Genomic DNA, 72089 nt, shown 5'->3' on the forward strand with positions numbered 1-72089 from the left:
AGGAAATAGACAAGATCTCCTGACAAAATTGGGGGTAGGGAGAGAAGGAAGAAGAGAGACCTTGAGAGAATGAGATAGTCAAGATGGAGGAAGGGCAGAGATGAGAGCAAGGAAAACGATATTTCTGATGGAAGGAATCATTAAGAGGCTAACAAGAAACCTGGCTTTAAAGAAATTCCCAGGAATCAATAAAGATGACTCCAGCTAAAACCTTAAGAAATGGAGGAAAGTGTGTCGAATTCGGCCTCATCCTATAGACAAATTGGTGAATATCTTAAATGTCACCATGAAACCTGCATTCAGCAACTGAAGGAAACAGAAGCAGAGACCTGCAGTGCAGCACTGAGTCCCAAAGTCCAGTTGAAGAGTGGGGGGAATATGAGCAAACAGGTCAGGACCATGATGGGGACACCACTAACAGCTTACCTGAGCTAATGGGAGCTCACCAACTCCAGCTAGACTTGGAAGGAATAAGCATAAGACAAACCTAGACCCTCTGAAAGTAGGTAACAGTTGTATGGCTGGGGCAAATTATGGGGCCACTGACAGTGGCACCCAGAATTGATCCCTATTGCATGTACTGGCATTTTGGTAAGCTATTCTCTTTGGATAGATGCATTGCTCTGTCTAGATATAGTAGGGAGGGCCTCGGAGCTTCCGCAAAGCAATGTGCCATAACCTCTCTGAGGAGTAGATAGGGGTGGGGTTGTGGGAAGATGGAGCGAATATGAGGAGAGAAGGAAGTGGTATGTAAAATAAAAAAAAGATAATTCCTTTTATTTTAAAAAATAAGATAAATAAGAAATGTTAAAAAAAAATAAAAGTGCTCAGAGCCTTTGTCCCCCAGTGAGCACTCAACAACCAGCTTTGAGGTCACCCATCCTGACAGCTCCTATCTGCTGGCATAACCATCTATATCTAGCTCCTTCTGGGAAAGCTGGTCTATTACAGATTATGTAACAGGTAAAGTCACATCTAAGAACTCTTTCACATATAACTGATGCTTGTTTTTTTCTAACCCTAACCCTAACACTAACACTAAACCCTAACCCTAACACTAACCCTAACCCTAACCTTAAACCCTAACTCTAAAACGAACCCTAACGCTAATGCTAGCCCTAAACCTAACCCTAACCCTAACACTAACCCTAAAACTAACCCTAATCCCTAAACCCTAACCCTATAACTGATGCTTGATATTTAGATCCAGGAATTATTCAGAGTTGATTTCAATGTATCTCTGAGGCCTGGATCAAACTTTAACTTTTAATGCATGGATACATACTTTTATCAGCCTCATTTGTCAAGACAACTCTCTGAAAGCTGCTGGAGTACCTGGGCATCTTTGTCCCTTCTTGCTATCCATATTGCCGGCCTACTTTTCATTTATAAACATTATCCTTACAATAAGCATTAATATAAATGGTGTTGGCAAAAAAATCATCTTATTGATATATTTTCTGTACAACAAAGATATTCAACAGCTTTTTCATGTTTTTCTCAGAGACTTTTAAAATTAATGTTTTAAATTATTTTTTGAGAACTTCAGACACTGAATTTTGATCATATTCACCCACCTGCCCCCATTTCTTTGATAGTCCTCTCTCAACTTCCCTACTGACCTAGATTCTTGTTCTCTCACACACTTGAAAAATATCATGTAGTTGAGTTTATTGGCTGACTAATTCTAAACTTGGCACCTGCCCTGGTACACCAAACACAAATTTATTCACAAGTATTTTTATACTGCTCAGTAGGTGTAAATAGGTATTAGTGCCCTGTAATTATTACTAATAGATAAATGCTTTATTCTGTATATTGATTTGACATCCTTCTGTTGTCTGTGTTTCCTCTGATAATTTGAGATAAGTTTTGCCAAGTGTATAGGCTTTTCCTGTGATACAACTTGAGAAATAGATTGGAGGGAGGAAAGATGGAAGAAGAGAGAGAAGGGAAGAGAAATAGAAAAATTGAATATGTCTTTTTCTATGGCTTTTGGTGTCTAAAGCAATGTTAGATGACATTAAAATGATAATCATGTCATCTCTCTGACTTAACAGAGATATTTACTAAATGAGTTTTAATAAATAGTATGTTTCCTATTTTAGAAATAACACCTTTAATTTATGTTTATCATGGTTATGTAATTTTTATTTTTAATATTTTTACTGAAAATAATATTAATATTTTTGAGAAATTAATTTCTGACATAAAACCTCCTTGGGCACAGTGTTTTGACACACCAATAGAAGTTGCTTAGGCATATTTTACTTAGAATTTTTCCATTTTTTATCACTAAGTTTCAGCTACAGCTATTTTCTTCTCCATCACTTTCACAAATTTCATTTTAAATTTTATTCCATAGAACACTGAAAGTTTATTTATTTATTCATTCATTCATTTGTTTATTTGTAGTTTGGAAGTCAAGGTGTTTCTACATAGCCCTGGTTATCCCAGTATTCACTATATAGAGCCAGCTGCCCTAGAATTCAGAGATATGCCTACAGCTGCCTCCCAAAATCTGGGATTAAAGACATACACCACCACTTCCAGCAACACTGAATGTTCTTGTGCATTCTTGCCCTAATTGAGTCAAGGCATTTGATAAAACCCAAAGAGTGATTAGACTTATAAGAAACAGGTGTGATGGTTGGCAAATAGAATTTCTTCTCTTACATTTTCAATTCTCTATTCCTTTAATCCAAAGTAGATTTGATAGAGAACTCTCATTGGTTAATAAAGAAACTGCCTTGGCTTTTTGATAGGGCAGGATTTAGATAGGTGGAGTAGACAGAACAGAATGCTGGGAAAAAGGGAAGTGAGTGAGATGCAATGAAGCTCTGACCCAAGATGGACGTAAGCTAGAATCTTCCCGGTAAGCCACCCCTCGTAGTGCTACACACATTACTAAATATGGGTTAATCAAAATGTGAGAGTTAGCCAGTAAGGAGGCTAGAAACTAATGGGCCAAGCAGTGTTTAAAAAATATAGTTTCCATGTAATTATTTCAGGTAAAGCTAGCCAGGTGGCGGGAAATGGCCCACTCGCCTCATCACTACATAGATTCATTTTTATTTATTATTTGTTTTTTGGATGAGGTTTTTATAAAAACTAACAAAATACCCAGGTCAACCGAACATGGTGTGAAGACTTTGGCTCCTATTTTTGGCCATTGCTTGATATAAAAACTTAACAAAAGTTTCCCTGGGTAATCTCACAGATTCTGAAAAATAGAAATAAATAGTTTTAGAGATTTCCAAGATAACATCAATAAGTGTCCATTTATCCCTGAAAAAAAGCAAACAAACAAAATGAATGTTTTTAGCAGCTTCCAAATTCTTCACAAGTTAAAAAAAATGTGCTTATGTTTGGGGCATGTTAATGCCAGTTTTCTACACGATTGGTTTTACTCCTCTATGAATTCTTCTTTTAATAATTCTTGCACATTGCAAGTGATATGAGTTTCCTTGGTTACACTATAGATAATAAATTTGACTTCCAATGAATAGTTTAATTAAGGGCCATGAGTCATAGGAGTCAAAGTATTTTGGACACATCTATTCATTACATACCTGAAAGAAACTAAACCATGACACCCAGCCCATGATAATTTTTCCCTGGGTGTAGATCACATCAGTCACCCACACTTTAATGGCTACACAGAAGACTCCATACAACGATATCAGGAAAAGTCCGAGATAAATCTATAAGTCCTCTGGTTTACAAGAAATACTCTCATTTGTGATAAAATGTTTCAAGGAATTGTGGATTTGGCATGTGTGACCCTTCTTAAAAATGAATGTGTAACTGTTAAATTAAAATTTTACACATGTAAATAATAGATGGTGTGGCTAGCATGCCATCTTAAGAAATTATTCCACAATAAGACAAATCACATTTGGAAAATTGTGTGCTTAAATTCTCCATTCACATTCTTTCCTTTTATTTAAGCTATACTAATGTATCTGACTTACTAGCTACTTACTCCATGTGTGTGACCTTAAGAAAGCATTAAGCTTAGTGTTCTGTTGTCATAGCCTGCAGTCTCCCTCTCGCTCTGCATTTTCTTTTTTTTAAATTTTAATTTATTAAAAAATAAAACTCTTTTCTCAGTTTTACATGCCTAATCCATTTCCCACTCTGCCACCTGAGATTCCACCCCCATCCACTGCTCAGAGAGGGTAAGGCTTCCAATGGAGAGTCAACAAAGTTGAGCATATTGTTCTGCATTTTCTTATTACAACCAGAGAGCATCATTCTTAATTCTCATTTCTCTGTGTTTTTCATGATCTATTCCCACGTCTATTTTACTTTTCAAATGCTCATTCTGTGTACCAATCTTCCTCCATTTCTAGTGTTGTCTTCGATCTAAATTTCTGTAATCTTGTATATGGAAAAGGGATTTTCTGCTACCCTGTATGGTCTGTACAGTGAAGGGTTTCCCATGAATGAATTCCATTAACTTTAAAATTGGATACATTTTGTGAACCTTGAATAGCTCTAGCCTTACCTCCTATTTACTCTACCTCTTGACTTTACCTTTGCAAACAGTAGATGGTTTTTGCTCCTTCTTTTAATACAGCAACACTCATCCTGCTGTAAACCTTGAAACACTTAACTTTTATTCAGAAAAGTTTTCTACTTTACAATGATCTCAACTACACCATGCCTATTTCCACAGTTGGCAATTATGTATTTCATTTTTAAAGTTATCTATCAAAAATCATATTACTGACTGCAATCATTTTTTCTTCAACATAATATTTTTATTGATTATTTGGGAATTTCATACAAAATACCCAAATCACACTTATTTCCCATTCCTCCAAGGATCGACCTTCCAGCCTTGTGTCCTCCCCAAATAAAGAAAAAAGAAGGAGAAAAAAATACACCAAGTCCAATTTGATTTTCCCATAGACTCATTGGAACATGGTCAAATTCCCAGTGTCCAGCCTCTTATAGATAGCTGAGTTCTTCCTCACTCTCCTGCCAGAAACCATCAGGTGTGAAGAGCCACACTTCAGCATCTTTATCACAGTTTTTAAGGAATCTCTGCAATGGCTTCCTGTCTAGACTTTTTATTCTTTTTATCAAGGGGGGCATCACAGAAGTCTTTCAATGGTTCTCATTCTCCATTATGTGTCTTCAGTCTCAATTATGAGTCTGTGACCATCAATATCACTGCAAAGAAATTCCAGCAGCACAATCATGGATGGGACATGCACATGGTTTCCAGAGGCAACAAAAAACACAGACCTCAAGATGGTACCAGGTAGCAGCCAAGGACCATGAACATCAACAAGATCTTATGCAGCAGTAAAGTCCATTGAGGTCTTTCAAGGATGCCCAAACCCAGAAAATGAACCTTCCTTCACCTCAGACATCCTGCCATCACTCAGAGTAAGTGCAATTGTGCAGTTGGGCAGCGTGTGTGGGGGCAGAGCCAGTACAAGTAGCAGGCAACACACCTACCTTGGTGCTGGCTGCCCCACTGGCTCAGCAAAATGACCATTGTGGTTGAAGCCACTAGCCAGCGCAGAGGCCCTGAGCTCTCCTCCCCACAAAAGGGCAAGAATTAGAACTTCAGGATCTATGGTGATATTTAAGATAATCATCAGTCTGACTACAGGGTAAGGTCACTTCAGACACTCTCTCCTCTATTGCTTAGGTTCTCAGCTGGGTTCATCCCTGTGGGTTCTTGAGCATTTTTCTAGAGCCAAGTTTCTTGCTAACTCCATAATGGCTCCCTCAATCTTCAAGCTATATGAGATATTGCTCTCATATCTTTCCTTCCTCCATCTCAACAACCTTCATCCAACATCCCCAGAAGCAATGACCCACATCAGAGCACTGGACTGAGCTCCCAAGATCCAGTTGAAGAGTGCAGGGAGTGAGAGTATGAGCAAGGAATTCAAGACTGTGAGGGGGTCAAACACTGAGACAGTTTGCCTGCGCTATTGGTAGCTCACCAACTCCAACTGGACCGGGAGTGAATGAGCATGGGAACAACCAAGCCCTTCAGAAGGGGGTTGACAGCTGCGACAGACTGAGGGGCCACTGATAGTGACACTGGGATGTGTCTCTTGCATATACCGGCTTCATGGAATGCGTTTCTCTTTGGATGTAAACCTTGCTCAACCTAGACATAGTAGGGAGAGCCTTGGACTTTCCACAGGGCAGGGTGCATGGTACTCCCTTAGAGTTGGAGGGGTGGGGGAGAGTATGTGGAGGGAGACAGAGGGGACTGGGAGGAGGGAAGGGAGTGGAAATTTTGATTGGTATTTTTTTAAGTAATAAAAAAGCAGAAAAAGAGAAAAAAAGAACTTGATCTTTAGCAGACTCCTTGGAGTTGTCCAGCCATCCATCCTGCAGGCGCCTATGGCCACCATCGTCTTGAATCAACTACAATCTTTTTCTTGTTTGTTTGGGGGTTTTGTGGTTAGGAATGATGCATATTGGGTTCAATACTGTAAAATTATGCATTAGGTTGCTATAAACATACAAGATATATAATGGTTTTGTTTATAAAAACTGGCAAAATCTCTTAGCACAGAGTAGAAAATTGCTTATCACATTTTTAAAATGATAATATATGAAAAAGTTTTGAAATCCCTGAAGAGGACATACTGTTCAGACAAGAAGTGAAGAAAAGAAGGAAGTGAGGAAGGGAATAAGGAAACAAGAAAAAAGAAAAGAATTTAAGAAGGAAAGAAAGAAGGAAGGAAGAAGGGAAAGAATGTCATTGCTTATTTGAAATACAAATATAAGAGAGCATGTTATATTTTATCCAAAAACTCTAACCTTATTCAAGTCAATACTGAGAACATGGTAATTAATTAATTTACTTCATAAATAAGTACTAAGTAAATGAATTTAGTTATGCTTTCATATTCTTAATAAGAATTCTTTTAAAATTAAGGTATATCATATAAAAAATTTAGGTATAATTATGAAGGGCTTTGAAAATTAGAAAAATTTCTAGTTGGAGTCCAAGATAATAATTGTTAAAGTTACCAAATCTAGTTAGGAATATGCCTTCATGATGATGCCAGTAAGAGCCTTAATCACTTCCGTATTTATGACACATTTACATAATTACAAATTGACTCAGCAACTCAGTAAATCTAGGTTTTCTTTTACTTTGCAAAAAGAAATAAGGAAGTAATTTCTCATGCAAAGTCCATTTGGTGAGCACAGAATATCAGTGAGAGGATGTGATAGTTTTTGATTGTCAAATTAATTAGACTGAGAAGTTCCTGGGAGATGAATAAAAGCATACTTCTGTGGGTCTAGAGAGAGTTTCCAGACATCATTGACTAAAAGAAGACCTTCCATGAATGTGTATAGCACCATCTCACAAAATGAACACAGAGATGGAATAAAAATTGGGAGGAAAGGAAGCAAGCTAGGATAAACACTCTATGTTTCCTGCATACTAACATACCCTCCCCAGCTTGATGAACAGAATCCTCTGAAACTCTTAGCCATAAGAAATACTTCATTCGCCCCTTTGATTGCATTTTCTCAGGAATTTGTCACAGCAATACAGAGGTCATAAATCAAACTCAATTCACAGCTCAGATGTTCACTGCCAATTTCATGTTGATTTTTGAAAAATTTATAGACATACTACCTATAACCAGCAATGATTATGAAGCAGCTCAATAAAAAACAATATCGTGACATTATCATTTTACAAAAAAAAAAACTGTACTATTACTCTATCAATATTCCTTTGCTTGTTCAGTAACCATGGTTACCCTCCTATGGTCTGCTTTGAGCCCTGGGGTGAAGGTTGCCTCTTCAGCTCTAAGCATCTCTTAGCATCTGGCCGTCTAAGTTTCACCTAGTTTTGGCTGGAAGGCACCATCAAGAGACTGAAGATTAAGAGCAAACAAATGAACTTTGTATTTCACTGTGTAAGATAAGGATCACCATGTTTCTGTCTCTCTAAAACACCAGAGTTATTGAGTAAATTATTAAATAATGAGAAATGATAATAAGTCCGCTAAGAATGAAAGTTTGGGGTTTTTTTGGTCTTTTTTTATTGAGCTCTACATTTTTCTCTGCTCCCCTCCCTGCCTCTCCCCTCATCCTTTCCACCCTCCCCCAAGATCCCCATGCTCCCAACTTACTCAGGAGATCTTGTCTTTTTCTATTTCTCATGTAGATTAGATCTATATAAGTCTCTCTTAGTGTCCTCATTGTTGTCGAAATTCTCTGGGATTGTGGTTTGTAGGCTGGCTTTCTTTGCTTTATGTTTAAAAACAAGCTATGAGTAAGTATGAAAGTTTTAATGGCATCAACTGTGCAGATCCCTCCACTTTACTCAGTAATTCTGCCAATGTGTGTATACATTTTTTATTTCAATCCTCATTACTACTAATATTAATTCCCAGGTCACATATAACACCAAAACTCACTCACTCTCCACTCTTTACTCTTCTTGACCTCTCGCTCCCTCTGCCCCATCTCTCTCTCTCTCTCTCTCTCTCTCTCTCTCTCTCTCTCTCTCTCTCTTTCTGCTGTGTGTCTGTGTAGTTTACAGAATGACAACAAAGGGTGAAAAACACAAAGAGTTTCAAAGACTCTTAAGAATCCAAATGGAAATCAATAGAGTCTTTGTATTGATAAGATAATGAATCTAAAGAGCTGTCAAGGAAGAAGCTGTAGTTCTGAATGTCACTTGAGTCCAACTGCAGAGGCAAAAGGGCAAAGTCGGGGCAGACAAATGGACGACAAGTCCAGATTGCCTTTCCCAGATGGGAAAAATAATTTCAGTTCAAAATGCTGAGCAAATTGATAATCTTTCTAATGAAGGGCCAGTCCTCTGCTTACTTTAATGCAATTAGCTTCAGGGCAAAGCAAGATCTGATTTTATTCTCTTAGAAGTATTTATTGCTGTCCAAACTTTAAGCTAAATGGAATTTTAAAAAATGACATGGATAGCATGATTTTCTTCCAAATAAAAATTACTGGATTTTTGTAATGCCCTTGACCATACAGAACTAACCAAGTTTTATATCTTAAGAGCTAAGATGAAAAAAATTTAAAGACACAGCTGACCTTCATGTGCTTAAAGAAGGGACAAGGCTCTTATATTAAAAGTGGCACCTTTCACAAAAGAACAGATTCATGCTCCTTGCAGTTTGACAAAGTTACTATTATATATGAGACGATAAGAACAAAAGACAGTTAGCACTTTGAAACACCATGAATCAGAAGAACTTTCTCAAAGGTGAAATTCCAGAACTTGGAATAATTGTTAACCATGGGCACCTACGTGAGGTTGCTTAAGCATTTGCATGTCCTGTTTTATTTCTTGGGGTAAAAATGAAACCAGAAGAAAATAATATATGCCATACCAGCTACTTACAGTTCTGCTGCAGATAATGAGATAATAAAATTGAGAGGCCCTTGTAACCTGTGAAATTGGAATATGCATGCAATGTGTTACAGTGGATCTCAGTGATCTTCGAAGGAGTAAAACAAGTTAGCTGAAGTGTGTAACCTGTTCTGATGTGACAGGACCCTGTGTCTGCCTTCACCTGTGTTTGAAATCTTTGGGAGGAAAAGATAACAGTATTTCATTGGAATTTTAATGGGCACTTGAGTCAGGAATTCTTAGGGTTTTCTAATGTAACACTCTTAGTACTTATGGTTCTACAACAATAGAAGTGAAAGGGTAATTATGTTAATAAAGTTATGCATAACTGCTGTGGTATGTTGCTGTATAACTATATAAAGATGATGTATTATATTTGTTTATGTTTCAGAATATTTGTTTAACTATGTAAATATATGTTGCATTTTATGATGCATTTGTTTATGTAAAGATTGCTTCTTTTGTTTATGCTATATTTAACTATGTAAAGATTTGTTACATTGCCTGCCTAAGGTACCTAATTGGTCTAATAAAGACTTAACTTCCAATAGTTAGGCAGCAGGGAGAAAGCAGGGCTAGCAGGCAGTGAGAATAAGTAGGAGGAACCTAGGCTCAAGAGAGGAGAGAACAAAGGTTAAGAGCAGGAGATACCTGGGCCAACCAGTCAGTCAGCCAGACATAGGGAAGCAGAAAAAGAGGCAAATACAGAATGAAGAAAAGAATAAAGAGCCCCAAGGGAAAACGTAGATAAAGAGAACCAGATTAATTTAAGGTTAAAAAAAAAAAAAAAGCTAAGAGTCTAGTAGTTCCAGAAAGCCTGCAACACTTAACATTAAAAATCTGCATATAGAGTTATTATTACATACAAACCACATCTGTGTGTAGAGTTATTATTATATATAAACCACATAAAAACGAAATCCATTTGTATTAAGTTGTTCATCTAAAATAATTGTGATTAACATGCAATTGTGATAACTATGCAATGAGAAGTTTGTGCAGTTCATCTGATTTTCCTCAGTGGCTAACTTTTGCAAATCTCTGCTGTATGTTCATGATCAAGTTATTAGCTACCATCTATCAATGAGGAGCATATTGATCCACTAAGAGACTCCAGCCACCCCTTACCACTTTGCAATCTATGGTTTGCTCTCTACTTTACTCTTTTGGTTCTAGAGAATTCTATAAATTATATCAATATATAAATTACAGTGTGTGATCATCCACCATTTACATCTGAGTTGTTTATCTAGGGTTTTTACAAGCAATACCACTTTAATGGTGGTGGGAAGATTTAGGAGTAAAACTAAAATTTCATTTGTTGGAATCCATTCTTACAAATATAATTATTAGACTGAGCTATGGTTGCAAGTTTAGCATTTTGGTTTTCTTCTATGACTGCCAACTGTTTTCAAATGGCTGAAGCAGCCGGCAGTCTCACCTGCAACACATGGATGCTCTATTTCTTACATTTTACATTACTGTTTTCATTTTTTATTAGATATTATAATAAAATATAGTTGTATTTCAATGTGTTGCTATTTTATATTTTCTTTTGGCCATTCACATTAAACATTTTCATAACTTAGTGGCCATGTATAGATTTTCTACTACAGAAAGTATTATTGTTTCTGAACCATTTCCAATTACATTGTCAATTTTCTTTCACTGTTGAAGTTTTAAAGATATTCAATGTATGAAAGTTTTCTTCCTTTATTTTTACTTAATCAGTAAGAATGTATGTTTAATAAAAAACCAATGAGAAAACAAATCACAACACTGGGAAGGGCTTAATGAAAGGATTGGACTCAAAATATATTATATGCGTTCTATATTACAAGTTTAAAGTCTCTTTCCTAGTTTTATGTTCTAATAATTTTCTTATTCATCTTAAATCTAAACATTTTGTGCCTTTTTGTTTTTATTTATTCCGTGATGTTATTTGATTTAACTTTCATGGAAGTTGTCTGATTTAGACAAATTTTTGTTTGTTTTCTATTTCTAAACTATGGGTATCCACTAAATGCCAAATTGCTCTAACACCATTTTGGGAAAAGACAATAACTTCTCCATCAACCCTTTTTAACCTTTGTCAAAAGACCTGTGTAGAATTTTTGTAAATTTATGTCTGAGTTTGCTCTTCTGAATCAGTCCCTCAACCAATGTCAGATGGTCTTTGTTGATGTGAGATTTTCCTCTGTATGCTGTGAATTTGTTTTATTGCCATTGGTTATTAAAGAAGCTGGCTTAGCAGAATAAAGTCAGGCAAGAAACCTGAACAGATATTTAGAGAGAGTAGGCAGAGTCAAGGAGATACCATGTAGCTGCTGAAGCAGGACATGCCAGAACCTTACCAGTAGGCCACAGCCTTGTGGCGATACACAGATGAATAGAAATGGGTTAATTTAAGATGTAAGAGTTATTTAATAAGAAGCCTGAGCTAATAGGCCAAACAGCATTGTAACTAATATAGTTTTGCATGATTATTCAGGTCTAGGTGGCCAGGAAACAAACAAGCAGTCTCTGCCTGGACTTTGTTGTTATAGTTAGAGAAAAATCTTTAATTTATGAACACTGGTTAGTTGACTGTATAAGTATCCATTATGTTGAGTACCAGAGGTGAGGAGGATTTACCTCAAGTTCATTATTCTCAGTGAAGTTTCCTTGTTGGTAGAGGTCACTTGTTCATTTCCTGGCCTCCCAGACTCCTGAAATGATAACACAGAAATCTGTATTAATTGCAATACTGTTTGGCCAATTTCTTAAGCATATTCCCAGCTAGCTGACATCCCAAACTAACCCATCTCCATTAATCTGTGCATCACCACAGGGTCGTGGCCTACCAGCAAAGTTTCAGGGGGCTGCAATGCAGGCATCTGTTCCCAGCGGCTACCTGGCTTCTCACCGACTCCACCTTCTTTCTCCCAGCATTCAGTTTAGTTCCCACATAGCTAAGCCACTGGCCGAAACAGATTTATTCATTAATCAATAAAAGCAACACATACAGAAAAACTTCCCACACCATTTCTGTTTCCTTTCAATAGATATTACCAAATTGAAAGTGTCTCCTTTTTTTCTAACACATGTGGAATATTTTTATAGATTTACTTTACATCTATCAAATTTCAAATTCAGTACAAGTTCTATTCATTTCTAGTTATTGAAAGAGAGAGCTTGATTTACATTTCTCATCCTGAACCAGTGTCATGTATCTTAAACTTCACTTGGCAATTTTGTATATATTTTTTATACCACTAAATTGCATTTAGTTCCAATTTATTTGTCAATAATCAATATATTTATGTTCATTAATTTATTGGTTGTCTCTTTTGATTTTTTTCTTTTTTGACTTTTTCTTTTCTTCTATTTATATATTATCTCTATCATTGGCTTTAGGCAATACTAGCTTCCTAAAACAAATTGAAAAGTACTATTTCTTTTTCTAAATTGCATAAAACTGGTGTTGATTTCCTTTACACAAATATTAGAAGTCACTATTAGGAACATCTAGATATTATAGTAGTTTTATACAATTTAAAAATTTAAAATTAATCAGTTTCAAACACACAGATGCCTTCTGTCTTGTGTACTGATAGATCTTCTTACTGATTGATCCTTTTGTTATGCATTGTTTTAAAAACTAGTTGGTCATTTTATCAATTGTCAATGTCTTTACCTATATTAAATGTCTTTGCTACTTTGCTTGAAATATATATAATATTAACTGATTTATTTTGGTTATTGCTCATATAATGTATTTGGGGGTTTTTTGTACTTTCCCATTAAATTTTCAAATTCATTGTTAGGTATCACTGTGTTGTATCATATTTTAAATTCAGTCTTCCATTCAGTATAATAATTATTGAATTTAAACCATGTATAATTAATGCAATTATTGTCATTATAGGGTTAAAGTGTGTCGGTTTGTTTGATCTGTTCTTAATTCTTTCCTTATTCTTACTTACTATGAGTCATTTGATCACTTTTAGAATTTTTCTTTCAGATTGTATTTTTAATTTTCTCTCCTTATGTAGATTGTCATTGGTTGGTTGAGCATATTACTATATATACATAAGAACTCATCATTATTTATTGATTTCATTCTTTTGTCAACCAAATACCACTGTCAATCAAATGTCACATTTGTTTACTCTTTTATTGAAATTACTTTAAATATTTTTTCTACACTCAATTAGAATCAAATCTGACAGTGAAACAATTTTTACTCAGCCATAAACCATGTATTAAGTAAATATGGAGAGAAGAAATATCTGCTATGTATTCTTTGCTTATCACACTTTTTGATATGCTGAGACTTCTTTATAATTTCTTTGTTCATGGAGTATTCTTTGTCATTCTGACAGAATAAATCTGCTGCTAAACAATAAACAATTTTTGTCTTCTTCAACGGAAAGATCTTGATTTTCCCCGGCATTTCTAAATAACATTTTCATGTTACATTGTGTTCTTAGCAGATAGGACTTTGCTTTCAGCACTTGATGAATGTTGCTTCATGGTTCTCTCTTCCTGCTCAGAAGACACTTTTTCTTCATGATTAGTTTGCAGAAGTTTTAGTACAGTGTGTTGCAGTTTGAATTTCTTTTAATTCATTATGTTCATAGCTCATTCGGCCTTATAATTCTTTGTGTCTATTTATTTTGGCAAACTTGGTGAATTTTGATCTCATTTCTTTCAATATGCTCTCCACCCCCACTTCTTTCCTCATAACTTGAGATCCTGAGGTAAACGAATAAGGAATAGGGTGAGAGAATAGCTAAGAGAAATGAAGAAACAAGGTAGAAAAAGCAATGGAAGACTGGAAAATCTTCCTCACCTGAACCTCATAAGCAGGGAATACACCAGGAAAGCTGGGAATGTACAGACATGGGAGAGGTGGATACTATGAATAGCTTGTAAAAAGCCCAGGAGTAGCCCTCCACTTTGGTACAGGTCTGGCACTGTTTCTCCTCAGCCTCTGCCATTTAATAAACCACTTCATTTCTTGCAAATATTCATGTGTCCTTTTTTTGCATTGTATAGGAGCAGAAGAGCCTCAAAATTTAGCAAGTGTCCTTTGAATTCAAATCCACACCAGCAACAATCCTGTGTAATAGACCATCTTTTGTTGTACTCCATAAGATCCGATAGTAGTGATCTGCTATCTTTAAGTCAAGGAAGCCAGAAAGCCAGCAATGTAACTTGACACTATATGATGGGCTGAGAGAGAGTTGCAAGGGTAGGGGGTTCTGAATTAAAAAAAAAAAAATCTCCAAGAACCCAGATTGTTAATAACAAAGGACAAGGATATATAAATGTCTCAGCTCAGGTCAAAGAGCAAACTTGTCTTCCTGAATTGGATGATGCCTACCTACACTGGTAATGAAGACCTTATGTCAGGTTACTATTTAAATGCTAGTTTCATCTGAGGACATCTTCAGAGATATACCCCCAAAATTATGGTTTGTAGTGTGTACATTGGTAACCCTTAGTGCTGACAAGTTGACACGTAAAAGACATTATCACTGATTTATTTCTGAACATAAAAATTTATGGCAGATGTATAAGCTCTGGAGACAAAAAGGTAGCATGGGGGCAATAAGTAAGCATACAGAGCTATAGAAGAGCAGAAGTCCCTAAATGATTCTGAGCTCCCCCTCATCTTCCCTGTAGTTCCCCATCAGAATACACTAAGAATGACAGTGTGAAATAAAAAAGAACCATCAGAAACATCCCAGCTTTGTCTTCATTTCCTCTCTTCCCTCCAGGGAATCTCTAAGGCCAAAGAGAGTATGGAGCTGAGAAGTGGGTATCTTACGGTCCCTCCACTGATGTGCAGTGTGGTACATGCTGGGAATGGGACTTTATTCACCTTCTGCAGTTTCTTTCCGATTCAGGGATTTGGTTCATTAGAATTCAGTTCTTCTGCCTCTCTCCATGAGTAATACAGCCAATTCACCTGCATGAGTGATTGAACACCTACACTAACATCCGAATTTGTACAAAATCTCCTAGCACAGGGGTTCTCAACCTCTGGGTCATGACCATTTTGAGGTGACATATCAGATATTTGTTCTATGTTTCAAAACAGTAGCAACATTATAGTTTTGAAGTAGCAATAAAATAATTTTATGGTTGGGGGTCACCACAACATGAAGAACTGTGTTAAAGGGTCTCAGCATTAGGAAGGTCGAGAACCTCTGTCCCAGCAGATCTAGCAGTCTCTTCAGACATTGCTTCAGTTTTTGCCAGCCTCCTGTACATCTGGTAACTGATGACTGGTTTTCCTTGCAGGGATTGGTACCCATACTTAACATACTGCAAAACTGAAATTTGCTAAGCAGGTCAACTATAGAATAAATAAAGTAGCTGTGTAAGCTTATGAATATGTAAATTATCCTGATTTGGGTGATTAGTTTACAATAAATATGTTTATGAAATCATCAAGTTCCATGCTTTAAGTATATACAGTTAAAAAAAATCAGTATCTCTTTAGAAACAGAGCTTCTTGGGAAATGAAGACATCACCATAATCACACAGCAAAGTAAAACTAGTTTCTATTTTTAAAAATGCTTTATATGTAACTCAAATATATATCATGATTGCTTGTTTCTATTGATCTCATTCTTAGTGACTCCTATACTTTTGCATGCATGTGTGTGTGTGTGTGTGTGTGTGTGTGTGTGTTTGCACACACACACACACACACACACAGAGTTTCTCTATAATGTCAATGTCTATCTTGTTCTCCAGGCTGGTAATATGGAAATTGAGTCATATGTAGATTGTGATGCCTTGGATGTTTGCTCAAACCAATGCTAGCTTTCCACAAAATGGTCTAAACTCTCTATGTTTAAGGAATTCAGATGTTGCAAGATGAGTCACTTTTTTTTCAGAAGTACGTGCAGCAGCTCTAGACTGTCCAGTCAATGCATCTTCACCAGGGTGTATTTGAGTATACGCAGTAGAACTCTAAAGCAGAGTGAAAGGAAAAGCTGAAATGACTATGTGCTTAGTTTCCAAACTGCACCCCAGTGTCCTGTGCTGGGCTATTGTTTCTCTCCTAGTGCTGGGAAGAGGATCACTCCTGACGAAAGCTGCAGGGCACACTTTTTCAGGAAAGGCTGACAAGAAGCAGAGATTTTTGGTAGAAATTGTGTCAGTGCAGAAAATACTTCTAAATGAACACCAAAGTTGATCTTTCCTGGGAAGTTCACAAACAAACTGCAATAAAAAGCACTTCACCCCAGGAGAAACTGCTTCTAGGATGGGGCTTCAGGGAACTTCCTACTTCCTCGAGAATCCTTCATTTTGCATAAACAAACCATGTCTATTTTCTCACTGTTGGTTTCCTGGCTTACAGAGCTAAAATTACCCTGATTAAATCAGCAGTTCTGTAAATTTATTTTTTAATACTGAAGATTTGAAATCTGCTTTTAAAAAGGATGTCCTGTAACCATACTTTCCAAAGAGGTATGGTACCTCTTTAACAAGAAAACACATTTGACTCTTATGGTTTCCATGAGCCACCAAGCTTATTTTTATCATTGATTCTCAAAGTATTTATTTTACGATGAAGTTTAAAAATTATTTTTACTCAGTGATTTCATTAAGCAAATAAATTTGATGTATTGGTGGTCAAAATGAGAATTGGTGTCCATTCATACAATGCTCTATAGGTATGAAACAACAGATTGCTCAGTGAAAGGAATGTACTTTTAAAAATTCGTGCTGAAAAGAATGTCTAAATGTTTGAATTTTTACAACTGTGCAACCATGTTTTATTTATTTATAAGATGTTCCAAATCAATCAGAAACTGTATTGATGTGTCACCGTCTATGATAATGACACATCAGATCACTTCCTGAGAGGATGAGTGAGGGATAACAAAAGCTGATCGGTGATAGAAGCAGCGCCACATTGGACAAAGAAAATATTCTGGAAATACAGCATCATTGATTCAAAAGTCAGTTATTAAGCACATCTGTAGTGACTATGCTCAGGGACATCTAAAAGACATCTCAGTGCTCTTAACCTTACATATCACAGAATCACAGTAACACAGAACCTGGGTATCACTGAATCTCAGTATCACAGAATCCCAGTATCTCAGAATCCCAGTATCACAGATAATCATTCTGCTGTAGGTGTTTTTTTTTTTTTTCTGCAGAGTGAACTTCCATAAAAACACACTGGCTTTCTGCAACAGTAATAGTAATCGTGAGTTAACTGAGTTCTCGGGGTTAAGACACTCCTCTGGGAACACTGGCTCAGTGAATTCTGAGAGAGTGAGGACACAGGATTGTTATGATTACACTGGTGAACGACATAACACTGTTTCTCTTGTTGGCAGATTCATGGCCAACAAGAGGATGCTGGCTGTTCTTGGGAACTTCAGCTATGGGCCACTTGCATCTTGCCTGTGGTCTTTTTGGTATCTCTGTTGTATATCTTCTGGCTTCTGTCCTCAGGATCTGTGGTCCAGGAGATCAGAACTAGAAGAAAAGGACTTCTATGATGTAGGTTCAAGATTCTCACAGTGTTACACTTGCTGTGTCCTGATGATCACCCAGAGATCCAGCATGAAAAAGACTGCATAAAAGCATAAATACATTCAGAGGTAATCCTTAGAAGAGAGAAGAGACGCTGCTTAAATTTGTTAACCGTCTGATACAGCCCATAATTGAAATTTATGTTTTCAACAAAGAAAGTAAAGAATTGTTAACAAACAAGAAATCCTAGCAAACACACTTACCTTGGCTTAGAAGAAATTTATCTCCTAAAACATGCCATTTCTATCTCTTACTAGTAAGATAACAATATTGTAAATTTTCTCTAAAAATATACTACATATTTTAAAGCATAGAATGTATTTAGAAAAATAAGATAACACTAAAATTTACAAATGTCTGAAAGAATTTAACAATTAAAATGGTATACAATATAATTTTTATTCTCATGAACTCAGAAATATTGCTCACATGCACAAATACATTATTCACATGTACCAATATATTGTTTACATGGTTACAGTAATTTTATATTCTTCCTTTTAAACATTTTTATTTTTCCTAGTTCTTATTTTACTAGCTGAAGTAATCTTCTAGTAATAGAAAATCTTGGTGGATCCACATTAACAGAATCCTTGATCTAATTTAAAATATTAACCAACGGGAAATAATTTGATCACCAAACTATCTCACTAGCTACTACTTTAAAAAATTAATTTGTGATGTCAAACAGTAATATAGAAATGCTGACTTTATTTAAATGTGTAATTAAATAGCCAGGTTCCCTAATCATACAGTAATAATATTAAATTTTCTTAAATTGTTACTCCTTCAAAAGTGTCCTTATTTTAGGTGCTGAAAAATTCATGAAATACGGTGATGTTTATTTCGTAGCATTCATACCTATTTTTTATGCTAATGAGAACTTTAAAATCTTAAACATATTTTTAATTTAATGCATGATAAAAATCTATCATATTAACTGAGAGGACAAAGAAGACATATTACAGACAAATGAGAGACACTATTTTACAAGAGAACTGATGGAGTAACAAAACCGCCAGCCTCATATGATGTGCAGCCCCAAAGAGCCTTAGGGGTTCCTAAGAATTAATCTTTCCGTCTACTTAGAGGAAAAGAAGACAAAGTTTAGGAAAATAAAATGCCAATGAGCAAATTTTTTAATTTTTTCCTAAGTACCATTGCAACTGGTTTTCTAATAACCTTTATGAAGTCAAATTTACAGAATAATTTTAAACCTATTCCACTAGTAAAGAAATAAAGGTGATTGGAGGGTTTATTTTTAAATCATAAAAAAACAGATTAAGTGAATAAACAAATGGGTGATTATCAGGAAGTGGGAAAGCTGAAAATTGGATGTAGAAACTGGGATGATCTCTCTTTGTTATTAGTTTGTACGCCTTCCTTTCTCTATTACACCTGCAGCCTCACTGGGGAACTATACATCTTGTATTCCTGTCAGCAAGAACACAGCCTGGATCATAAACACTCAAGAAACACTTGCTAAATTAATTTTTTTAATTGTCTCATAATTCAAAAGGAAGAAGAGAGTCTCGGGTGACTGAGTATAAAATTTGTCTCTCTTTGCTAAATACTATTTTGTTTGTTAATGTTAACTTTCAAAATGTTCTAAGCTCAGTGTTGGCTTGTCTAGTTCTCTTCTTTAACTTATTATTTTTCAAGGATCAGTGTTCATTTTTATTATGGGTATGTGCACATGAGTTCAGGTGCCTGAAGAAGTTAGGGGTAACTGATCCCCTGGGTCTGGAGTTAGAGGTATTTTGGGGGCTGTCTGGCATGAGTTCTGGGAACCAAACTTGGATCCACTGCAAGAGCAGTGAGCACTAATTTTGTAATATACTTTTCAACTTCTCCCCCTCCCAATTTCAGGATGTTTTTTCTTTTCTTTTTTCTTTTTTTTTTGTGTGTGTGGGGGAGCCTTTGATTTTATTTGGCCTGTTATCCACTCCAGAGTGTGGGGACCTGCTTTGGGGCATCCTTGATCTACCAGTGACCAAGTTCCCCCTCCAGAAGCCATCAGCAGCCAGTAGATCTCCAGCTATGGCTGTGGGCCCATGAATCCCTACCACCTCAGTGATGGGATGTTGATTTGTTTGAATTCACTCATGCAGCCATATCTGCAGTAAGTTCTTGAGTACACAAGTCTCTACAGCCCAGTAAATCCTTGAACTTTTGATGCTTTTGTCTAAGCCTCTTGAGTAGCTGGGATTACATTCTTGCCCCACCAGGCCTGTTGTTTGTTTGTTTGGTTTTTGTTTTTGTTTTTGTTTTTTATTTTAAATTGCTGTGTCTTTGAAACATCTGCATCTCCTACTGAGGAGTGCTCACAGGCTGAAAAGGGAGTGCATTTGGGGTGAAATATTCTTTCGGCCCCAAATCCATAAACTGGATTTGGTAGTATTGTGGTTATTGTAGGTACCCTGTTCTCTGCTAGGGATATTTCTCCAGCAACTCTATCCTGATCTCCATAGCCAGCTCTTAACTCCTAGTACAGGGCTCTCCTTTGCATGCAAACATGATCTGCCATCTCTCCATGGCCCTATCCTGTGATTTACTGAAGATGGTGTTCAGAGCATGATTTCCCAAGATCACTTTTAAAGTGAATCAGTTCTCACATTTGAGAAAAACAAACAAAAAAAATATCCAGGCATATAGCTTATAGGCTTTTCATTTACAATAGCATCACCCTCCTAAATGTTCTTAGTTTTCAAGATGGATACCTACACTTCTCTGGGTAGCAACCTTTCATTTCCACCCTCAGATTCCTTAATTTTATTAGTTTGGAATCAAAGGAATGGAGGTTGTTGTGTAACAGCCTTTTCTCAGTCTATCAGTCACGTTTGGAGCAGTAGCCAATAGGCTTGTTTTTCTATTTTTGTTTCCATTGGTACCTTTACTTCCTGTTGGGCACCATGGGTTCCTCATAGCACCGCCATCGGCTGTACAGTGGAGTGTAACACTGGCTGCTCTTTACCAAGGTTCTATTTTCAGGCATTTATCCCAAAGGCAAATTCTTCCAAGGCAGGAAGCATTCTGGCTTAATGCCTGCTACAAAAGATGTTGAAGGACAGGTGAAAAGGCCCAGGTGGTAAAGGCCAGTGCTGCCAAGCTCAATAACCTTCATAACCTAGGTTCAATGCTAGGTTCCACATGGTGAAAGGAAAGATTCCTGCAAATTTCTCTCTGACTTCGACAAATGCCCCATAGTACATGTACATACATACATACATACACACACACAGAAAGAGAGAGAGAGAGTGGGGGAGGGGGTAATATATTTTTAGATGTTAGTTAGCAAGCATATTTCCAATGTATGCAGAATACCATTAGATTCATCTTGCTGGTTGAATTTGTATGTCAGATTCTTTTTTTTTTTTTTCCTCATGGTTTATTTTTTTTATATTTAAAAATTTCCATCTCCTTCCCTCCTCCTCCCCCCTCCCTCCCCTCCTCCTCCCCCCTCCCTCCCCTCCTTCTCCCCCTTCTCTCCCCTCCTTCTCCCCCTTCCCTCCCCTCCCCTCCACCCATACCTCCCCTCCCTCCCTCTCAAGGCCAAGGAGCCATCAGGGTTCCCCACTCTATGCTAAGACCAAGGTCCTCCCAACTCCCCCCAGGTCCAGGAAGGTGATCGACCAAGCTGAGAAGGCTCCCACAGAGCCCGTCCATGAAGAACAATCAGAGCCCAGAGCCATTGTCCTTTGCTTCTCAGTCAGCCCCAGCTGTTGGCCACACTCAGAGAGACGGGTTTGGTCGCATGATCCATCAGTCCCATTCCAACTGGAGTTGGTGATCTCCCTTTAGTTCTGTCCCACCGTTTCCATGAGTGAACGCACCCCTCTCGTTCCTGACTTTCTCCCTCATGTTCTCGCTCCTTCTGCTCTTCATCGGGACCTTGGGAGCTCAGTCCAGTGCTCCAATGTGGGGCTCAGTCACCTTCCCCATCTGTCGCCAGCTGGAGGTTCCCTCACGGTCCTGACTTTCTTTCTCATGTTCTCTCTCCTTCTGCTCCTCATCAGGACCTTGGGAGCTCAGTCCGGTGCTCCAAGGTGGGGCTCTGTCATTTTCTTCATCTATCGTCAGGTGGAGGTTCTATGGTGATATGCAAGAAATTCATCAGTATGGCTATAGGAACTGGCCTTTTCAGGCTCCCTCTCCTCAGCTGCCCAAGGAACTAACTGGGGGCGTCTCCCAGGAAACCTGGGAACCCCTCTAGGGTCAAGTCTCTTGTCAACCCTCAGGTAGCTCCTTAAATTAAGATATATGCTTCCCTGCTCTCATATCCACCCTTCCTATATCCCAAGCACCCCATTCCTCCGAGCTCCCCCCGCTCTCCCCTTCACACTTTTCTCTCCCCATCTTCCCTTGGCCCAGTCTTGCCCAACCCTCAAGTTCCCAATTTTGCCTGGCGATCGTGTCTACTTCCAATATCCAGGAGGATTACTATCTCTTTTTTGGGAGTTCACCTTCTTATTATCTTCTCAAGGATCCCAAACTTATAGGCTCGATGTCCTTTAATCATGGCTAGAAACCGAATATGAGTGAGTACATCACATGTTCATCTTTATGGGTCTGGGTTACCTCACTCAGAATAGTGTTTTCTATTTCCATCCATTTGCCTGCAAAATTCAAGATGTCATTGTTTTTTACCGCTGAGTAGTATTCTAGCATGTATACATTCCACAGTTTCTTCATCCATTCTTCCACTGAAGGGCATCTAGGCTGTCTCCAGGATCTGGCTATTACAAATAATGCTGCTATGAACATAGATGAGCATATGCTTTTGTTGTATGATTGGGCATCTCTTGGGTAGATTCCCAATAGTGGAATTGCTGGGTCCTGGGGTAGGTTGATCCCGAATTTCCTAAGAAACCGCCACACTGCTTTCCAAAGTGGCCGCACAAGTTTGCATTCCCACCAGCAATGGATGAGTGTGCCCCTTACCCCACAACCTCTCCAGCAAAGGTTATTATTGGTGTTTTGGATTTTAGCCAATCTGACAGGTGTACGATGATATCTCAAAGTTGTTTTGATTTGCATTTCCCTGATAGCTAGGGAGGTTGAGCATGACCTTAAGTGTCTTTTGGCCATTCGAACTTCTTCTGTTGAGAATTCTCTGTTCAGTTCATCGCCCCATTTTTTAATTGGGTTAATTGGCATTTTACCGTCTAGTCTCTTGAGTTCCTTATATATTTTAGAGATCAGACCTTTGTCAGTTGCAGGGTTGGTGAAGATCTTTTCCCAGTCAGTAGGCTGCCTTTGTGTCTTAGTGACAATGTCCTTTGCTTTACAGAAGCTGCTCAACTTCAGGAGGTCCCATTTATTCAATGTTGCCCTTAAAGTCTGTGCAGCTGGGGTTATGCATAGGAAACGGTTCCCTGTGCCCATTTGTTGTAGAGTACTTCCCACTTTCTCCTCTATCAAGCTCAATGTGTTCAAATTAATATTGAGGTCTTTAATCCATTTGGACTTGAGTTTTGTGCATGGTGATAGATATGGATCTACTTTCATTCTTCTACAGGTTGACATCCAGTTATGCCAGCACCATTTGTTGAAGATGCCCTCTTTCTTCCATTGTGTACTTTTGGCTCCTTTATCAAAAATCAGGTGTTCATAGGTTTGTGGTTTAAGATCCGGGTCTTCTATACGATTCCATTGGTCAACTTCTCTGTTATTATGCCAATACCAAGCCGTTTTCAATACTGTAGCTTTGTAATAGAGTTTGAAGTCAGGGATGGTAATGCCTCCAGAAGTACCTTTATTGTATAAGATTTTTTTGGCTATCCTGGGTTTCTTGTTTTTCCATATAAAGTTGATTATTGTCCTCTCAATCTCTGTGAAGAATTTTAATGGGACCTTGATTGGGATTGCATTGAATCTATAGATTGCTTTTGGTAGAATTGCCATTTTTACTATGTTGATCCTCCCAATCCACGAGCAGGGGAGATCCTTCCATTTTCTGGTATCCTCTTCACTTTCTTTCTTCAAAGACTTAAAGTTCTTGTCAAATAAATCCTTCACTTCCTTGGTTAGAGATACTCCCAGATATCTTATGCTATTTGTGGCTATTGTGAAGGTGATACTTCTCTGATTTCCCTCTCTGCTTCCTTATCCTTTGTGTATAGGAGGGCGACTGATTTTTTGGAGTTGATCTTGTATCCTGCCACGTCACTGAAGGAGTTTATCAGCTGTAGGAGTTCTTTGGTGGAGTTTTTGGGGTCGCTTATGTATACTATCTTATCATCTGCAAATAATGAAAGTTTAACTTCTTCCTTTCCAAATTGAATCCCCTTGATTCCCTTATGTTGTCTTATTGCTATTGCTAGAACTTCAAGCACTATATTGAAGAGATAAGGAGAGAGTGGACAGCCTTGTCGTGTTCCTGAATTTAGTGGGATAGCCTTGAGTTTCTCTCCGTTTAATTTGATGTTAGCTGTCGGCTTGCTGTAAATAGCTTTTATTATATTTAGGAATGACCCTTGTATCCCTAATCTCTCCAAGACCTTTATCATAAAAGGGTGCTGAATTTTGTCAAATGCTTTTTCAGCATCTAATGAGATGACCATATGGTTTTTTTCCTTCAGTTTGTTTATATGATGGATTACATTAATAGATTTTCGTATGTTGAACCAGCCCTGCATCTCTGGGATGAAGCCTACTTGTTCGTAATGGATAATTTTTCTAATGTGTTCTTGGATTCGGTTTGCCAGTATTTTATTGAGAATTTTTGCGTCAATGTTCATGAGTGAGATTGGCCTGTAATTCTCTTTCTTGGTTGAGTCTTTGTGTGGTTTAGGTATCAGGGTAACTGTAGCTTCATAGAAGGAATTTGGCAGTGACTCTTGTGTTTCTATATTATGAAATACCTTAAGGAGTATAGGTATTAGGTCTTCTTGGAAGTTCTGGTAGAATTCCGCATTGAAGCCATCTGGTCCTGGGCTCTTTTTGGTAGGGAGGTTTCTGATAACAGTTTCTAATTCTTCGCGACTAACAGGACGATTTAGAGCATTTACCTGGTCCTGGTTTAACTTTGGTATATGGTATTTATCTAAAAAACTGTCCATTTCTTTTACATTTTCCAATTTTGTGGCATACAGGCTTTTGTAGTAAGATCTAATGATTTTCTGAATTTCCTCTGTGTCTGTGGTTATGTCCCCCTTTTCATTTCTGATCTTGTTAATTTGCGTGTTCTCCCTCTGCCGTTTGATTAGTTTGGCTAAGGGTTTGTCAATCTTGTTGATTTTCTCCAAGAACCAGCTTCTTGTTTCATTGATTCTTTGGATTGTTTTCTGTGTTTCTATTTTGTTGATTTCTGCCCTCAGTTTGATTATTTCCAGTCTTCTACTTCTCCTAGGTGAGTCTGCTTCTTTTTTTTCCAGAGCTTTCAGGTGTGCTGTTAAGTCACCAATGAGTGCTTTCTCCGTTTTCTTTAAGTGGGCACTTAGTGCTATGAACTTTCCTCTTAGCACTGCTTTCATTGTGTCCCATAGGTTTGAGTATGTTGTGTCTTTGTTTTCATTAAATTCAAGAAAGACTTTAATTTCTTTCTTTATTTCTTCCTTGACCCAGGTGTGGGTCAGTAGTTGACTGTTCAGTTTCCATGAGTTTGTGGGCCTTCTGGGGGTAGCATTGTTGTTGAATTCTAATTTTAATCCATGGTGATCCGATAAGACACAGGTGGTTACTAATATTTTTTTGTAACTGTGGAAGTTTGCTTTGTTACCAAGTATATGGTCAATTTTCGAAAAGGTTCCATGAGCCGCAGAGAAGAAGGTATATTCTTTCCTATTTGGGTGGAATGCTCTATAGATGTCTGTTAAGTCCATTTGGTTCATTACCTCCATTAAGTCTTTCAATTCTCTGTTAGGTTTCTGTCTGATTGACCTGTCCATTGGTGAGAGAGGAGTGTTGAAGTCTCCAACTATTAGTGTGTGTGGTTTGATGGCTGCCTTGAGTTCTAGAAGTGTTTCTTTTACATAAGTGGGAGCTTTTATATTAGGGGCATAGATATTCAGGATTGAGACTTCATTCTGAAGGATTTTTCCTGTTATGAGTATAAAGTGTCCCTTTCCATCTCTTCTGATTGATTTTAGTTTGAAGTCAACTTTGTTGGAAATTAGTATGGCCACACCCGCTTGTTTCTTAGGGCCATTTGCTTGATAAACCTTTTCCCAACCCTTTACTCTGAGTAGGTGCCTGTCTTTGTGGTTGAGGTGTGTTTCTTGTAAACAGCAAAATGTTGGATTCTGTTTTCGTATCCAGTCTCTTAGCCTGTGCCTTTTTATAGGTGAATTGAGTCCATTGATATTAAGTGATATTAATGACCAGTGGTTGTTAACTTCAGTCATTTTTAGTAGTAGAGTTTGTGTGTTTCCCTTCTTCTAGTTGTGCTGGTGAAGGGTCGCTAGATGCCTGAGTTATTGTCGGCGTTGTTGGACTCCTTGGTTTGTGATTTTCCTTCTATTACTTTCTGCAAGGCTGGATTTGTGGCTGCGTATTGTTTAAATCTGTTTTTGTCCTGGAATATCTTGTTTTCTCCATCAATGGTGAATGCAAGCTTTGCTGGGTATAATAGTCTAGGCTTGCATCCATGTTCCCTAAGTGTCTGTAGCACATCTATCCAAGCTCTTCTGGCTTTCATGGTTTCCATTGAGAAATCAGGTGTAATTCTGATAGGTTTCCCTTTATATGTTACTTGACCTTTTTCCTTTGCAGCTCTTAATATCTGATCTTTATTCTGTATGTTTTGTGTTTTGATTATTATATGGCGTGGGGATGCTTTCTTTTGATCCAGTCTATTTGGTGTTCTGTAGGCTTCTTGTACCTTCATAGGAACATCCTTCTTTAGGTTGGGGAAGTTTTCTTCTATAATTTTGTTGAATATGTTTTCTGGGCCTTTGAGTTGTAATTCTTCTCCTTCTTCTACCCCAATTATTCTTAGGTTTGGTCTTTTCATGGTGTCCCAGATTTCCTGAATGTTTTGTGTTAAGAATTTGTTAGATTTGTTTAGTTCTTTAATCTGTGAGTTTATTTCCTCTATAGTATCTTCAGAGTCCGAGATTCTTTCTTCCATCTCTTGTATTCGGTTGGAAATACTTGTCTCTGAAGTTTCTGTTCGTTTACTCAGAGTTTCCATTTCCAGTCGTCCCTCAGATTGTGTTTTCTTCAATACCTCCATTTCATTTATCAGGTCTTGTACTGTTTCCCTTACCTGTTTGATTGCTTTTTCTTGTTTTTCTTGTTTTTCTTGGGTATCTTTGAGAGATTTATTTATTTCGTCTACCTTTTTGTTTGTCATCTCCATTTCTTTATGGCAGTTTTTTACCTCCTGTTTAAGGTCCTCTATTATTTTCATAAAGTACTGTTTAATGTCGGTTTCTTCTATATCTTCTGTGGTAGGGTGTTCAATTCTTGTTGTTTCGGGTTGTCTGGCTTGTGGTGATGTCATGTTGCCTTTCATGTTGTTGGAGGAGCTCCTGCATTGGCGCCTGCCCATCTCTTCCTTCAAAAGGAGCGCGGAGGTGTTTGGTGTCCCCAAAGAATGATGGATCCTCCTGCAGACTGTCAGGTCCCCTTGCAGGCCAAGCAGCTCTCAGACAAAGGCCTACCTTGCTCCGGGCAGTCAAATGAAGGAGGGGACCTCCCACCGGCCTGGGTGCACTCAATTCCAGGTCCCCAGAGCCCAAACAGGCTGAGCTGTGGGATTTTGTGGCCCCAAAGACGGGAGGATGAGGCAGGGGGAGGGGGGGAGGATTCTGGGTGCAAGCTGGGAAGGGACAGGGAGAGAGAGGCGGTATCCGGGGAGAATAACCCCTGCAGGAAGAGCAGGAAGTGTGCTGGTGGCAGGAGGAGTTGTGGAGAGTCGGTGGTCCCTCTCCGGGCAGCTGCCGCGGTTCGGGCACTCACTCCTCACTCACCCCAAAGAACGATGGATCTTCCTGCAGACTGTCAGGTCCCCTTGCAGGCCAAGCAGCTCTCAGACAAAGGCCTACCTTGCTCAGGGCAGTCAAATGAAGGAGGGGACCTCCCACCGGCCTGGGTGCACTCAATTCCAGGTCCCCAGAGCCCAAACAGGCTGAGCTGTGGGATTTTGTGGCCCCAAAGACGGGAGGATGAGGCAGGGGGAGGGGGGGAGGATTCTGGGTGCAAGCTGGGAAGGGACAGGAAGAGAGAGGCAGTATCCGGGGAGAATAACCCCTGCAGGAAGAGCAGGAAGTGTGCTGGTGGCAGGGGGAGTTTGGAGAGTCGGTGGTCCCTCTCCGGGCAGCTGCCGCGTTCGGGCACTCACTCCTCACTCACCCCAAAGAACGATGGATCCTCCTGCAGACTGTCAGGTCCCCTTGCCGGCCAAGCAGCTCTCAGACAAAGGCCTACCTTGCTCCGGGCAGTCAAATGAAGGAGGGGACCTCCCACCGGCCTGGGTGCACTCAATTCCAGGTCCCCAGAGCCCAAACAGGCTGAGCTGTGGGATTTTGTGGCCCCAAAGACGGGAGGATGAGGAAGGGGGAGGGGGGGAGGATTTTGGGTGCAAGCTGGGAAGGGACAGGGAGAGAGAGGCGGTATCCGGGGAGAATAACCCCTGCAGGAAGAGCAGGAAGTGTGCTGGTGGCAGGAGGAGTTGTGGAGAGTCGGTGGTCCCTCTCCGGGCAGCTGCCGCGGTTCGGGCACTCACTCCTCACTCACCCCAAAGAACGATGGATCTTCCTGCAGACTGTCAGGTCCCCTTGCAGGCCAAGCAGCTCTCAGACAAAGGCCTACCTTGCTCCGGGCAGTCAAATGAAGGAGGGGACCTCCCACCGGCCTGGGTGCACTCAATTCTAGGTCCCCAGAGCCCAAACAAGCTGAGCTGTGGGATTTTGTGGCCCCAAAGACGGGAGGATGAGGCAGGGGGAGGGGGGGAGGATTCTGGGTGCAAGCTGGGAAGGGACAGGAAGAGAGAGGCAGTATCCGGGGAGAATAACCCCTGCAGGAAGAGCAGGAAGTGTGCTGGTGGCAGGGGGAGTTGTGGAGAGTCAGTGGTCCCTCTCCGGGCAGCTGCCGCGGTTCGGGCACTCACTCCTCACTCACCCCAAAGAATGATGGATCCTCCTGCAGACTGTGAGGTCCCCTTGCAGGCCAAGCAGCTCTCAGACAAAGGCCTACCTTGCCCCAGGCAGTCAAATGAAGGAGGGGACCTCCCACCGGCCTGGGTGCACTCAATTCCAGGTCCCCAGAGCCCAAACAGGCTGAGCTGTGGGATTTTGTGGCCCCAAAGACGGGAGGATGAGGAAGGGGGAGGGGGGGAGGGTTCTGGGTGCAAGCTGGGAAGGGACAGGGAGAGAGAGGCGGTATCCGGGGAGAATAACCCCTGCAGGAAGAGCAGGAAGTGTGCTGGTGGCAGGGGGAGTTGTGGAGAGTCAGTGGTCCCTCTCCGGGCAGCTGCCGCGGTTCGGGCACTCACTCCTCACTCACCCCAAAGAACGATGGATCCTCCTGCAGACTGTCAGGTCCCCTTGCAGGCCAAGCAGCTCTCAGACAAAGGCCTACCTTGCTCCGGGCAGTCAAATGAAGGAGGGGACCTCCCACCGGCCTGGGTGCACTCAATTCCCTGTATGTCAGATTCTTACCAGAGTTCCTGAGGCAGCTCATATCCACTGTCTTCTCAACACAGGAACTTGAAGCTCAGAGTGTTCCTCATTCCAAAGTCTTTGTTGGATCATCTCAGTGTCGGTGATCCCTGCAGGTCAGTTGTTTCCTTGCTGGATTCCAGTCTTGCTTAGTCCTTTGAAGAGTCCTGCTAATGTTTCCTTAACCTTCAGCACTCAAGAGCTCTCTCTTCAATATTCTCTAAGGATACGCCATCTCAAAGTCAGTTTTATGAGAAGCCCAACCTCCAATTGTAACTGTTACCCCTCACATATTTAAGAATTTAAAATGATAATACATGTTTTGCCTGCTACTACAGATTAGGTCAGGTATTTATATAATCATCTGTATGAGTGGGAAATCCTCCTGGGTGTGTTGGGGGATGCAGAGTTGTGTGGCATCCCACTGGCAGGCTTCAGCCCAAAGCCACAGCACAAATCAACCAGCACAGTGGATACAGAGGGATGCTACATGCACAGGGAAAATGCACTTGCGGACTCAACATCTGAAAATGCATTACATTTGTCTGTAGCCCTCTGTGTGTCTAAATATGTGTGTTCATATGTGTGTTTGTGTATATGTGTGTGTGTTGGTATGTATATGTGTGCTGGCATGTGTAACTGTGTGTTATGGAGTATGTGCAGAGATCAGAAGAAAACTTGCAGGGTCAGGGTAAAGTTTCTTGAACCACACATGCATCCCAATCCTCAGGTGCAGTATCAAAGTGTGTTTCCTTTGGAGTTTAAAAGTCATTGTAGATGTCTAGCCTTTCCTCAGTTTTTTAAATTTTCTTTAATCTGCTTTAAATTTATTTTATTTTATGTACATGAATGTTTCACTTGTTGTATGTCTGTGTGCCTAGTACTCTCAGGATTCAGAAAAATTCATCAGAACCCTTGGAACAGGAGCTATAGATGGCTGTAAGCCACCATGTGGGTAATGGGAAATAAACCCAAGTCCTCTGGAAGAAGAAGTACCCTTAACCACTGAGCCATCTCTATATCATTCCAAAGAATTTTTAGATAAAGGCTATTGCTTATTTGTAGGATATTATGGAACAGATTCGACATGAATAGAAGCATACAGTCATATAAATTTATATCAGAGAGAAACTATTTATGATATGACAGGGACTAATGATGACCACTAGTTGTGTGGTTAAGTATTAGGGGGATGTCAAATCTACTAAGTAGGAGTATCTCTGGGTAACCATTTTAATTCAATGTTATACTTATTTTTCTAAAATAGTTAAGTAGTAAATGTGTTAATACATTAGAGCTTTCATTTTAAGGAACTGTAAAACATGGGTAATCTTAAAGCTATAAAACTGAATTCAATTTTCTATTTATTCACTTTCAAGCCCCCCCCCCCCCAAGGGAGGCAGTGTATAAACAGAATACTTCTAAAAGCTGTCACCTTTTGCATTTAAAGATTAATTTTATATCCCAATAGATAAAAACATGTTATTTTAGTAATTTTATCATAATAATGTATGGTGAATCCAGAAGACCAGGTTTGGCACCACTAGTGGGTGTGTTATCATGAGTATAATTATTGGTTCTACTCTGCTCAGTATTTTCCCATCTGTAAAGTGAGGACAATAAGGATTTTACTTGAGGTGAAATAGAGTTAAAACAAGTTCTACACATCCAATCAGAGGGTGACACAAAATTAACATTCAGCAATAACATCTTCTGTAGCAATGATAGTCACTGCTATATGAATGAGCACATGTACACTTATTTCATATGGCTAATTATTTACCAAACTTAACTTGGACATTTTCATTTCAAAATTTATACTTTGAAACTTTTCAGAAAATAAATTCTATATTTTCAAATAATGAACTATCTTAACTTTATACCAAATCACATTCATTTTGGAAATTCTGTCAAAACTTAGGAGAATACAAGAACATTATGCTAACATGGCACAAAGAGAGTCCCTTCTCTTCAGTGTAGGGATAGATGCAGAGGGGAGTGAAAGAAGTACCAAACTGATAAGCAAGGGAAGATAACATATAAGACAGCCATTGGAACATATGTATTGTTTCAAGAGAAAGAAATTAGGCTATTCAAGTACTGTTATAAGTACTTAATAATGTGTATTTATACACCTGCAAAAATTCATAAAACAGAAAGTAAATATGAAGTTTTCTATTCAAACTTGAATGCAGAAACATTTAAAGAAAAAATCAGTTACAAAGTAAATTAATTCATTTCTTTCATATGGTATACATATAAGTTGAAATTTGACCAATGCCTGTTATAATTCTCATCCAATTATAAAGTCAAATCCTCTACAAATTAGGTGTATATAGCTTAGTAGGGTATATATCTAGCTAGAAAGACGCCATAGTGATGGTTAAAAGAGTCTACAAATTAGACTCTTTTATATTGCAAACCTCTAAAGCAAATAAAATTCAGTGCAATATAGTAACTAGCACATATGCATTGGGAGTAACTGCTCACAATATTCAAAGTTAGAACACAGATCCTTAAATATTTGCCCTTCATGTATTAACATTGAAAAATTTTGTGCTTTTACCTTTCTGTACCAATGCATAATGCCAGTACTTGATGCTACTATATCCTGTTCATGTTCCAACTTCTCTAATGTTTTCTTTCCTTTTAATACCTCAAGTACTCCTGTTTGATGCCAATCTATTGACACAATGTTTGATCCAGTCACAGGGTTCATGTGTATAGACGAATGGGGTAGGACTACCAGCAACTTCACTTAGAAAATGGCTACCACTAGCCCATGGCTCAGCCATGGAGCATAAGGAATACTACAAACACCACTACCGCAAGCAGCTAAAGGAAGACTACATCATGATCATGTCTTAGAATAGAGACCATGAAAACGGCCCATGGCACTCACCACTCACATCAATGTTCATTTCCATACCAACTAGTTTGGCTTCTCAATTTCTTCCCTGAATATTAAAAGTTAAATTTGTTAAGACACAAGATTACAGAAATGTACACACTGTCCAGAAGGAAACAGCCCAATCCCTAGTAAACACCCCTCAAAGCCATAACATGACCCTTCATATATGAATCCTTCTTTACCAGTCTCACACACTCTGTGGTTTCTCTTGCAGCAAAACCCAGTACTTGCAAAACTCTTTAACTGTATGTTCTTAGTTTCATTGATGAGTAAGCATTAAATATATAGTTTCATGAACAGTAGATGGCCATGTAAGGGACAAAAGGAAACGCATGTACACGCCTATCTATGCATACATGTTTTCATACAGAGTTTCTCTCAAAGCCAAAATAATAAAAGGAAAGAATGTATATATTTATAGAGCTTAACTTGGCATCTTCAGATAAGTGATAAAGTGAAATACTTAATTTGAGAAAGAATAAGCAGGTAATAGCCAAAAATAAGGTGTAAAACCAAGTATTAGAAAAGTTAATGCTGGGGCTGGAGAGATGGCTCAGAGGTTAAGAGCACTGCCTGCTCTTCCAAAGGTCCTGAGTTCAATTCCCAGCAACCACATGGTGGCTTACAACCATCTGTAATGGGGTCTGGTGCCCTCTTCTGGCCTGCAGGTATACACACAGACAGATATTGTATACATAATAAATAAATAAATATTTAAAAAAAAAAAAAAAGAAAAGTTAATGCTTTATAAAAATTACTCATGCTAACTTTGTGTTCTTCAACAAAATTCTTTGTGTATTTCCATTTCTGTCTTGAGTATTACTTTTTCCCATAAGTTATTTCAACATTCAGACTGTGAAATGTTCCTTTTATATTACAGTCTTTTGCTTTTAGTCAAGAGATTCATGTCAGTATTTTATAGAAGATATGTTATAGGTGGTATTTTTAGACGGCAGAAAATTATTTGTATCTCAACATGAAAGAGAAATGTAATCACAAATCTGTTTCATTTAGTAATACCAGAGAAAACCCAGAATTCTGAAAGATATTTGACTGTGGCAGGGCATTGGTTTTACTTCCCCCCTCCAAACTCCGTAAAGTTACAAAACACACACACACACACACACACACACACACGAATCCTGGTGAATTCCTGATGATGTACCAATAGCAAACTGTCAACTACTTACATTTGACTTTGGAGCAATATGACTTTGAGTTCTTTGGTGAGCATTTTCCATATTGTCTATCATTCAGATTAGAAATTAGCTTTTCCTGGTACTTTCATATTTTTTGGAATACTAAATTCAATGTTTAAGCTGCAGAATTTAACAACTATACAGAAGATAATGTAAAACTCAAGACAAGAAAGGGTGATATTTGCATTTGTTTTTTTTTTTTTTTTTTTTTTTTTTGGTTTTTCGAGACAGGGTTTCTCTGAAGCTTTTTTAAAGCCTGTCCTGGAACTAGCTCTTGTAGACCAGGCTGGCCTCGAACTCACAGAGATCCGCCTGCCTCTGCCTCCCGAGTGCTGGGATTAAAGGCGTGCGCCACCACTGCCCGGCTGCATTTGTTTTTTTTTTAATTAATTAATTATAGCAATTTACAGTACTTGTAGAATGTACAATACTCATGGAAGAGGATAAGACTGATACTTGGTCTACTAACTCCTCAAAGGCTGGCTGTCAGGAAATGAGTTAAGGACTTGATTGGGTGTTAAAGGATAGGAGGATACATTACCAATACCTAAGTATACATTTACTGCAAAAAGAAAAATCTATTTGCCTGGACTATGAGCCAATATTAAACTCCACACAAGGAATGGACAGGTAATAGCAGACGCTTAAGTGTCAGAGTATCATAGACGAGCCTGAATCTCAGAACTCTCATACTAGGGTGATGTGGGAGAGTCTTCTGTTTGTGTTGATTTTATTCGTTAATAAAGAAACTGCCTTGGCCCATTTAATAGGCCCGCACTTAGGTGGGTGGAGTAGACAGAACAGGAAGAAGGAAGTGAGGTAGATGGCTCAGTCAGATTGTCATGCCTCTCCTCTCTGAGCCAGATGCGATGAAGCCAGCCACCAGGTCAGACATGCTGAATCTTTCCCGGAAGACACCACTCGTGGTGTTACACAGATTATTCGATATGGGTTAGTCAAGATGCGAGTAAGAGGCTGAAACTAATGGGCCAGGCAGTGTTTAAAAGATGAACATGGGATGTACTCACTCATAATTGGTTTCTAGCCATAAATAAAGGACATCGAGCCTATAATTCGTAAAAAATCCTAGAGAAGCTATATAAGAAGGTGAACCCAAAGAAAAACATATAGTTATCCTCCTGGATACTAGAAGTAGACAAGATTGCCGGACAAAAAATGGGAACATGGGGGTGGGGTGGGATGGGGGAGGGGGGAATGGGGAGAGAAAAGTGTGAAGTGGAGGATGGGAAGAGCTTGGGGGAATAGGATGGTTGGGATATAGGAAAAGTGGATATGGGAATAAGGAATTATATATCTTAATTAAGGGAGCCATTCTAAGGTTGGCAGAGACTTGACTCTAGAGGGGTTCCCAGGTGTCCAGGAAGACGCCCCCAGCTAGGTCCTTGGGCAGCTGAGGAGATGGTGCCAGAAATGTCCAGATCCTATTGCCATACTCATGAATATCTTGCATATCACCGTAGAACCTTCACCTGGCATTGGATGGAGAAAATGACAGAGCCCCACATAGGAGCACCGGACTGAGCTCCCAAGGTCCCGATGAGGAGCAAAAGGAGGGAGATTATGAGCAAGGAAGTCAGGACCGTGAAGAGTGCGTTTACCCATTGAGACGGTGGGACAGATATAACGGAAGACCACCAAGTCCAGTTGAATGGGACTGATGGAACAGGGGACCAAACCGGACTCTCTGAATGTGGCTGATGGTGGAGGAGGACTGAGAAACCAAGGACAACGGCAATGAACATGACCTCTACAGCTCACTGTGAGCCTTGTCAGTTTGGTTGCTCACCTTCCTGGACTTAGGGGGAGCTGGGAGGACCTTGGACTTAACATAGTGAAGGGAACCCTGATGGCTCTTTGTCTTGGAGAGGGGTGGAGTGGTGGGGATATGGGTGGAAGGGAGGGGAGGGAAGGGGGAGGAGATGGAAATCTTTAATAAAAAAAAAAAAAGAAAAAAAAAGAATACAATTTGTGTGTTGTTATTTCAGGGCATAAGCTAGCCAGGCAGCTGGGAGCAGGGTGGCAGAAACGCAGCCCACAGCTCATCAATACACTAGGGAATGAAAACATAGCAAAAAGTTTCAGAAAAAGAAGTATTTTATTCAAGGAGATCAATATGACAATCATGTTATAACAGAAATTTACTGACACCTGATGTTTCATAGTTAACTTCACCTTGAGTCAGTATTAGGTTTAAAGTCTTAAAATTAAAGTAAAATCTATATAAGGACATACCAAGGATAAAGGTGGTTTGTTCATGAGAACTAGAAAAATTGAGACAAAGATAGGCAAGTATATAATGTAATTAGCAATTTGTATTTAAATAATTTTGACTTAAAATCAAATACTTGTGAATTATTAGCTACAAAATTCTTCTTCAAAGTGAAAACAGCACACATTAATCTGTATAATTCAAAGTTATAAGATTTTGCTCACATGTCTCCTAATTAAGATAATCAGAACATTTACCTGGCTTCATTTAAAAATAAGTTGTTATATTATTAATTAAATATTGCAGATTTTCCCTGCCAGTGTCTACTAAGAGTAGTGACATAAATTTGGGGAGGACTAATTAGTGAAGGCATCAACGTATATCTCAGAAGAATGAACTTATACTTTATTCTCTCAGCCATATGTCTGAGAGATCATGCTAGGCATGACTTTTCCAGCAGTGAGGTCAGAATTTCATTTATAAATAGATAATTGGAAATTCATCCATCTGAGCTTCCATGGTGCTGAAGAACTAAATTTTTCAGAGGGAGTTATTTAAAGACAAAAAAAGAAAAAAAAAAGGACTCTCTTGATTAAAAACTATGCCAGCAAGCCAGGAGGAGTCTGAAATACTTAAATAAAAATTACAAGAAATTATGTGTTTTTGTGTGAATTTCTTTCTAATTTTTTGAATATAAAATCTAGCTGTATATGGACAAATGAATTTAACAACCCACAAAGCTTCTGAAATAATATAAATTTATTTTCTTTATTATTTCTGGAAGTTCCAAAAGTTACCTGTTTTCCTGCAACTGCTGTCATCCCTGGCCTGAGTACTATGGTGTTAACATTCTGAATTTACATATCTCACTCTAAAATATTAGATTTCATTAGACTGAAATAGCTCTCGGGTGTGGGTATTTTTCTAAAGCTCTGAACCAGGGTTGAAACCATCTGAATGACAGGTGTGATAGACAAAGCTATGCACTGCATTATATCTTGTTTAAGAAAGGAATTGTCCAGCTGACAGGATGAGGAGGAGCAGGCAGTCCTAACTGTGAGTTCCTCCAAGTCCACATTAGCTGACATCACTCATTTTAACCAAAGTCACTCCCTTTCCAAGCTCATTGACATTATGCTGGTGACTGGGTGAGAACATGAAATCCTCCTGTGCCCTCCAGAACCTCAGCTAGTTGACCAAGAGTTTTCCCAACTAGTTATTGAAGTATTGAAGCTTGACTTCTCATTTTACCTCACTGCTCACATGTGTTATCTCTATTAGTAGAATTGTTAAATTTCCACTCTGTTTCTGCTTTAGAAGAACATCAATGACAACAGACTTATAAATGTACTCATGAGGACCTTTTATTAGTCCTGCCCCTGTCTTTTTTGATTCATGCTTAAATGCACAGCTTGTAACCTTAATATTTATTTTTGGAAAATTGTTTAAATTGTTAATATATCAATACATATGCATGCTTCATATATATGTATACACCTATACACAGACATCTTAATTGGAGCTAGGAAATATGTTTTTGCAGGTTTATTCCTTGAATAGAGGAGTAGGGCATAGTTTTCAAGGCTTGATCTGACATTGGGATAGGTATGTATAGAAAATAGATCGCATTCATTCAAATACTTCCTCCAACACTTAAATTGTAGGTATGATAAATAATACAGGCACCACACCTACCAGATAATAGTGGTTTCAAAAATCATATACACATTTTTAGTGAATTATTACAATGTTATTTGCTCCCGGTGAGCTTTCAACAGTCAGCTCTTGTGTGGGCATATTCTCAGTGTATCAAAGTAACTGCTCAAGCTGCAGAAAAAAAGAGACAACAATGTTCCGCCTTAAGTGGGGCATCTATATTGCAACTTTGCTCCCAAGTCTCAGTAATCATGGCCGCTTGGGACCTGAGGAGATTGTAAGAGTCATAGATGGTAGATAACAACAGGGTAACATATATTAATTCACAGATGTGCATACAACATACATAAGACCTCCAAAGGCTCAGGATTGATGACATTCCAGTGTGAAGAAGAGAAGTCCTGGGCACAAAGTCCTACCCCTAGCTAAGCAGCTATTGATAATTGATAGCTGCTAGGAGAGACAGAGCCAGTTTTCTATAGGTTAACCACTCTCCAGTGAAGCCTACAAATCCATAAATATATGGGCAGTAAAATGCACTTGAAGAGCTTTAAGAAAATGAAGAAGAAATAAATTTAGGTGGGTAGGGAAAGGAGAGAGTGCAGGGAGTGATGAACACATCAAAATATATTGCTGGAAATCCTAAAGCACTAATTAAAATGTGGAAAACATAATGCCACTCTGTCTGACATTAAATAAATAAATAAATAAATAAATAAATAAATAAGTATACTCCCCTCCCCCTTAATTGGCTGCTGTCCAGTATTTTGGAATAGTGATGACGAACATGGACAGACCTGTAGGACATTGTCTTTCACTGGCTGTCACAGTCAACGACAATTAACTTAGTACTACAAGGGATTTATAGTTGCGCTGTGTTTCTCTGAGCTGCCTACAAGGTAAGGTTTCAAAATAGTCACACCTTTCAGTTTGTTCTATAGTCATGTTAGGCATTGGATGCGTCTGGAATGGAAGTCACTTACATTGTTAATGCACAGGAAAACAACTGCAAATAAAGGCAAACTAGCCCAAAATGAGAGCAACGCTGAAAGTCAGAAGCCCTGGGCTGCAACCTGGAAGCCTTTCATAGCAAGGTTATTAGAGTGACTCAGCTATAAGCCATTTTCTCTGTTCTGCCTGACTTGCCATTAGGACTTCTCGATGCTGTGGAAAATGTATTCTCCATAGTCATTCAAGCTTACCAAGACTAAGTACATACACTTTTTAAAAATGGAAGACAAAGGCGTCCGTTAAATAAAAATGAAGACATCTCTTCCTGATATGAAAGATTAAACTTAATGCATAAAGACTCACATACTAAGAAGAAAATGATATAATCAACAGAATTTTAAATCCATGTGATAAATTTTCTGTGGCATAATAAAATGTCTGTGTTCATTGAAGTACCAAGATAGCTTTACTGATTACTGATTAAGGACATTTGAACATTCATAATTGGCTTGTGGAATTTAAGAGTTAGCATAAATGTTTAGATAAAAGTAAATGGTGCATGCTCCCTCTCTTTAAAACAAAGAGGAAGTATTGCTCCTTATCATGACTGTGAAACCTGTTACACAGAGGTAGAACTTAAAAACATATTCTCTTCATTGAAAGCACTTTCTAGTTGAACATATCACATAACTCGGTGCTTTTTTTATTCTTCTTTCACACAATATCTTGACCACAGTTCCCATCCCTCCACTCCTCCCAGCATCCTCACCCAAGCTCATGTGCCCATGCATCTCCCCTCTACTAGATGATCCCCTCTACTAGATCTCTAGTGGATCTAGGGATCCACTCCTCCTCCATTTTCCTTCAGAAAAGATCAGAATTCCCCAGGATATCAATCAAATACTGCATAACAAGACACAATAAAGCTAGGCATAATCCCTCATATCAGGGCTGGGTAAAGAACCCAGTATAAAGAAAGTGGTCCTAAGAACAGGCAAAAAATGCAGACACCACCATCCCCACTATTAGAAGTCCTACACAACACCAAGATAACCATAGCATATATGCAGAAGACCTAGCACAGACGCATGTAGGCTGCATAACTGACATTTCAGGCTCTGTGAGATCCTATGAGCCCTGCTTAGTTGATACTGTGGGCCATGTTCTTCTGGTGTCCTCAGCCGCTCTGGTTTCTGCATTTTTTTCTCCCTGTCCTTCTGAGAGGTTCCCCATCTCAAAAGGGAAGGGACAAATGGAGGTCTCCTGGCTGTGAGTCTGTATCTGTTTCCATCAGCTGCTGGAGGAAGCCTCTTTGTACCTTTAAAATTCTTTCTTATTTTACTCATCAAAAAAAAAATCTATTAAATTCCTGCCATCTAGTCCTCCTGGGTGAGTTTGGTTCTTTTTGTTCTAGAAGTTTCAGATACACTTTTTTTAAAAAAAATATTTATTTATTATGTATATAATATTCTGTCTGAGGGTATGCCTACAAGCCAGAAGAAGGCACCAGACCTCATTACAGATGGTTGTGAGCCACCATGGCTTAACGTTAGAATTCAACAGAAAAGCTAATTGCAGAAAGCCTACAAAATCTTGGAAATTGAGCAATGCTCAACTGAGTCACCTTTGGGTCAAGAAAGGAAAGAGATATCTTGATTGAGGGAACCATTAAGGGGTTAGTGAGAAACATGGCGCTAGAGAAATTCCCAGGAATTGACAAAGATGATCCCAGCTAAGACTCTAAGCAACAGTGGAGAGGATGCCTAAACTGACCATCCCCTGTAATCAGATTGATGACTACCTTAACGGTCATCTTAGAATCTTCATCCAGCAGCATATGGAAGCAGATACAGAGATCCACAGCAAAGCACTGGACTGAGCTACAGGAGACCAGTCCAAGAGATGGAGGAGTGATATTATGAGCAAAGGGGTCAAGAACATGATGGTGACACCACAGAAACAGCTGGCCTGAGCTAGTGAGAGCTCACTGACACTGGGGGGGGGGGACCCTACATAGTACCAAACTAGGCCCACTGAATGTGAGGAACTGCTGTGGGGATTGGGCAGTCTTTGGGGCTACTGATAGTAGGACCAGGATTTATATCTTTTGCTTGAACTGGCATCTTGCAGCACTTTCTCATTAAAGGGATACCTTGCTCAGCCTAGATATAGGGGGGAGAAACTTGGTCTTGCCTTGAAGTGAGGTCTCAGATTTTGTTGACTCCCCATGCAAAATCTTACCCTTTCAGGGAAATGGATAGGAGGAAAGAGTGGGGCAGGAAGAAGGAAGAAGTGGTAGTGGGGATAGCTATGTAAAATGAGAAAAATATTGTAATAAAAAATTCTTACACAAAAAATTATTAAAACACACATATACAGCCAGATATTAGTGGTGCATGTCTTTAATCCCAGCAATTGGGAGGTAGAAGCAGGTGGATATCTCAGATTTCAAGGCCAGCATGGTCTACAGAGTGAGTTCCAGGATAGCCAGGACTGTTACACAGAGAAACCCTATTTCAAAAAAAACAAAACAAACACACAAAAAACACATGTACACTCCCTCATAAAATCTTCATCAAGTGGTTCCCAAAGAAGTGAATACCGTCATCCAGGGAAAGTTCATGAATCCTGTCTGAAGCGCACTGTAGCACAATATTAGCAGAGCTCCTCTGAAAGAGCTGAGTTCAAGTTCTCAATGCATGGATGACCTGCTGGATAAACTTGAGTACTTTATATTATCTAAATAAATATCTTAGTGTTTTTGTCTTTAAAATGGAAATTGTATATTTCAACTTGTTTAAAGATTTAAAAGATAGCACTCAAAATATTTGAACAAATGATAGCTGCCCCTTTCATTTTAAAATGATCCGTTGCTATGGCTAGGAAGATAGATGAGGGGTTATAACCAGTTGATTTTACAGAGGATCTCAATTCAATTCCCAGTGCTTTTGTGAGATGACTCACAACCACCTATAACCCCTGCTCCAGGGCATCCACTTCCACAGGTTTCTACATGAAAATGCCTTTATCTGAACATATACTCATCCACCCATATAATAAATAAATTTAAAAACATAAATCATTAAAACCCCATGTTGGACTGGGACTGCAAATGTATGGGCTAAAACAATCCAACATCAGTAACTGCAGATTAGCCCCTTGCTTTTCCACTGTCCTGTCAGTCCTATTCTGTTTCTGTTTTCCTTTATGTGCATTTCATGTAAACAAGTAAGTTATTTGTATAAATATTGTTCCGTCCTTCTATACCTTGGGCAGTAGTTTACCTTGTCATCATAAAGGAGTGAGTGGTATTAGATATTATTGCATGTGAAAAAGGTGAGCAGAAACCCTTGATTACTAAAAACATCTCTCTGAGAATTGGTATTTTGTTAGCCTTTGATAAGATACTATAATTTGTTATATTTTATTGAAAAAATGGCCTAAGCAGAATCTTAATTTTTTATGAGTATTATATTTTCATTGAACTGGATTTAAAGATTTGTCTAAAGCTTGTGTGAAGAAGTCTCGTGTTTTGAAAGGCTGACTAACTGCTGACGAATCTGATCACTGAACTTATAAACAAACTAATCTCATGGTGGATTTAAGATCACACAGTATTATGGAAGGTGATGGAGACTTTCAAAGGGAAAGAAGCAGATCACTGTGAACTTACCTTGGGGTCTATATTTTGTCTTTCTCTGTGTTTCCTGGATACCATGAGACAGAGAGCAGCTCCTCTCCACCATGGCCTTCAGTCATGATGCTTTGGTCTCATCACATGCTCAGGAACTACAGAGCCAGCCAATCATGGACTGAACACTCTGAAAGAATGGGCCAATGTAAATCCTTTTTGGAGTTACATTTTTTGCTGTTTTGTACCAGGACATAAAACTGAGTATCACAGCTTGTGATTTTATTTTCTTAATCTTCTACTTTTCTGCTTTGTATTTCAATGCCTAATTGTATCCTGAGCACTCTTAAATATTTTTATTCTGCTTCTAAATTAGAGCTATGTAAGAACAGAACATGTTTGTTCTATCACTATGTCTTTCGTTATGATATATAACAAAATATATAGCCAAAACAATTTTAAAATAATAGAATAAAATTAATGTGTAAATGTATTTTTTCCAAAGAGTAGTGACTTAAAATTTTTATGTTATTTTCTTTAAAACACAAAAAGTTTTACTATAGACTTGCTTGGGTTAAATCAATTGACAAACTTAGAAAGCAGCATGTCTGTGTATAATTTTCAAAGGCTCTTCTATTATGAACCTTGTTGCGATATTTTTAGGACTTGATGGAAAGAATGTTCAAGGAGAAGCTTTTCTCACTTTCTCCCCCCTGAGCTTACACTGGGCAGATAGAGATGTTACAAAGAGGAGAGTTCTAAAGAAGCAAAGCACAAAGTCAAATCTTCTGTGAATAAAAAGGATTATTTCTTCCGGACACTAAGGAAACTAGAGATGTGTAAATGGCTAATGACCTCTACTGTTGTACAGGAACCCAACAGAAATCATGACTCTCACTGAAATTAAAGTTAATTTTTGATGGCTATTCAATAAAATAAATTAAGCACCAAATAATTATATATAAAATGATAATCATATATAACCGCGAGCTCCAGTAACAAACATTGCAATACACAATATGATTCCTTGGTTGTCTTTTATCTATAAAAATAGATACATGGATAGGTATAGATAGATAGATAGATAGATAGATAGATAGATAGATAGATAGATAGATAGAAATAGATAGATAGATAAAATATGCTCCAAAAAGATAAATTTTGAGAGTGTAATTACTCCAGTCCAAAAATGAAAACATAAAAAAATTAATGAAAAATTAAATTATCTTTCTATCATAAAACTATATTGTGCTTTTTATATTTAGTATAAATCTTCAAATATCCAATTTTACAATAAAAAATCCATTAATAAGGGCAACAACTACAATCTGTTGACACTTCACTGAACACAAATTATGCTATTTCTGGTACAGTCATAGGTTGGAGTAGAAACCTTGAACTAATGTTTTGCTGTAAATAGATATATAGCCACTCTGCCTCCTTAGTTAAACAAATGGAATAGTGTTTCTCATAGTTTTGGTCAGAGAAGCTTCTTCTTGCACTGAGTGGTGGTTAAGGGAAAAAATATAGACAAAAATATTGACAATAAATGGCTATTGTATTCAGCCCTAAATGGGACATCTCTCTTAGCCTCTTAAAGTTCAGGGGAAATTGCAAAAGAGGAAGGAAGAAAGAATATGAGAGCATAAAACTGGGACAAATTATTGTGGAACATCGTCTTTTAGATATGCATAGCGGTGTATCCACACATTCAAGCTGTGGTGGTTCCATGCTCTAACCTTGCTCAGTATGTGGCTTTTCAATATTCATCATGGACAAGTGAAGGACTTGTGAAACCCTATCTCTCCCACCCCAGTGAAGGGTTTATGGAAGTTAATGGTTGTTGAGGAGGGAAAATCACCATTCTTCACAGTATAGCCATTGTAATTTGCCCTAGGTCAAGTAAATAATCCTATCACCTTTGCTTCTAAAGAAATTTTAATTAAACAATGCAAATCACTAGAAACTGTGATAATATGATGTATAAACAGTCTTCTTCAAAGTTTTGGTAATGTTATTTTTATCAGAGGGTCTAAATATTTCATAGAATCCATCCACAGAGTGGAAGAAGCAGTGCGCCTTCCTCAGCAAACCTTGAGCATCCACAGAGTGGAAGAAGCAGTGTGCCTTCCTCAGCAAACCTTGAGCATCATTTCACTTGTCTCTGTTATGATTTTTTGAACTAAATAAAGAAGTCATGTGGTATATATTTTGGGACTGAAGAAAGCATAGACAGAAAACACAATTTAACAAAAAAATTCCTTGCTAAAAGTATAGTTGTCTATATAAGTATATATTACTTGAATTATTTGAGACATGAGAAATAGTCTAAATATCATTATATCTTCCTGGGAGGTGAAGGTGCTAATTTATGAGGAGGGAAATGCATGACTGGGCAATAATTTGTTTAAAACAATCTTTGAAAGAGTTATTTCTATTTTCTGTGCTGTGAATATTAACATTTTCTTATTTTCTCAGGTTCTCCACAGGGAAATTTAAGATATTGCATAAAAGCTTTTGATCATCAACATATTCAATTACATGTATGGAACTCCCATAGCTAAACTAAAGACAACTAATATTTCTCTTGTAACAAGAATTCTAGATCTACACAGATGTTGAAACTAGCTCAGATATTGACTGAATCATTCGAAGCAGGGGTTTATGAATTGTATTGCATTAACCCAATCTATTATGTCATGCATTTTGTCAAGTTTTATTAGAAAATAGCCACACTCATTTATTCAATAGTGTGTGTGTGTGTGTGTGTGTGTGTGTGTGTGTGTGTGTGTGGTGTTTTCACCCCAGGAGGCCTAGATGGAGTACTTATGACAGGAATGACAGGTCCCACAAAACCTCACATACTTATTATCCAGTTCAATACGAAATAAAAAACAAGATACAAATGTATTGTATGAAGTCTGTCCTAGTTTCTGTTCCCATTGCTCTGATAAATGGCCTCAACAAAAACAAGTTAGGGGAAGAAGGGTTTATTTTAGTTCACAATTTCAAATCAAGGTATATCACAAGAGGAAGTCCTGGTGGCATGTTTGAGAGCCAGCCACAACAAATCCATCAGGAAAGAGCTTAGAGAATAAATGTTTCCATGCTTCTATTCTGAGCTCCCTCTGTACTCTTGCACTTCAGATTCCAAATGCAGGGAATGGTGCTGCCCACAGTCAGTCAGACTTCCAACCTCACCTAGCCAAAGGAAGGCAATGTTCCTCAAGACATATCCACAGGCCAGTCAATCTACACTTTACTTCATTGTGACTCCATTTGCAGATTCTTCTAGCTTATATCAGGCCAAGAACTAAAAATAAGCATTACAAGGTCTCTGAGATATCTTCACCTTCACCCAGAGTTTGTAAGATGGCAGATAAGTTTATTGCAAGCCATCAGGAGAGAAATAAAGTGGTGAAAATGGGTTGAAGCAGCTGTATCTGTCCTTTATATTTCAGAAAAGCAAAATTCTTGTCAGAAGATGACATCAGGTTTCATGCATGCCTTATTAGCCATAACTATGTCATATTATTACTCTGAGTTCCAGGAAAACCTCAATAGTGAGCATCTATATTGCTAACTAATAAGAGAGAGTTGTGATTTTTTTGCTGGCCTATCACAAGCCACTATTACTTTTATTCAAAAAACTCTTGTTAGATATCACATTTTGGCTTCTTATTAAATTTCCCCCTTTCCTGCCTAATTATGAGCAATATTAGAAACAAAGACAAATATCCAAATATTTTTATTAGTAAGCATGAGATCACATTTTCCTGAGTATTATTGCTAATCTGGGGAGATGTCTATTGCAAATTCTAAAAAAAAATAAAGTGTACATATGAAGAATGGAAAATAGAATGCACCCAGCTAAGGGCCTACAGACTGAAGGAGCCATGTGAGAGCAAGAATTCTTGGTTTCTTTTCTACCTCATTTAGCAGAAGACAGGGGTTGGAAAAACAGATAACTCAGAAAATGACATCAGGCCCAGATAATGGTGAGATAAAAGAAACTTCATTTAAAGGTACCATGAAAAGACAGTGATGTACAAGGGGAACTAGGATTAAGATGATTTTATTCCAACTGAATACTGTAGAGAAAAAGCCATCATTGCAAACCATGATCTACAGAGACAAGTGAACAAATCAGGCCACCACTGATATCATTTCACTGCAAAGAATCAATACAACAGAAAAGGTAGAACAAGAATTAAGTGTCAACCCTGTTGTCAACCATTGACTGACAAGTATAAGGAAATGTGCTGTGGGACAATGGCCTTGTATTGGTTTAATAAAACACTGATTGGCCAGTAGCTATGCAGGAAGTATAGGCAGGGCAACCAGAAGAGGAGAATTCTCAGAAAAGGAAAGGCTCAGTTTGCAGTGGTAACCCAGATGCAGAGGAAGCAAGATGAGAATGCCTCACAGATAAAAGGTGCCAAGCCATGTGTCTGACACAGACAAGAATTATAGGTTAACGTAGGATATAAATGTTAATAAGAAACCTGAGTTAAAAGGCTAACCTGCTTATGATTAATGTAGACCTCGGTGTGTTTCTTTGGGACTGAGTGGCTGTAGGACCAGGTGAAACAGAAACCTCTGTCAACAGAAATGCTCCTCCCTTCATGCTGGGATGTAGGAAAAGATGGTGGAGTTCTGACTTTTATCACTGTTCAGGAGTCATGAAGCCACTTATCTCATCAGTGCCACAGGAAACTACATAGTCAGTAAAAAAAAAAAAAATCCAAATAATCAGCCTTCTCGCAATCACTGTGAAATCAGGAGAGACCTACAGAAAACCGAAGCATTCCTTTTGTTCCCAGCAATGGCAACAGTCATCCTCCTTACTATTACTACAAACCAGGTAGGGAACCTGGTCATCTATCCTTATGCAGCAAAAGTCCCCAAATAATAGTCTTTCCCTGTTTTAGATGCCTAGAACTGTATTTCCCTGTTGTGAATGCCTAGAACAGTTGGCCAGATAAAAGCCAATCACAGCATCACCTGCTAAAATAACAAAAAAGTGGAATTTTATTCTAAAAACAAAAACAAAACAAACCCCACCAGACTATCACAGTCTGAATGAGGCACTCAATCAGCAGATAACAACAGCAATATCAATTAGTTTACAAATTACCCATTAAGAATATGGTTTTTGCTATTTTGGCAGCTATAATAAAAATGCTTCAATAATCATTTTAAACTGTAATTCTCACAAATGAACAAATGGAATGTCTTAAAAAACATATAAAACATTAGGAGGAAATAACTGAAAACTTTAGAACTCAAAAGAAAAGCATTAGAGCACTTAATTGATGGATTCAATAATAAAGTGAGAAAGGGCAGAAAAGAACTTGTGAACTGGAAGGAAGAAGAAAACCCAGCAACAAATAAAACTTATACAGGGAAAATTTTAAAGTTTCATTTTGCAACCTATCAAATAATCTGATATTTGTACTATTTGACTCTCACGAAAGGAGGAAGGCATTTTTTTAAAAAAAAAATTCAATTAAATAATGTCTAAAATTTCATGAATTTGGTTAAAAAAATGCTAATAAAGTAAAATTGCATATTTGAGGATCTGAGTTTATCTTCAACAAGATAAACCAGAAAATATATATCACATTTCTCTGTACTCAAGTGCAGAAGGCAAAAGAAATACAATTAGAGTATCTAAAAAAATTGGGGGAAAAAAACACAGAAAAACAAAACAAAAATCAAAAATCCTATACATTTCTAGCCATATAACAAAAACAATAGAAGATAATAAAAAATATTTTCAAGAATTGAATCAGTCAATAATCCATCCAGGCAGGATTTTATTGCCTGTGAAACAATGTTTAAAATGGAATCAAAATATGCATTCTTTTAAGAAAAGTAAAAAATAATTCTTCACTTGTAGTCCTTCCCTAGAAAAATAACTTAAGAAATCCTCTAACTAACAAATAATAATTTAAAAAAGACTTGGAACACCAGAAAATATCCGACATTGATTTCTATTGCTGTGATAAACACCATGACCAAAAGCATCTTTGAAGGAGAAAAAGGTTTATTTCATCTTACATTGAGCTTGTAACACATCACTAAGTGAGGCCAAGGCAGAAACTACAGGCAATATGATTCAGGCAGCAAAGTGGAGGCAGGAATTGAAGAAGCGACCATAATGAAATGCTACTTATTGGCTTGCTTCCCTGACTTGACCAGCTACCTTTCTTACACAGCCCAGGACCATGTCTAGGTTTGGTAGCACCAACAGTGGTCAGTCCCTCTGCCATAAGCAAGCAAGGAAATGGTCCAGAGACAAGCCCACGGGCCAGTCTGAAAGAGGAAGTTATTCAGTTGACTTCCCCACTCCCTCTGAAAAGTGGCAGAAAAATGTATGCTATATATGAAATAAAAACAATTTATAATGAGATAAGGTTTCTAAACTTCACTTGAACAAGTGATAATCCAATAGACTGTGGTAAATTCTACATATATAATAATACCTACAGAAGATACAAAAAGACACAAAGTGTCCAATAATATACAAAAGTATCAAAGTAAAATGTCAAATATTCTTTAAACTCCCCTCAGGAAAGAAAGAAAAAGAATCTTTGGGTGAGAAAAATGGAAAGTAACTGATAAAATGACAAACATTAGCTTTAATTTATCAATACAAACATCTGCAAATAATTAGTTTAAATAAAATACTCAGAAAATTTATTAGAGTAGTAGGTTTTTTAAATAATCTATGTATAGTCTATCTACTATAAATTCATTTCAAATATATTTACAAAGCTAGTTCAGATAAGAAAAAAGTATTAAACTATAGCATAAAACTGTGAGTCAAAAAAAACTCAAGGAAAGTCAAAGATAGCTGCATAAGGTAGAGTCAATACCAGAGGGAAAAATAAATATATCAAGAAGTGGTGTATTATAAAATACTTTTAAATGCCAGAACAAAAAGAAAACATAGCAACCCTAAACTATGTGTGTAGGAATCAACAATGTTTAATATATGTGAAACTCACTATTTTTACGTTGCTTTTATTTTAAAATAATACAATATTTTGTTTTATTATTTCCCCCAACTCCTCCTCTCAGAACATTCTCCACCTCCTTCACTACCCAACTTCATGTCCATTCTCTATCAAAATAAGTTAAAACAAACAAACTTAAAATTAAAATGGACAATGAGATTTTAAAAACTGAAACTAACACACACACACACACACACACACACACACACACACACACAAATTTTTATTAGTAAACTACTCCTAGGTATTGGACCTTCCCTGGAATGTGACTGATAAACCACTGACTAATACACCAATGTCAACTGGAGAAAATTGGTTTTCCTTATCCCACTGGGTATCAACTGCAAGTGGCACCTTGTTTATTGGGAATTTGTACCTACTACCTCTTCTCAGTGCTGGGAATTTGTCAGATCTGAAACAGTATGTTTTGTGTGTTGTGACAGTCTCTGTAAGGTAATATGTTTATCAGTCCTCTTATGTCCATGGAGTCACCATGACTTCTGGTTCTTACAGTTCTTGCTCCTCTCCTTCCCTATGGATCCCTGACCATTAGGTAAGGGAGGTGTTTACTAAAAGATTCAACCAGCTATAACCTATTATAGGTTCTGAAATTATTTCTTAATGGCATAAAATGTCTAGATAGGGCATTGGCTCTGCTATTATATGATGATTCCATTTATATTACTTTCATATATGTATATATTTTAGGAAGCTGCTATGATAATAAACTTCCCATATGGCTTCTCCAAAGCCATTTAGTGTTAGTTGCTGCTTCCCATACTACCACATTACCCTTCACACACACACACACACACACACACACACACACACACACACACACACTTAGTTCAATTCTAATTTCTCCTTTATTATTCTATAGCATATTACTCTATTGCCCTTCCTTGGAAGATCCACTCCTTTCACTTGGTAATTTACTAGTTAGCTAACTTTGGAGGTTATTCAGAGTGAAATACACATACATAAAACACAAGAGATAATATTCATGTATAAGATAAAATGTGCAATATTTGTCTTTCAGTGTTTGTGTTACCTCACTCAGTATGGACATTTCTAACTCAATCCATTTACCTGTAAATTTCACAATTTCATTTTTTATAATAGCTGAATAATATTTGATTGTGCAAATATATCACATTTTCATTATCCATTCAGCATCTGATGAACATCTAGACTGTTTCCAATTTCTGACTATTACAAAAAGAGCAAAATAAAAGTAGATAAGCAAGGATCTTTGCAATCATGTAACAGGCCCTCAGTCCGTAGCAAAACTGACGTAATGATGGAAGGAGCATTCAAGCCATAAAATAGCACACAGACACATCTACCAAAATGAAAACAAACACCTACTCTGTCATAGTTCATAGCTTTGAGAAAGTCTTTGAATGTACTGACTTTGGTTTTTGGCATCTGTGGTTTAGCTTCTGGCTAACTGTTCTTGTTAACTGAAGTATGCCAACCCAGGATATGCTGTTTGGGCTTAAAATCTCATCCCGAGAAAGACTTGGGCTACACTGGGATCCTGAATACACACTGTCATCGATGACTGGCCAATAAAATTTTTATTAGCTTAAATCATGTTATAGTAGACTTTTCCGGTGACCCTCAACAGTATAGAATTCTTTGGGTATATGCCTAATAACAGTGTAGCTGAACCTTGTAGTAAATCAATTTTCAGATTTTTGAGGAAACTCCACAGTGATTTTAATAGTGGCTATATCAGTTTTAACACCATCTGACAATTAATAAATATCCCATGTTCTCTGTGTCCTTGCAAGTATGTGCTGTCATTTGGTCATTCTGACTGAATGAAATCTCAAAGTAACTTTGATTTTAATTTCCCTGATAGCTAAGGTTGTTAGCCATTTTTAAAATGATGGTCATCCATCTCTGCTTCATGTTTTGAGAACTCTGTTTGGTTCTGTACTCTAGTATTTAATTGAATTATTTGTTTCCTTAATGTTCAAATTTTTTTTTTATTTTTTCAATTAATGTATTCTAGAGACTCTTTTTAAGATATACAATTGGTAAAGATATTTTCCCCATTCTGTAGGCTGCTGGTTTGCTCAACTAATGGTGTCCTTTACAAAAGTTTTTTTAGTTTTGTGGTTTTAGCTTTCTGAGACCTCATCTTTACCAATTACACATTACTATCTTGTTTAGGGTTATCTCAAGATATTTTTGAGGCTATTTGTGACATTTACAGCTTCCAGATTTCTTTTGAGGTATGTATTTTGTTTATATTTAGGAAAGATATTGATTTTTGTAAATTAATATTGTACCTGCTATTTTGCTAAAAATTTTTTCCAGATGTAGGAATTTCCTAGAGTAGTCCTCAGGGATCTTTTATGTATAAAATCAGATATTATGCATGGGAACACTTCAATTTCTTCCTTTTGTATTGAATCATTCAGTTGCCTTAATGCTCTAGCTAAGACTTGAAGTACTATATTGAATAGGTATGGAGGAAGTCTATGTTTTTTCTTGTCCCTGACTTTTAGTGAAAATGCCTTGAATTTCTCTGCATTTAGGAAGACATTGGCTGTGAGGTTACTGTAAACTGCCTTATTATGTTGATGTAAGCCTGTGTATTCCTATTATCTCCGGGACTTCTAACATGAAGAGGTGGTGGATTTTGCCAAAGGCTTTTCCTGTATCTAATAAAATGGTGTTTTTAATCTTTCAAATTGTTTTGTGGTGAATTATTTAGTGATTTACATATATATTTATACATATATTTACATATACATTTATATATCTCTGGGATAAAGCTGACTTGACCATGGTGAATGATCTTGTCCATTAGTTCTTGAATTTGGTTTGCAAATATTTTATTGAGAACATTTACACATAAGTTCATAAGAATATTAGTCTATAATTTTCTTTTGTTGTTAGCTCTTGTGTGGGTTTTGGTAACAGGGTAATAGTGGCTTCGTGGAAAGGATTAGACACTGTTCCTTCATTTTCTCTTTACTGGAATAATTTGAGGAGTACAAGTTCTTCTCTATAGGTTTAGGGTAATTCTGTGTTGAATTCATCTAGTCCTGGGTTTTTTTTTGTGTTTGTGGGGATTGGGAGTTTTTTTTAATTGCTGCTTATATTTCACTAAGGGTTATTTACCTGTTTAAATTATTTACTTCTTCTTGATTTAAAGTTAGTAGGTTATATATATATCCTACCACTTTTATTGACATTTTTAACTTTTTGATTATTTTATTTTATTGATAAATTATTATTTTATTGATAAAACATTTCTTTTATGTTTTCCAGTCTGAATAAATAAAAAATTTTGAAGTTTGTCTGTGTAATTCTCTGAATTTATTCCGTATCTGTTGCAATGTCTCATTTATTATTGCTAATTTTATTAATTTGGAGCCTATATGTCTGTCTTCTCATAACTAGGCAAGATGTTTGTCAATTTCTTTTTTATTTTTTCAAAAAAATCAATTGTAGTACAATTAATAAAAAAAACCCAGGGACAGACATTGAGGTTCAACCTGAAGGTCAGAAAAGAAAATAGCCAGCCACTGGCTCTTAACTCTACTTTAGTTCAAAATGGTGATCCTACCTCCAGGAATCTCCAAATGAGACTGTATGTGAGAGCTGTCTCCTCCAGTCTTACATTCTTCTCTAGGGCTGGGATTAAAGGTGTGCACCACTACAGCCCAATTTCTATGGTAAACTCATGTGGGTACTGGGATTAAAGGTGTGTGTCACCACTGCCTGGTCTGTAAGACTGAGCAGTGTGGCTGTTTTACTCTCTGAACTTAAGGCAAGCTTTATTTATTAAATTAGAAATGAAATATCACAACCAAATCTTCATTTAATTATTTTTTGTCATCTACTCATTTTGGAGGGTATTGTTTCTTCTGGTTTCGATAGAGTTTTAAAGTTGAGTTATTAATATGAGAAACAGAGTTTTTAAAGTAGATACTTAGTGCTGTGAACTTGCCTCTTACTGTCTTCAATGTATTCCATGGGTTTGAGCATGTTGTGTTTTCATTTGTAATAAAGATAAAGTCACATATACAAGCAAGATCTTTGAAACAACACCTGACTTTTAATGTAGACTATGAAAGTCAGAAGGGCCAGCGTTGATGCTCTACAAGAAAGGAAAGATCAAAGATGCCAGTCTAAATGACTATACATAGTAAAATTATCAACTGCAGTCTATATATAAAAATATACCATGATTAAAGCTAATTTAAGCAATTTCTGTCCACCAATCCAGCTTTGTAGATGGTACTATTAGGTAAACCAACCTGATGAGAATGTGAGCTACATAAAGAGAACAAAAGAAATAAATAATTTACCAGAACAGTAAATCAAAAGAGGAAGGGAAAAACCAACAGCACAATATCAAAATAAGAAGAAACAATAAGCTCTACTTATTATTAATAACTCCCAATATTAATTGTCTCTGTTTGCTAATAAAAATACATAGACTAACAGACTGAATTAGCAAACAGACTCCATCTCTCTGGTGCATCCAAGAAATACACCTCACCATGAAGATAAACACCACTCTGAGGTAAAAAATGGAAAAAAATATTCCAAGCAAATGAACCCAAGAAGCAAGCAGATCTAGCACTACAATATCTGATAAAATAGAGTTCAAGCAAAAACTAGTCAGAAGAGAGAGACATACGATAACTACTGAATAAAGCTAAAACTCTCCAAGTGAATATTATAATTCTAAGAACTTATTATTTCAAAATAAAAGAATTATAAATCATGGAGCCTAAATTATTCTGTGCCTTAATTTTTAACAAATATTGCTTAGTGCCAATAGTAAAATTCTGTATATTAATAACAAAAGAAAAGAAATTAGAAAATGAGGCTCTGATAAGAGATAAGTGAGATCTGGACTCAGTATTTTTTCTCTCATATGCACAAGATTGATATTTTTTAACTAATTAGTCAGGTTATTAATGACATAAAGATGATAAAGATGAGTAACTTGCAGTGTACTGAATTGAGAACACATAAGGTTCACAATAGTAAACCTAGTCCTGTATGCTTATAATAACCATCTTATATACAATTAAATCCAGACAAACACATGTGCATGGATGGTCTTGTGTGCCTATGTCATATTTATTCTTCATAGAACTCCATTACCTTAAATTAAGCCACATAATAATAATGGTGCTTAATATTTAATTCAATCTGTTAGCCAATTTTAAATGATCTATAAAGATAAATAGGAAGTGCCAGGATTCCAGCACATAAATACTAATTCATGCAATTTTTACAGAGGAAATTCTCAAGAGAGAACAAGCAATAGTGCATGGGCTAATTTGATCAGCAAACCATATATTAGAAATATAGAAACTAAATGATTTCTCAGGAACTTCTAGCTCATAAAAGTTGTGATAAAGACCATGTAACATCAGGTAACATTCTTGTCTCAACAGGACAATTGATAATAACTTAATTAGTGAGTTTATCTTCATAGTTTGAGAAAAAGTATTCTTGTTAGATGGTCTCAAGGTGGATGTTTTACACAGGTTCTTAGCTTTGGTAATAGATGTACCTAGCACCAAAAGAGAATTATCACAGGTCAAGATGTCAGACTGAAGTAAAGCATTTATATCTATTGTTCACTCAGAATCCAGTTAAAATATAATGGGGTAGAGAGATGAATGAAGTTATAACAACACTGAAAATGAGTGGAGCCTCTCAAAAACATGTAATTATAGCAATCAAGAATAGAGGAAACTATGAAACTACATTGACAAAGCAAAGGAGAACCTAAGAAACATCATTATTCAAAGAAGTTGAATAGAAGGAAGGAGCCTCTACTTAGGCAGAATTTTAAATACTTTCTTCATTTCCACTTTTAAATTTTTGACGTTTGTCACATGTTTGTGATGTGAGATTCCCCTCTGTATGCATTGAATATGTTTTATTACCATTGGTTAATAAAGAAGCTGCTTTGGTCTATGACAGGACAGAATAGTTCTAGGTGGGAAAACTAAACTGAATGTAGTGAGAAAGAAGGGAGAGTAAAAGAGACGCCACGTAGCTGTCAAAGGAGAAAGATGCTGCCAGAACCTTATTGGTAGGCCACAGCCTTGTGGTGATATACAGATTAACAGAAAGCGGTTAATTTAAGATGTAAAAGCTAACTAGGAAAATATATGTTATTGCAAACAGTGTTGTAATTAATATAGTTTCTATGTGATTATTCAGATCTGAGCAGCCAAGAAACAAACACGCAATCTCCATTTACATGTTTGTGTGGAGGGCCTTCTTGAACCGTTTACTCATTATACAACAAACTTTTCTATAACCATTATTTCCTGTTCCATCTAATATAAAATGAGTAACTTAAAAGAACAGAAGCCAGGACAGAGGTTATGTCTTGTTCAAATATATCTTTTCATGGAGCATGAATTAAAGCTAGATAATAATAATGAGGGAAAACTTAAGCTTCTTCTAATATAACTACACTTGACTAGTTAGTGTAATTAAGAAACAGAGATCATTCATGTCTCAAAGAAACATTCACCTTTTAGCTCTCATTCCCTCTCCAGCTGCATGTGTCAGTCAGGTGGTCTCTTTTAAGTTACTAAAGATCCTCTGGAGTGGGACCACACACTTCTTAGAAAAACCTAATAGCAAGGTGGTCAGTGCATTGAAGAGCTTGTGGCAGGGTAATATTCAATAGACGGTCTGGATAAAGAAGCACACTGTCAAACACACCTGTCTTTCTCTGTTGTAAAGGGCTCATTCATCCAAACACTAGAGTTTCCATGTATGTGTCTTTTCAGAGTCTTTGTTTGGAAAGGTGCATTGACCTCATAACCACTCTTTCAACTGTGTCATGGAATTTTCCCGTCACAGTCTATGTGTTCAATGAACTTCTGACTTATTTTATCACAAATTGAAAATCTGTTTGGAGGTGAAATGAGATTGTTTTGAACTAAAAGGTTAATTTAAAGAGATCTGGGAAGTTTGGCATACTTGTCATCCATGAAGAAAAAAGACATTTTCTCTTATTCTATCCTTTCATGTCTTTTAGTTGGGTTTGTAAGTTTATATGTAGAACTGCATAATTGTCTCTAGATTTATAGTTATGGCTAATATTGAGTATTAACTTGATTGAATTGGTGCCAAATCATTAATAAAGCAGAAATTTGGATGAGTCTATAGGATGTTTGCAAAGTTGGATAAATCATGAAGACTCTTGTGTAATCTACAATTCAATCCAGTGATGGGTGGATACTGTGAACAAGCAGGAGAAGAAGTAGATTGCTGGAAGTATGTCTTCCCCTCACATGCTTTCCTGTGACTACTTCCTATCTTGACTTTGTCTCCTGGTGATGGTGAATTGAATCATTCAGCCTCATCATTCCTTCCTGTCACACAAAAACAATGAAATCTCTAAAATTAAGAGCAAGATAACACTCCATGCTCTATGTTGTTAAAACTTGGTATTTTATCATATAATGAATTGGTTTGTAGCACAAGTAGACATTGCACAAATGAAGGTAAATTTCTCATTATACCTTACACCTGGAACTCTCTCATCTCAAAGCTCTGGCATTTTGTAGAGATTTTCTGTGTAGTTGTTAAATGGACTGGACAGCCTCCCCACTTCACATTTATTACTTTGTTTTCAATGATGAATGTTCATCAATCCATGTTTTGAACTAACTTACTGAGGCTATTTAGATATCCAGCCATAATCTATAACTTAGATATATTCGAATCCACTTTAGTTTCCAATAATCTGACAAAAAAAATTCACAGCAAAATAAAAGTGCCATTAGATTACCAAGTTTTTCATGAAGCATTCTCAAACAATTTTTAAATTTTATGAAATATTCATTAAGGCTAACACATATAGGTGAATCCAGGGCTAACTGTATGATAAGGGATTCCCTGGTTCCACAGAATATAGTTTATTAAGTGAAATCCTAGCAATTCTGTAATAAACCTTTCGTCAGTGGTTCTCAACCTTCCTAATTCGGTGATACAGTTTTGTACAGTTTAACCCTTTAATACAGTTCCTCATGTTGTGTTGGCCCTCAATGATGTGGGAGAGTCTTCTGTTTGTGTTGATTTCATTGGTTAATAAAGAAACTGCCTTGGCCCATTTGATAGGCCAGCCCTTAGGTGGGTGGTGTAGACAGAACAGAATGCTGTGAAGAAGGGAAGTGAGGCAGATGCCTCAAACAGTCGCCATGACTCTCCTCTCTGAGACAGTTGCCATGAAGCCAGCCACCAGGTCAGACATGCTGAATCCTCCCCGGTAAGACACCACCTCGTGGTGCTACACAGATTACTAAATATGGGTTAAAGCAAGATGTGAGAAGTAGCTAATAAGAGGCTGAAACTAATGGGCCAGGCGGTGTTTAAATGAAAACAGTTTGTGTGTTGTTATTTCAGGGCATAAGCTAGCCAGGCGGCTGGAAGCCTGGCAGCAGAAACGCAGCCCACTGCTCTCACTACACCCCAACTTTAAAATTATTTTGTTGCTACTTTATAACTGTAATTTTGCTACTATTATGAATTGTAATGCCAATATCATATATGCAGGATATCTGATATATGACCCAAATAAGTTTCTGACCCTCAGGTTGAGAACCTCCTGCCTTAGGCTAATAAGTAGTGTTCATAAATGATAATTTCTGAGCATGGAAATGGAGAGGGCCTAGAAAAGATTAGCACTGAAATGAATAAAACCAAGATCTTTTTTTTACCATTCAGTCTGTGAAGAGTCTGAGTAGAATGAGTAAATGGATAACAAAGCAGAATCACTGAGTAATTTTGCTTCCAGTTTAAGACAGAACTTCCATATTTTCTATCATGTCCTATCTCACTCAAACCTTTGGCTTCTCTGGGTCTTAAGCTTCTCGATTCTCTTAGCCTCCATAGTACCCAAGTCAGTTTCTATACATGTAAGCAGAAACAGCTTTTTTTCCTGGCCAACCAGACTTGAATAATCACAAAAAGAAAACTATACTAATTACAACACCATTTGGCCAATGACTCAGGCATATTCCTAGCTAACTCTTACATCTTAAATTAATCTATTTCTATTAACCTGTGTATCGCCATGAAGCTGTGGCTTACCTGTAAGGTTCTGGTGTCCTCCTTTAGCAGCTACATGGTGTCTGCCTTATTCCACCTTCTTTCTCCCTATATTCAGTTTAGTTTTCCCATCCATGTATAGTCTGCCCTGCCATAGGCCAAAGCTGCTTCTTTATTAACCAATGGTAATAAAACATATTCATAGTATAGAAGAGCATCCCACATCATGCACTGAGTTTGCATATAAATATTAAATTAGAATACACTAATTTAGGAGATGAGGTGATGGCTCAGTGGGTGAAGAGCTTGTTAAACAACCATGAACACCTAAGTTCAGATATCTATCTCCCACATAAAAGTCCAGGAGTGGTGGCATATATCTGCAACCAAAACACTAGAAGCAGGGGCATGAATTCCACTGCTTTACTGGATAGAAATTTTAATTAAAACAGTGAGCTCCAGGTTTAGGGAGTGACCCAATCTAAAGAAAATGATGTGATCTATCGCCAGGTGGAGGTTCCTTCACGGTCCTGACTTTCTTTCTCATGTTCTCTCTCCTTCTGCTCCTCATCAGGACCTTGGGAGCTCAGTCCAGTGCTCCAATGTGGGGCTCTGTCATTTTCTTCATCTATCGCCAGGTGGAGGTTCTATGGTGATATGCAAGAAATTCATCAGTATGGCTATAGGAACTAGCCTTTTCAGGCTCCCTCTCCTCAGCGGCCCAAGGAACTAACTGGGGGCGTCTCCCTGGAAACCTGGGAACCCCTCTAGGGTCAAGTCTCTTGACAACCCTCAGGTGGCTCCCTAAATTAAGATATATCCTTCCCTGCTCCCATATCCACCCTTCCTGTATCCCAAGCATCCCATTCCTCCGAGCTCCCCCCATTCTCTCCTTCACGCTTTTCTCTCCCCATCTTCCCTTGGCCGTGTCTCGCCCAACCCTCAAGTTCCCAATTTTTGCCTGGCAATCGTGTCTACTTCCAATATCCAGGAGGATTACTATATCTTCTTTTGGGAGTTCACCTTCTTATTATCTTCTCAAGGATCCCAAATTATAGGCTCGATTTCCTTTAATTATGGCTAGAAACCGATTATGAGTGAGTACATCCCATGTTCATCTTTTTGGGTCTGGGTTACCTCACTCAGAATAGATGAAGAAAATGACTGAGCCTCACATTGGAGCACTGGACTGAGCTCCCAAGGTCCTGATGAGGAGCAGAAGGAGAGAGAACATGAGAAAGAAAGTCAGGAACGTGAGGGGTGCGTTCACTCATGGAGACGGTGGGACAGAACTAATGGGAGATCACCAACTCCAGTTGGAATGGGACTGATGGATCATGCGACCAAACCCATCTCTCTGAATGTGGCCAACAGTGGGGGCTGACTGAGAAGCAAAGGACAATGGTGCTGGGCTCTGATTCTTCTGCATGGACAGGCTCTGTGGGAGCCTTCTCAGCTTGGTCGATCACCTTCCTGGACCTGGGAGGAGTTGGGAGGACCTTGGTCTTAGCATAGAGTAGGGAACCCTGATGGCTTCTTGGCCTTGAGAGGGAGGGAGGGGAGGTATGGGTGGAGGGGAGAGGAGGGAAGGGGGGAAGGAGGGGAGGGTAGGGGGGGGGGGGGGGGGGAGGAGATGGAAATTTTTAAATATAAAAAAATAAACTATGAAAAAAAAGAAAATGACATGAAGACCAATTGACAGAGACGGCCCAGTGTCAGTATCTAGCTTCTATAATAAACTTCTGCACTGGTATCTTTCTCATACACACTTACAAGCACATACAGAGAAACAATAAAAATGTTTATACTATCAAAACTCAATAGTAGCCATACTATTCCTTAGAATTTAATTCATAATTCTTTTCAGAGGAGACTGCACTATCAGATATTGCTAAATGTTTTCAACAAGTGGTTTTTAATAAAGGGCAGAGTAATCTTTAGTGTACTTTGTGAGTTTGAATAGTCTACACAAGTCATGATCTGAATATATCAGGGATTGGTTCCCAAGTGTCCCACTTTCCTTATATCACTGGGCTTTATATACAAAGTAAAGGTGTTTACTGACTTATTAAGTATATGGAAAGGTTAGGAAGATTCCTTCAAAGGAACAATTTTAATGATAACAAATGGAGCTCAAGAGACTAAAGTGAAGCCCTCCAAGTTTAGATAAAATGTGAAGAGGGGGAATAAAAAATACAAAGGAGGTATAGTGGTTTGAAATAAAATGATCCCTCAAAAGGAGTGGCACTACTAGGAGGTGTGGTTTTGTTGAAATAGGTGTGGTCTTGTTGGAGGAAGTGTGTTACTGTGAGGGGGGTCTTTGAAGTCTCCTTTGCTAAAACTATGCTCTTTGTGGTAGACAGTTCCCTTCTGTTGTTTGTGGATTCAGGTGAAGAAATCTCAGCTATCTCTACCCCACCATTTCTGTCTGCATTTCACCATTCCCCACTATGAAGATAGTGGACTAAACCTCTGAAACTCTAAGCTGCCCAGATTAAATATTTCCTTTATAGAATTGTTGTGGTCATGGTGTCTCTTCACAATGGAAGTCATAATTAAAACAGAAGGATACTGAGAAGAGATGTGACAAGTGAAAACAAAATCCAAAATGTCATTATAGGCATAAGGACAACACATTCATACCCTTAGTGTTACCATTATTTGCGCAGCAGAACTCTTCCTTCTACAATTCCTCACTTGTCACAGTCGAAAACTTCACATAAGATTAGTTCACCAAAGTTCACTTCTTAGACACATTGAACATAGGCAAATGATACCACAAAATAAGCCAAGGGTGTGATTTCTCAGGATGGACATGATATTACCAAGTGAGTAAGTGTAGGTCACAGGATACAATCTTGCATGTGAAGGAGTGATAATCATTAGTATGACAGAGAGGATTGAGGACATGGTTGTAGTGAAAGGGAGCAGGCTGCATTCCTGCTGCCCGGCTCCTGGCCGCCTGGCTAGTTTATGCCACAAAATAACAACACACAAATTGTATTCTTTTAAACAATGCATTAGTTTCAGCCTCTTATTGGCTAATTCTCATATCTGTGTAGCACCATGAGGTGAGTGCTTACCAGGAGAGATCTTAACCTGTGTCTGCATGGCAACTGCCTGAAGTGTCTGTCTGACTCTGCTTTCTTTCTCCCACAGTTCTGTTCTGTCTACTCCGCCTACCTAATTCTCTGTCCTATTAAAGGGCCAAGGCAGTTTCTTTATTAACCAATGAAAGTAACATATAGACAGATGACCCTCCTCCATCACATGGTGAGCATCTTCAAAAAATTGAAAATCAGTGGGTTTTTAGTAGCAATGAGAAGGTGTATCTCTTTAGTCCCAATAACAAAAAGTAACAAGATAAATCAGAATGCAAATGCACCAGTCACCAAGCTTGTTGAGTTCAATTCCTGATACACATACAATGTAAGAAGAGAACCTGAGTCCTGCAAGACGTCCTTTGATATCTGCATGTTCAATGGTGTGTATGTGCACACACACACACAGGAACATATGTACAAACACATAATATCAATTTAAATTTTCATAAAACAGGACAAGTCCCAATGATAGAAAAGGAAAGAAATCAAAGAAAAGTCAGTGGTAGAAGTGAACTGGGAAAATAGGAGCTGTTAGCATAAGAGTAAATAGAGTCATTGAAATTGTGAAAGAATTGTGGTTATAGGAAGTGACAAGATCTAGGGTATGTTCATTAGAGTAGGAAGAAGGAAATTCCTGGACAACATCATAAAGAGAGGCCATCAATAAATTGCAGGTCGAGGTTCTGAAGTTTAATCAGTAGGGATATTGAAAATACATAGTACTATGCCAAGAGTAGTACTAGAGACTGACAACTCTGCTTAGAGGAAGAAAAGTGAACAAAGTTCTTGAAATTTAATTTCTGGTGTGCCTGAGATTTTTAAATGACACAAGCCAGTGGATCAATAAGGATTGCAATGCACTTTATTTGAATTGACTTAGGGAAGAAACTTTCAATGCGGCCCATTCTTCACACCACTAAATATCTGAATCTCTCTGGGTTTCTCTTTGTGTGCTCTGGGCAGTGTGTTTTATGGTATTGATGAAAAATCCCATTTATTTTTCTGTTAATGCAATGGCAAAAGCATAATGCATGTCAAGCTCCTTTATTCTTTTTATGGCCAGCACTGTGATTTTGGCCAACCCAAACCAGTAAAATCTAGTAAGAGAAAAAGAGAGTAAAAGCGAGTGATGCCTCCTGCTCACTATAACGCATGGATAATCTGACACCAAATAATTTGACCTTATACTCTGATATCTTTAGAAAATATTGTATCCTTTAACTCTATGAAGAAATGCCAATCACACTTAAATTCAAAGGCATAAACACAAAAATCTAGAATAAGCACAATTATATCAAGGGAGTATCAAATCTTGTTCTCATAGTTTAACAAAATTTCTCATTCCTATGTACTTTCATTATTATTTGGCTTCATCTTCCTTAAGGAAACTAATGTGGTATGGGCAGGGAACTAGAACCAAATCAGTTGTGCAGTGTGTCATTCTGGAAACATGAATGTAGCATAGGGAACTTGGTATGATTCTTCAATACAGCATCAACTGAGAATTGTTCAATATTGCCATTCTTCCCCTCATAGAGATTGTAATCTACTAGTCATAGCATGCTATCAAATTTAGTGCAGCATTTCCTGTCAAGAGACAACTTACAAATTGATATGACTTGACTGATCTGTTTTCTCTGTAGTTATAGTTATCCAGAACAATAGATTGCATCATCTCTCTCATATAAAGGACAAAGGTATGACACGGTATAAAGAGTATTTATCTTTTATTAATGCATACCCACTTAGAATAAAATGAACATAAACCATGAGGGATCTATACTTTAAAAGATAGTTTGAAATTCTATAATAAACTTATTTTCAAATACTTCACTGTGACATGGGCAGCATCAAATAAATTTTAAAAATTACTGAAATATGTGGGGTTATGTCAAGTTCAGGGTCAACTCTTAAGAATTTTTTGATTTATATTTGTTTGTCAGAAAGAATGTCTAATATCTAGATAAATTCCTTTGTATGGGAAAGCTATGCAATTGTAAGAATTTGAGTTGGTCAAATTACAAAGAATATAATCAATTTTGAATTTTATCATTGAAGACAGTAGAGGAAAGTAAACTTTCCCTAGAAGATAAGAGTCATAGTTAGTACATGATATTCAAAGATAATAACCAGGAATGAACACAATATTAATTTTAAAAGTATAAATGTTTCGAGTTTGTTTCCTAAATTTAAAAGTGATTTCCATCCCCCACCTCCTTTCTATTCCCTCTCTGTCTACTCCTCAGAAAGAGTAAGGTCTCCCATGGAGAGTCAACAAAGTCTGGCACATCAAGTAGAGGCAGGACCATGCCCACATCAAGGCTGAGAAAGGCATCCAAACCATAGGGAATGGGTTCCAAAAGTCAGCTCCTATGCCAGGGACAGATCCTGACTGTGCTGCTAGGGCCCCACAAACAAACCAAGCTGCACAACTGTCAGACCCTACGTTGGTCTTACGTGGGAAATCTAGCTGTCTATCTAGAGGGTCTAGAGCCTGCAAGCATCCACGATCTTGGGTCATCTGTCGCTGTGGGTTTCCCTGTCATGATCTTGACACCACCCCCCATTTCAGCTACTCATTATTATGCTACAAGTATTTTACCAATGTAAAGTACGCTATCAACTTTGTGCAGTTTCCTCAGCTCCATTATCATATGGGTGTGTGTGTGTGTGTGTGTGTGTGTGTGTGTGTGTGTGTGTGTGTGTGTGAGAGAGAGAGAGAGAGAGAGAGAGAGAGAACATGAACATATACTAAATATTCTTCTATTGTTCTGATAAAACACAATAACCAAGTCAACTTAAGTCAATATAAGAAGGGTATATTTGGGACTTACTATCCCAGAGCCATAAAAGTTCATCATCATTATGTTGGGAAGAGGGATAACAGACAGTCATGGCTGCTGGAGCTGGAAATTGAGAGCTGAGGGCTTACATATTGAACCACAAACAGGAAACAGAGAAAACCAGAGTTGGCAAGAGGCTTTCAAAACTCCAATCCTGCTCCAGTGTTGTCCTTACTCCAATAAAGCCCTATCTCTTAAGCCCCCCCCCCCCAAATAGCATCACCAACAAGGAACCAAGTATTCAAATGTCTAAGAGTAAGAGCTCCATCTCATTTAAATCAGCACAGTGTGTGGGGTGTACCCAGTGTGTCAGTTTCATATGTGAGCTAGCATGTATGAGGACATGCACCATAGCACATATGTGGAGGGAGGAGATAAACCTTGAGTTCCAGTCCTTGCCTTCAGTGTTTAAGACAGTTTCTTGTTGTTCACCATTACCTAGAGATTCTGAAGTTTCTACACTTCATTTGCCTTGGGCATACTGGGGTTACAGATGTCCACTATCACATCTCAGTTTGCATGGGTTCTGGAGAATAGAGCACTAGTCTTTGCACTCATATAGATGCATTTTCCACTCAACCATCTGCCTAGCCCTCATATTCTAGCAAGAACAATAAAAGGGGAACTGATTTTCTCAGAAGTCTCTACCATCAGCTTCCTAACAACCTTCTTGCTGTCCACAAAGCCGAGTTTTGTCAAGTCCTGAACTTCTAGATGTTTAATTCATGTGTGTTTGGCAAGGTATACCTTCATCTGCAAGTTGAATAATACATTCTCTTAAGACTCAAAATTGTGTTACTACCACCAACACAGTGATAATATAAGTCTAACATCTGGTTGTGCAGCTGAAAGACTCTATCAAAGAGCAAATGAAAATCAAGAGTATAAAGTAAAAGACAGCTAGTGTTTCCTGAAGAGTCTGCCAGCTCTAACGCTTGGTCAAACACAGCTGCCAACTGCTCATGCTTTTGAAGCTCAGAGCATTTTGTCTCTTCTCTCTCTTGGCAGCAAATGCCATAGCATCTCACAGCTCCCACAATGGGAGTAAAACAAAAATGAGGGATCATCATTGTTTTCCAAATCTCACTCCATCTTTTGAGATTGTAGCAGGAGCTCCACATGAATGGAGCCCAGTTCTTGACAGGAGATTTGGCTAAACTGATAACCAACTGAAAACATCCATGAAACATTTTCAAACTCACTGTCATCCCTACCAGAACTGTGAAAGAGGAAAAGCTAGTAAGTAGCCATAAAGCAAAAGATGAAAACGTTCTTTATCTTTGCACCAAAACAATCCTGAGGTTCATTCTCTCACACACCAAATAATTAGTCTCTAATTTCAGTACCCAAAATGAAGATATCCCAAGCAAATCAACGTATTATTTTTATTAAGTATGGACTCCCTGATTTATATCTAAATTAAGAATTAAAAAAAAATGAGGAAACCTCAGCTCAAAAAAGAAGGAGCTTCTGCACAGGGCTGGTGAAAATGTACAATGAGAGCCCATGTGGTACCAATTCTCTATGGCTTAGTTTGAAATGGAATTCGTGAATGCCATTTAAACTTATAAAGTTTAACTGAGAAAAGAGCATATATCAACTATCTCTTTTTGGTCTAGCCAATGTAACAGATCCAGAAGTTACAGCGTACCTTGAAGAAAGTTTCTTGCTGACTTGGATACATGTGAGCACTACAGAGGGAACACACACCTGCAATCACAAAAGGGAATTTAAACACTGAAGATGATGGAAAAAGCCGATAGAAGAAACCTGATCTATAGCAATTGCAAAGGTTTGAATCCTTATATGTGTACTCTGAGAGGAAAAATTCATTGTGTCTTATTTTGGCCACTAGCACAATCTTTTTTCCTTTCACATGCAGAAGAAACTGAACATCACTAACACAGCAGAAGAGGCTCATTGTCTCATTTTATTAGATGCATTCAGAAACAATTATGGCCTTCCCTTCACAGGTGTTCCTGAGAGAAGATTTCAGTGCCATATCCATTTCAAGAAGCATAATAGCAGTGGATAATGGAATTAATTCAGCACATCTTACTACCTCATCTATCCTCGGGATTCTATTATTTTATTTAAGTTTTTAAGGTAATGTTGGTATTTTTACAAATGGTTTCAAAATTTCTACTGTTCTTTCCAAGTTACCTGGTAGTGCTGTCCTTCCAGGATCCCTTAGAGTGAGATGACTATAGCCAATGAACAGTGAGAAAAGGTGACATTTGTCACTTCTGTTGAAAAACTAGAAGAAGTAATATGGCATTATCAATATCATCTTTCTTCCACAGCGATGCCCGAGAAATGCTTCTAAGATAGTGTTCATTTACTCCGGGTCCCCAAATGATTGTGATGAGTGCCTCCAGCTGTCCTCATAATGTAGGCAAGAAATACTCATCAGTATAGTGTTCTTTTGAGGAAACAAGGTTATTTTTTGAAGTAAATCAGAGCCATGACTGATACAAACAGTGCCCTGTGCATCCGTTTGTGCTTGACTTGATATCATAGGGGAATATGAATCAATTTCTTGAAGCTTGTACCAATTGCAATGCCGATGTTCTTTGCTCAAGCATTCTAATTTTTCTTGAATCTTTGATATATCCTAAATATGCCCAAGTACACTCTCCCTTTGCAGAATGTCTTTGTGGCCCAATCTTTACCTTTCTATGCCACTACTCCCAAGTTTCTGTTTCATGCCATCTGCAAACACCCACAACTCACTAAATACCATTATTTTTTTCATACATATTCTTGGTAACTCCTAAATCCCTAGATATTCTTTGCCACAGAACTCTTTTTTTTAACAGTGCTTTGTGTAAGGCAAAGAAATTTCTTAGTGGTCAAAGTGCTTGCTGTACATGTATTAGAACCTATAATCTAAGTTTGATCTCCAACACACATATAAAGAAACAGGTATGCCAGGCAGTGGTAGCACACAACTTTAATCCCAGCACTTGAGAGGCAGAGGCAGGCAGATTTCAGTGAGTTAAAAGCCAGCCTAGTCTACAAAGTGAGTTCCAGGACAGTCAGGACTGTTACACAGAGAATCTCTGTCTCAAAAAATAAAGAAACTTGAAGCTGATTTCTGGCATCCACATATAGAGACACATGTACACACATGCATCTGCACACAAAGAACTACATATATGTACACACACACATACATACATATTGTTGTAAGCAGGAACACCAATAGCTTCATAGTTACTAAATGTAATGACTCCATCTTATTTAAACATGGCGACCCAATAAGACTCTTGATGGCATTTCTCTTTAGCTTTAATTTTGCTTCTCTTTTCTTGGTCTCTGCTTATCTCAAAGACCACTTTTCATGTCCTTTCTTGATTGCACTTCTAACTTTGAACCCACCAAGACTCTACAATCAATTGAAGATTATTTTTTCTTTTCTCAGATGAGCTTGCTAGCCTCACAGTTTCTTAAATCTTAAACCTTCAGCCTCCAAACTCTTAACCTGAATCTCCAAGCTCATTCAGTAACTACTACCAGATCTCAAAGAGCTCTAAGTTCTCATTAGTAAATAGGATATTATTATCTTCTTTTTCTAGTTTGTGCTCTTTCTTCTTATGCTTCTGTCCCATCAACATACTGAACATGATCCCTTCTTTCTTAGCATCTACACTAAGGCAGAATTCCCTCAACAGCACACTCAGGCAGAGATCTCTCAACACCACACACAGGCAGAGATCTCTCAACAGCAGACTCAGGCAGAGATCTATCATCACCACACTCAGGCAGAGCCCTCAATATGTTTTTTTTCTGCATTGTAATTACAAATTCATTTCCTTACTTTGTATCATCTACTAAATTGCTTGTTATAGAATGTTATTTTAAGGTGTGTCACATTTGATTATGCTCTAGAACATTTGTTTTAATGATGCAAAGATGTGCTGAATTCTTTTATATTGCATCTGTTTAACTGTGTGAATCTGTGATAAAACACCTGATGGTCTAATAAAGAGCTAAACAGCCAATAGTGAAACAGGAGAAAGGATAAACAGTACTGGTAGTCAGAGAGGGTAAATAGAAGGAGAAATCTGGGAGGAGTAGGGGAAGGAGGAACAAGAGAACAAGAAGAGAAGGACACTAGGGGCCCACCAGCCAGACAGTGTAAGCCATGGAGTAAGAGAGAAAATAACTGTGGCTTGGGCAGTCTGTGGGACCACTAACAGTGGGACCAGAATTTATCCCTAGTGCATGAACTGGCTTTTTGGAGCCCATTCCCTATGATAGATGAATACCTTGCCCAGCTTCGATATGGGTGGAGGGTCTTCGCCCTGCCTTAAATTGCCAAACTTTGTTGGCTCCCCATGGGAAGCCTTGCTGTTTAGAATAAATGGATGGGGGATTGGGTTTGGGTGGAGTGAAGGTGGGGAGGCACGAAGAGGAAAAGGAGGGGTAACTGTGGTTCATATATAAAATGGAAAAAAAACCTTAAATAATAAAAAAGAGTGAGAGTGGGATATATGGAAGTAAGAAAAGAAAAAGAAAACCAGAGTCAAAAGGTAGATGGGATGATTTAATGTAAGAAAAGGTAGATACAAGCCAAGCTAAGGCCAGGCATTTATAAGAAAAAATAAGCTTCCATGTGTGATAATTTGGGAGCTGGACGGCAGCTCCACCAAAAGCCAAAAGAGTAAAACAAACAACAATCATTGTTCTCTTAATATCCCCCTGATTAGCTTGCCTGCCTTCCTTCTCCATTCACACAAACTGACCCATGGACAATCATAAATTTATCACTCTCAAAACTCAATTTGATTGGATGATCTTTAAAAATTGTATCCAAGGCCCCAACGTAAAGCTAAAATTTTATAATGCTTTATATAAACCTAACCTACTTAGCAATCCCTACTACATAGTCAGGTTAATGTGAACCTCAGACCTTCCCTTTCTCAAACTGCATTTTCTGGGTTTGTCTACTGACTTTATGCTTGTACTTTATCATCCAGACCTTGATGCCTCTCTGTATTTCTAGCATGTAGAACAATGCCTAGAAAAATATATATATGCATATATATTTTCTAAGCAATACAATTTCTAAGCTTGGATCCATTTTTAAGTAATAAAGAAAGGAAGATCAATAGCCCAGCTATTATTTATTGAACATTATTACTATTTTCCTTTCCAGCCAAGCTCTGAGTGAAATCTAGTTTTCCCTCTTTGTAAAGGCTCATGTTATCATAAAGCAAATCTTTCATTTAGGTAGAAAGTATTTTCTGATCTTTTATAGAAGAGGAAACTTGGTGCTAAATTACTTCGAAACAGTTTCAGAGTGTTGTAAAATAAAAGCCACAATGATTAACTTGTCCATACTTTGTATGCTGTCTCATTTTTGAGCGAATTTGAAAGCAATGCACAGGAATTTAGATGTGAGACTTCAAGCAAGATTAATGGAAGCCAGTTTCCTTAAATCTTCTGCACACTTTGAAATGTTCCATGTGCTATCAGTTAAAGCTTTGTGACTTGAAGTTCTGGATTTGGTTTCAGGCTGCAGGTTAAAGGACACATTGGATGTGTTTGATATTGACAACCTTGGGGCCTCAATTAATTAACAGGATACCAAGTTTCGAGGATAAGCTAGATAGTGTCCTATCTGGTTCTGGAGTCCTTTTCTGAGAACAGCTGCCTTCCAGACATCTATTTCAGTTTAAATATACAGAAACAAAGACCAATGTAACTTTTTTATGATGTTGAGAGATAAGAATGTAATATATTTTTAACAGAAATAAAATGCCATCAATTGCATAGGTTTCCATATTCCCCAGTAAGGTCTGAATGTTCTAATAACATCGGGACTGCCATGGAAATGAGGTTTCATTTATTTAGTGTGGATTCACTAATGTTAAAAGATTTTTAATAGTGACTGGTCTATACTTAGCTCACCATGAGATAGTTTTTATCCACAGATGTAACATTTGTGGAAAACTCTTCCCAGATGGGAATTTTTATCTACTTAAGACAAAGATAGAAATATCTGGGGAGTCTAAAAGTAAATTCCAATGTTTTAAAGAATTTTGAAGAATTATGCTGTTCTGCATATTTCTAGAATTAATATTTCCCCTCCAGGTATCTTTTACATTACTGAAATAGCCCTGAAACCCTATGAGATGTTCCGAGATCTGTGCCAGCCCCATCCCGATTTAACTCTGAACAGTGGCCCCAACCACAGTGTAACTCTTAACAGCGTAACTCTTAACAGCTAGTTTCTAAAAGTATACATAATTCTGCTCCCGATAGGCAAGAACTAAAAATCATAAATATTTGAGAGATTATCTCTTTGTTACCATATGTTCGGCAATATTCAACTGTTGTCATAAACATTTAGGCTACTTATCTCACATTAAATTTCTATTAAATGTAACATTGATTTAAGTCAAAAAGTTCATGGAAAACATAGTTTTCCATAAACTATAATCTATGTATCCATGAGAACATCACTTCTATTTCAGAATCCTTTCAAAGTGCCAACCCTAAAGGAAAGGACATTCCTCTTTCGATGGAAAAGACTGGAAGAACATGTTGGTCTAAGCATTTAGTGCCTCAGTTTGCAAAGTAACCAGAGACTTTGCAAAGTGGTATTGTTCTAGGCAGTAGGTAACGTCTCTACATACTCTCTATATCTTTAAGACAATCATACCCTTGTATCCAAATTACTTAAGCTGAAGTAGTTGCACGCATAGACAGTTTCTCTCTCTCTCTCTCTCTCTTTCTCACACACACACACACACATACACACACACCACATACACACATGCAGCATACACACACATATATTCTCATGAATTTACATATTCGTATTCATATAAATTTTAAGGAACAAAAATGAGATAAAAAACTGTTGTTTTTCTCTCTGATGCTGGCTTAACTTAATATAATTTCCTCTACGTTATTCATTATTTCTCTGAAAATATAATTTTGTTCCTTATGGATGAAAAAGTTCTGTGATGTATAGGTCTCCCATTTTCATTATCTGTTCCTCTTTTTTCTTTTTTTAGCTACTTTGGCACCATAGTTTAGCTTGTATAAAGGTTGATGTGTTAAACCTTGATGAGCAATAAAATGTAAAGAACATTGCTACATACATGTATTAAATAGCTACAGAATACTCCCTGAAGAAGAAAAGGAAAATTCCCAAATTGAAAACAGGTACCTTTGCATGTAAATTTTTATAGAAACATGGATTGTCTTTATAAAAATACCAATGAAATATGTCTGAAATTAGAGTTGCTGTGTTCTTTTGGCAGAGCAGTTAACAGTACAAGTTACTCAGTAATGTCACTTATCTAACAGAGGTGGGAAGGAAGAAGGGGCTTTCTGGAGTTTTTGAGCATGAGAAGCAAAGAACAAGAATCCTAGTTTGCTTTCTGTTGAGGTGATTAAAAACTGGCTAAAACCAACTTGAGGAGGAAAGGATTTATTTCACCTTATACTTCACAGTCTATCATGAAGGGAAGACAGAACAGGCACTTAAGCAAGAATCTGGAAAAGGAAATATAAGCATATAACATAGGGTGACACTATTTTTTGGCTCACTTCTCCATGTCTTTCTCATGTAAGACTATCTGCCAAGTGATGACACTACCCGTAGTGGTCTGCGCCCTCCCACATCAATGAAAAATCAAGAAACTACCCGCAGATACTTGGGCAACAGGTCAATCTGCTAGAGAAAATTCCTCAGTTGAGGTTTCCTCTTCTCAGGTAACTCTAGCTTATATCAAGTTGACAAAAACTAATAAAAAATGATGAAAAACTATGTGGCTAGCTATCAAAATAGACCCACAACTGGATTCCAGGGCCCTATAGGGAGAATTTTCCTTTGAACACAGAAAGAAAAAATAGTTGGATATGGAAATAAATTCATTCCTTTAACAAAGTAACATTTTTAACCATAATTCTTTTGAATTTGACCC

This window comes from Arvicola amphibius, chromosome 5 (genome assembly GCF_903992535.2).
Source record: "Arvicola amphibius chromosome 5, mArvAmp1.2, whole genome shotgun sequence".
In the NCBI taxonomy this organism is placed as follows: Eukaryota; Metazoa; Chordata; class Mammalia; order Rodentia; family Cricetidae; genus Arvicola; species Arvicola amphibius.